Source organism: Cyclopterus lumpus, chromosome 10, assembly GCF_009769545.1.
Source record: "Cyclopterus lumpus isolate fCycLum1 chromosome 10, fCycLum1.pri, whole genome shotgun sequence".
In the NCBI taxonomy this organism is placed as follows: Eukaryota; Metazoa; Chordata; class Actinopteri; order Perciformes; family Cyclopteridae; genus Cyclopterus; species Cyclopterus lumpus.
Genome location: NC_046975.1, coordinates 11,950,715 through 12,006,592, shown reverse-complemented (window position 1 = coordinate 12,006,592; position 55,878 = coordinate 11,950,715). Strand labels below are relative to the sequence as shown.

Sequence of the window (55,878 nt, the reverse complement as noted above, 5' to 3'; positions counted from 1 at the left end):
CGGGCAAGTACACAGATAATTACAGCCTAACTGGTAATCAAAGGTTTACTGCTCAAGAAAATGGGAAAAATGGACATGACTTCAAGGACGACAACTGCTTTAGTTTTTTTTTAATTAATAATTTCCCCCTCATTTAGTAGAAAATTAGATAATTAAACTGAAATCAAACATGAGCCACATCAAAAGCTGTCCTTCTACAACAGCCAGTTTTACCCAGAAGCCCTTTCCATCCCCCCACCACTACAAACAGCATTTACAACTCTGTTTGAAAGGGAGAAAACCAAAATCCCCAGTTTCCCAAACATGTGTTGCCTCAGTATGAGCAGTAGAGTCACATTTTAATTGCTGAGGTGAGACCACTCACAGTGACTGCGTCTCAATGCTGAACCAAATGAAACCAAATGGGATTCATGAACAAGAATAATAATCATTTTTATTTTTTATTTTTTAAATGCATCCAATATCGCAAACTTGAGATGGCTTAAGTGAAGCTTCAAGCTCTGAAGTTACAGCAGTTTGTTCTTGCTGATGCAGAAGTCCTGTTTATAGATGTGTAACTGCAACTTCTTGTTGGTATCACAAGTGACTCATTGTAATAAAGCTGTAAGACCTATGTTCAGGCTCAATATGTTCTGCAAACAGTTACTTAATATTGCAAAAACTATTATGACGCACATTTCTGGTGTGTAGAAATATGCGGTGGGTTTCTGTTTTGGTGATACATATTTTTAATTGATTGATTCTGCAGCTCTGATCATGGAAATGTACATGAAGCATGTGACAGAAGACACATATAAACATCCAAGCTGTGTGGACTGAGACAAACAAAAATGCCATATTCCCATCATGTTTTTCGACATATTTTTCAACTTTAATTACATCATCTATATTTCTGCAATGGTTTAATGGCACAAGATTGGAGAATTAGCATGTCATTCGTGAAGCACTCAATTGTATTTGCAATTTTGAACAAATATAAACTTGTTAAGTTCACAGCTAGCTTCCCCATCCCCCAATTATTATTGCAGCTTTAAACACGTCACACATATGCAGATAGGGCTTTACCAAAACAGATAAAATGCTACAGATATATGTGGTCCTGATATTTAGACAAAGATGTCTGAGCGCTCACAATCTAGAAGTTCACCAGTCGTCCTCTCTCCTTTTACATTATGAAAGATGGATTATTGTGATACAAACACAGACTCCATATGCAGTCTGCACACACTTCCTGTTTACAGTAACTCACATATTCTGACAGTATGTTGATGATGCGTGTGCATCATCCCAGCTGAAAGTGCCTTTTTTGCATGAGCCTGGAGTTTATCCATCATCATTACAGCTCTAGTAATGCACAGTGTTGGTGCATCTCTGGAAGGTGGTTTTGTCTACAAGGCTCTGGGGGACAGGGCGAGAACTGGAAGACAGTACAGCACATCAGACAAAAAACAATAATAAGATAGACTTGTTATTTGGCCCTGCTGATGGCGCCGAGTTGGTGAGGTCAGGATGAGCTGTCTCTCATGTATGTTCAGGGTTAAGCAAAACAAGTTGCATCTAAAAAAAAACAATATGATAACTAACACAACTTACAGTGCATGTATTAACCGTGTCGGGGGACAGCTAGGTCGTCTGGGGTCGGTACAGTGCATTGTGGGTCTGCTTCTGAGGGACCAGAAGGTTTTCCTCAGGGGCCTGGGGGAAGGGGGTTTGGTCTGTCCAAGAGGAGTGATACAAATGTAGGTTTGTTTTAACAAATACACCCTGGGTCATTTTTTTCCCACAGAGCTCGCCAAAATCCGTCTGTTCAGAGATATGTCAAAAAAACCTGACATCCCTCTAAAAGTATGGCACGTATATTTATTCTGTGCGGCAGCTATTCTAGTGATGTGATTTAGTACATCTCCTAAAAAGCATTCGGCATCAGTGATAGTCTTATCTGAGCTATAATTGTTTGCATTGGAAAGAAGCGGCCGTTAAATGTAAGATGTTTGTTTTTCAGGTCACAGCTTCCTGTACACTTCAGCAGAGTAAACATCACTGTCTGTGATGCAAGACTCCCTCTGCTGTCTCACTCTGTGCTTTGATGTGGTGTTTCCTATGAATTGCATTCTGTATGTCTGCTTGCTCCCCTTGTTGTCTTTTCCACTGTCTGGTGCCGTGTGCAGTCTTCTTGTGGTGTGGTGATGGTTTGTCATGCTTTGTCATTGGTCTAATTGGTCTGTTTTTGCATGATGATTGTTTTTTCTCTTCCTTTGTTCTTGTTTTTCCTCATTCCTGATTGTGAGTATACATCTTTTCTGTGCAGCTTGTTATTTAAATCATTTTTTCTCTTTGTAGAAGTGTCATTATGTGCAGAGTGTCCTCTTTACATTGTGGCATCTCTTGTTGTCTCCATCAGTATTTGGTTAGTGTTAGTGGTGGTCTGCTCTGTCACTGATACATCACAGTCATACACCCACACGGCCAGGACATTTTCCAATACGGGAAGTCAGAGCTTTCCAGCTGGACATTTTTCTCTCTTTTGTTTTAGATTACACCCCCCTCTCTAAATGCAACCCCCTTGGGACACACTCAAGCAAACAGTTGGCTGCAAATGTGGTTCACAAAGCAGTTCCCACCTCATCGAGGAGTCCTTCATCACTGCCAGATGTTTAAATAAAACATGCAGCTACAGTATATATATATAGAGAGAGAGATAATCCCAGAAGTGGGATTACAGGCTGCTGTGGGGTTGTGCGTGGGCTGCGTGCGTCCCGCTGAGGTCAATTTTGGCATTCTTCCTCATTAGCCGGTGACACTTGGAGTGTAGCAGCGTTGTTTATGAAAACCAGAAAGGGTCAATCAGCCACCAAATTCCCAGCATCTGTGGGAAAACGTATACAGTGGGATATCAGTTTATCCGTCATTGTGATTACTGCCACCATCACTTACATAAACACTGTTTGTTTTTGACCTCCACGATCATTGCAGGATTGAAGTATCCCATTTCAAAGATAACAACTTATTGTAAGTCGCTTTGGATAAAAGCATCAGCTAATTGACATGTAATGTAATGTAATGTAACAAAGACAACAATAAACATCTGTGCTCAAAAATATTTTCAGATAAATCATCTTTGAGACCCTCCACGAAATCCTCAGAATGAGAGCCACTTCACTTGATTTATGGATATCATTGATGTTTCTTCCTGTAAATTGCCTCAAACATCACTCTGTTGTTTCTTTGATTCAAACAAAGACCTGATTTTGGTTTTAGTGGTCATACTGCTACCGAGTGCTTTTGATAAGTGGTGCCAAACCTTCTTGGCAGGTTCACTAGTGTCCTGGCCGTTTTTTAACACTTCAGTGTGTGTTTATTCACTTTCTTGCACAAAGGACTCACATTGGCCGAGCACAAAACAGCCATGTTTTCAAATGTGTTCAGAGTCCTCAAGTGTCTCCTTGCACCAAGACTATGACTTTGATGTGCTGTGATTTGCATGTTCCTAAATCTTGGAGAAAATCTTGCAATAATGTTCACTCTCCAAACACTGGCTCCCTTTGGCTCTCTGATCCGAGTCAGCACATCCTATTTTAAGGGTCAGAATCCTTCTCCAGCCCCCCCCCCCCTGTCCATCGGTCAACATAAAACCTCATCGTGTTGCAGTAGCCAAACATTATTTTTCCGTCCTTTTCAAAGACCAAGACCTTCCAAATTAGATTTGAGCACACTGAGATTCTTGTTCAGCTTTCTGCTGATGTAAATGTATATCCTGCTGTACCTCTCTAATGTAGCTCTTTGGCTGGTTTCAGCATAAATAGCACTAGCAGCCAGTTACGATAAAATTTGTTAGTCCTCATACTGCCAAGTGACCCCTGTCTTCGGCGTCAATGCATTTGACTGATGTCGCTCAAAGTCACATCCCTGACACTGAGGTTACTGGTTCTCATAAGCACTGATGTGTGGCTTCCTCAGAGAACGTTCCCTCCATGCTGGTTGGTAGGGCCCGTAGGGATAAGGTGACCCCACCCCTCACCCCCCACCCCCTGCCGTCATCACCAGCAGGGTCCCAAGTGTATCAGCGATCCTGGGAAAGTTCCAGAGAAGTACTGTGGGAATGTGAACTGTACACAGACACCAGTGACAAAAAGAGGAAGAGGGGGAGAGATCTGTGTGTGTGGATGTAATGGGTGAAGAAGATGATGGGGTTGAAGTGTAATACAGCGTCCACCCGTGTGTACAGTGAGTGTGCCAGTAAGGATGTGCGCATGTCTGTGAACTACGGCAGAAAGAAAAAAAGTCTCTCTCCCTCTCTCTGTCTCTCTCTTTCTCTTTCACAACTTTTTATTAGAACCAGGAGGCCAGGGAGGAAATAGACCAGTCATGTTTTTGGATCAACTCAAGAGCTTTTCGTTTTGGGAGCGGAAGTGTCAAAGGCAGTTAATTTAGAGAGGCAATGTGTATCTCTGGTTTGAGTAACTGGCTTTGGGTTAGTCATAGAACTTCTTGTCTCAAAATATAGCCATTTAAACATCTGTAACCCTAATACACTTTGATAGATACGCTCTTCAGGTGGTGTTGCCAGACACCTTCAATTGATAAGCGAAAAATGACAGAATTCCTAAGTGTTGTCGATAAATTGGAGAAATGTAATCTATAAAACAATTATTACATAATGCATAGTCCAATTTCTTAAAATAGAGATTGTAAAATGTTATTGCATTATCAAGGAAAAACATTAAAGGGGGATACATTTCACAATTTTTCCATTACTTCCCTCTCTCACTTCGTCCTCCACCCTCGCTCTTCCCAAGCCTCGCTCTTCCGCCCTCTCTCTCTTTCCCACCCTCTTGCGTACAGGCCTGTGATCCATCCTTAACTGTTTCCAGACGTCTGTGTGCTGCAAGGCTTATCCCCCATCCCAAACATAATAACAAACCATTTCTCCCCTCCTCAATCTTTCCTTCTGCCTTCTTGCATTGACTAACTGTGGTTGATGTTCAGTATGGGAGGAGGGTACAGTAAGTATTGGTCACCTTTGACCCCAATAGCTCTTAAATAATGGGAATATCATGTTGGTGTACAACTTGATATTGGTATTTCAAAACCAAAGCATCCTTTCAAAATCCTGCGTACGCTCCTGTGTCAGCAGCCTATGTGAATGTCCTCGTTTTCACTTTTGTTTACACCAAAACCAATTAATAGCTCAGCACGGCTCTAGAATCGCTTGGACGCAGCATTGTTGCCAGTGAGCGTGTTGCAAAGCTGCACACAGTGACCCGCTTGTTAGTGGGCTGAATGCTGGTGGACCAGGAACAAAAAGAGCCGGACATTGTCGCTCTGTCCTGGTGCAGCGAGGCATCAAATACCTCCAGTAAGCTGTATCAGCACTTCCGTGTGCCGGCCAGAAACCATTAAACAAAGCAGATTGACAGCCCACTAAATAATATTAATTTCCTTCACTATGAGCAGAGCATTTTCTTTGATTGGAAGCAGATTGTCCTGATGTGCAATGTCAGCTCCCAGCTGGCCCGCTTAGCTTATGAGGGCAGGAATCAATCCATCATGATAGAAAGCCTTATGCTAACTGTGGTGGTGTTATGTGTCTCTTGGAGTGAACACAAACCAGCTTTTTCTGCTGTTTTCTTTTCTGTGGACAGGATGATCTATGTTTATTGAGGCAATGTGCAAGGCATGACGTTTCTAAAAAGGGTACATGAAGTTTAACCGGCGTTAACTTCTGTTTTTTCAGCAGAATACAGTGCATTGAAGGCTTCCACCATGAGGAGGGTGACGGCATCCACGCTCCATCTGACTGTCACAGTTACAGGTGAGAACTCAATTTCAATAAACAAACACAGGTTATTTTTTCAGGGAAGCGAAGAGCATGATGCCAAGCTTAGGGGGAGTTTTTTACACTTTTTCTTTTTACAACATATCCAAATGAAACTTTATACGATTGAAAGTGTCATGACATGAAAAGAATCTGATTTGCAGTCATGGCAAAGTTGTGAATACTGAGGGGGTAGACTATTTCAAAAGTTGTTTATATATATATATATATATATATATATATATATATATATATATATATATACATACAGTAATACAGTCATTGCTTGAATTATCTTACACAAATAATGTATCTTTTAGATTATTTATTAGCCATCCAGCCTGTGAGATAACAAAGAAACACAATACTTTGATGTAAAGGACAACTGATGCATTCAAACTGACCTCTGTCATTTAAAATACATCTGTCACTGATAAGGCATCATTATCCTACCACATAGCCACTCCACACAACTCATATCCTTCATCATTCAGAGATAGAACAGGATCTGGCATGTATTGTTTATTTAACCTTTGACCTCATGCTGCTGCCTCTTTGACCTCCAACCTGATCATCTTTCTTGTTGTGCCAACCACAGCTCTCCTCTATTTCTGCACCGAGCTGCGTTGTCTGGAGATCACACCCGATGACAAGGAGCTCGTCCTGTCTGAGGGCTCCTCTCTCACCCTCACCTGCTCCGGCTCAGAAGACACAAAGTGGGAGTTCAAGCGGGACGATGTGCCGTACTTCCAAGCGGAACAAGTTCAAAACGATGGTCAAAGCTACCAAATTGTGCAAAGCAGCATCACATCCAGTGTTTTGACCTTGTGGAACGTGAGCTGGAAACACACGGGGGTGTATCAGTGCACCGACCGACACACTGGAGAAACTAAGGAGGTGGCTGTTTTTGTCCCAGGTGAGGCCCTATTTAACCAGTTTATTGTAAAAGCTGCCAGATATAAAGGACACATTTAGGCCGACTCACACTGGTAAAGTGACAGAATAATGTATACTTGTGACAGAAGTGTGACATTATTACTCAACAAGGAAAGAGCTTGGAAAAAATAATTTGAAAAAATATTTAGCTCACAGATCAATTGAGCCCATTTATATCATCCTCTGTTTGTAGAAGACGTGGATGTCATGTAATCTAACTGTAAAAACAGGATACTGTAAAGTATAAAGTAAAATACTGTTATAGAACTGTACACACATTAAATGTTTGATCCACAATTTAGATAATCAAAAATGTTTCTGCACGTAGACCCTGATGTGTGGTTCATAGAGAGCTCACACGGCATGGTAACAAAGACCAGTGAGGAGAGCACCATCCCCTGCGTGGTGACCAATCCGAACATCACTGTCACCCTGCATGAGAAGGAGACTGATCTGCCCATCAGGGGGCTTTATGTTCCTAGTGAGGGGTACAAGGCACCGCTGGAGGACAGGACCTATGTGTGTCGGGGAGAGCTGAACAACGAGGTGAAAGAGTCTCAGGCCTTCTACGTCTTCAGCATTGTGGGTAGGTGTTCAGGTGAAAGAGTTCTGTTAGAGAAACAACTTTTCCCCAAATAAAAACATGCTCATTATCGATATCACCCTCCTGAATGTGCTCACAAACACACACATAGTTGAACCCTTCAATTTATTCTCAGCCTACACCCAAACTATTTAGGTTTATGATCTTTTTAAAGCACCAGCAAAACAACTAGAAAAATTCAACAGCAACATTTTTGTAGCCAAAGTAGTGTCAGTCCAAAAATATAATTAATTCCCATATTATCACATACGCTCTGGAAACATTACAACTCTCTGGTGGAAGACTTGCTACTGGTGGGTGTGTCTCAGAGTGCAATTATTTGCATATAAAATACATTTAAATCGCAGGACAAGCTTTTTTTCTTCTTTTTCTTTTACTTTTGTGAAGTGTTTTGCTCTCCACAAGAGCCAGCTACAGTTTAGTTATGTTCCGTTCTGACTATTACTGATGAGATAAAGAGACACAAATATTACGTTCTGGGTTTAGTTTTCAACAATTCTATTATTGATTAATAGTAAAGGACATTTTTCTCCACAATAAACCATCATCACAGCCTCCTCTTCCTCCTCCTCCTCTCCCCCACACTCTCTCTTCCCGTCTCAGTCCCCGAGGCCATTGACGCCTACATCAATGCGTCAAAGACCATCCTGAAACAGGGCGAACCGCTGACAGTAAACTGCACAGTGCACGGAGTGGAGCTGGTGTTTTTTTCCTGGGATATCCCCAACAGAGAGGTGAGTAGGAGTGGAGCTGAACGAGAGCTTTTGTTCAGCTTTCCCTTCCTGATCACTCTCAGGCCTCATGACCTAGCACAAATTGCATCAAGATGTCGAGACACACCTTAACTTCCATCCCCCAGAGAAATTCTACTGATAACATGTGGCGTTGGTATTGTAATAATCTGTTAAAAAAAATTCTTTTGGGTTAATTGTTGGACCATGATAAAGATGGAAGTTTCAGCTTTTCAGTTTTTTTTCCCAGATCTTATAGTGAAAATGAGGTTATTTAAGGAGACAGCAAAATCATTTCAGGAAGCCTTGTTATGCAGATGCCATTCCTCTCTCTTCAAGGTTGTTGATGTCGAGCCACTAACAGACTTCCTGCCCGTCATGACCATGCGCTCCTGCCTGATCTTCCCTAGTGCCACGGTGGCCCACAGCGGACACTACATCTGCCATGTCCACGAGAGTATCCAAGACCAGAGGGCCTCTGCCAGCGTCAACATCACTGTGCTCGGTTAGATTATACTCAAACATGCACACAAAACTAAAACAAACTGATGCTGGACAGATTATTATTGTGTTTTGCTGACAGAGAGAAGACTGCTCATTATGTAGACATTTCCAAGTCAAGGTGAAAGAGGTGCTTCTTTTAAAGGAAATGAAGATGACTGCTATTTATTTCTGTTCAAAGTGTGAAATAAACCGCTCTCACATGGTGCGGATGCCCTGAGGGACGCCTTGAAATACAGAGCTGCAAATCCGGGGGGTACAGCAACTCTATATTTAGACTCTTGGGAATAAACAGCAAGTAATGTAGGATTCACCGTGCTGAACTTCTCCTCCTTGTTCTCTCTTGACAGTTACTGAACATGTTTGGGTCTGTGAATGCTTATTATTATTCTATCTGCAGCGAGGTGTGCTATGTTTATGAAATCCTTGAATTACTTGAACCGCCATGCTCCATCGAGACTAAGGCAGTTCAGTAGTGCTCGCTGGACATCTCAGTGGAAAAGACAGATATTGTCTGGCCACAGAAGGTCAGCAGCGGGACAGTACTGTCGCTAGTCTGCCGTCCAGTGAAGTAACTTGAATATAATTATATAACTAGGCTATAATAAATGATTTCACATCAACAATGGAGCACATGGATACTAGTACATGAAAGAGATTGCTCGTAGTGCTAAACCTACACAGAATGATAGAGCAAACTTCCTGAGCAGAAGACCAAGTGCATGACATTTACATTTAGTTACTGATGATAGTATTTCCTTTCTTCAGAGCGAGGCTTCGTGGATGTGAAGACTGCTCCGCAAAAAAATATTTCAGCCAAGCTGCAAGAGAACGTGGAGTTGAGAGTGGAGGTTGAGGCCTACCCTCCCCCTCAGGTCCGCTGGAGCAAAGACGGCGCCTCAATCAAGGGAGATAAAACCATCACAACTAGACGAGAGCATGAGATCAGGTGACACATTCATCCAAACCCAGTAAAATCACCTACACACCTTGGAGCAATTGAGGATCTCATACAAGTTTCAACATTGAGATAATTAGCTCTGAACCTCCGTTCGGGTGGCAGCCTCCGGAGGCATCCCGCTTTTGTCAGTCATCACCAGATAAGGCCTCCGCAGTGAGAAACACAATACTCTCTAGAGGGCAGGACTCCAATCATTCATCACATGGAAACCATAAACACAAGATACCTGTCACAACTCACAAATGTCCTTCAGTAAATTGCCAAATAATGTTGTAATTGCAGGAGCATGTTTTCACATTTCTGTGCAACATAGATCAAAAGTAAAACATCATCCACGTGCTCGACTCCCAGATGGATAAGCCTTCTGTTAACAAACATGTTACTCTATTTCTTATTGACATATTTAGATTCAAACACAAATTTACAATTTGTCCCACCGAGTTCCTTTTAAATATATCTAGAAATTAGTATGCCCTCTCAGAAGAAGTGGAAACCATGACCCCATATCTGAATGGTACTTTATTAACAGAGAGCACATGAGTCCATTTGCTCAAGATAAACAGGGTGATGAGCAGCTTTCTTGTAACACGTACAAGTAAATGTAATCAAATATTTGGCCTCTTGGCAATCATCTTTGATATATTCATGGGTCAAATTTGTCATCCCTTTTCAACAAAAATTTGGCAGCTCATATATGTTGTGGGAAAAGAGCAGGACACACTCAAATATCTTTTATTTTTTCACTTTCTACCTCAGGTATGTCACTCTGCTCACCTTGGTGAGAGTGAGGAAGGAGCAGAAAGGCCGCTACTCAGTCCTTGTCACAAACGGAGATGACACAAAGGAAGTGACCTTTGACCTGGAGGTCCAAGGTGAGAGGCTGTTTTAAGATTTCTCACAGTGTGCAGGGTGTTGTTGTAAATGTTTAAGCTCTTACACCGACGATTTGAAAGTGCACACGAAAAATCAAGGACAGAAATTGTTTTTATCCACGTCAGAAATGATTAATGTCCATTGCACCCCCTGTGTGTAGTTCCCTCTCAGATTAAAGACCTGACTGACCACCACCTCCCTGGGAAAAGACACTTGGTGACCTGTGTCGCTGAGGGGGTCCCAACCCCGACCATCCAGTGGTACAGCTGTGACAGCATGCACCGGTAAGTCACCCATTCATAACTGAACTGTCACATAACAAACACCGGAGGGCGGATTAGTCACAGAAATGTATTTAGTTTTCAAATTCTGTGCTTCTGCTTTGACTTCTTTTGACTCCGTCCGCTGATCTCGTGCCATGCTGCAGGTGTAGCAACCAAACAGCGGTGTGGCAGCCGCTGATACCAGAGCTGGAGGTGCTGAGCATCCGGACCAATGTCAGCTACAGCGAGACTCGCAAAACCAGCCAGGTGCGGAGCCAGGTGACCTTCCACAAGCCCCAGCAGGTCACAGTGCGCTGTGAAACCAGCAACCAAGCAGGACTCATCGACAGAAGAGACGTCAAACTGGTGTCCAGCAGTAGGTGTCACCTCAACAATGTCAATGTGTTTTATATTTCAGTACCAAAGGAAGTGAACATTGTATAGTATGTATGTTTATCAGTTTCACGGTGTAAATGTGCCCTATACAAGTTAACTATAAGACAATTAAAACATAATAATAATAAAACATACAATTATATCACAGTTGGTTTATCTAAAAAAAAAGGTAAACAAGAAAAAGTTACATTTTAGAGTTACATGATTAAAACAAAATAATGTGTATTTGTACTTCGGTCTTAAGTATAACTTTATATTTATTTACAGAATTATTGCCAACATGTTTATAAAGGAACGTTTTATGTTTATATATTTGAGACAACTTGGTTAAATGTTTCTTGGATACAACCTTCTCTTCCTTTAATGCTTTGTGTCTTTTTTCCTGTTGCAGCACTCTACTCCCAGGTGGCAGTATTGGCTGCTGTCTTAGCCTTAGTGGTTATCATTATCATATCTATCATCATCCTCGTTGCTGTGTGGAGAAAGGTGAGACACAAAGTTACGAACTCAACCATCTATATTTATTGAGTTCTTCACAACTCATTTGTGATAAAAGGGGAAGCCTTTTATTTTGTTGTTTCAGTTTTGCTCTTGTGTTTGTTGTTACGTGTGTTCTCAGAAACCTCGCTATGAGATCAGATGGAAGGTGATAGAGTCAGTGAGCCAGGACGGTCATGAGTACATCTATGTGGACCCCATCCACCTGCCCTATGACCTGGCCTGGGAAATGCCAAGAGACAACCTGATGCTTGGTGAGTCCTCATGATGTGAAGTCCATTGAGACACTTTATGTCACATAAGCTCCTTTTTTAGCAGTAGTAGTAGTCATCTTGTAGTTGTTAATTGTTAGTTTTAACAAAAAAATTGTCAATTTCACAAGTTAATCTCAGACTAAAAGAGCAAAGAAACAAGTGTGTAGCTATCAACGGGTGACTATAGTGCTGTGGGTGGTTTGGGTTGTCTGGGCGTAGCTAGAATACTAAGTGAGGTTTGTTAAACTTGTCTTGGCTCTAATCCCGCTTCATTTTTAAAGCTCTTTGTTTTTGACAATGTGTCGTTGGTAGTCAGCTGCTGCGTACAAACAGGTCACTTTAATGGTTAGACTTCTGCTCATCATCTGTTATTATCTGCTACCAGATAATTGTATTTACACTAATATTTAAATGAACAGAGAAGATGTCACTTCTGTTTCAGGTCTACCATGTGCCCCATCCCCCTTCTATCCTACTGAGCCTTTCTTTGTGTTTCAGGTCGCACTCTTGGATCAGGAGCCTTTGGCAGGGTGGTCGAGGCCAATGCATATGGTCTCGCTCATTCCCAGTCCAGCACAAAAGTGGCTGTGAAAATGCTGAAATGTAAGACACACAATGTAAAAACACAGTCTGAAGCCATGTGCGTACCTCTGTGAACAATGTGGAGACCTCAGTAGAGCCCCTCTGCATACAGTAGCTGTCAGTTATTGTGAAACCAATGCCATATTCCTGTGAGCACTGAGAGAGCAGAAGCCTGCTGAGCTTCAGTTTGCCAGCCTGGTTGAAGTTTCAGTCAAACGGTCATTGAGGAGTTTGGCGCCAGTGTCCTGGCCTCACTCTGTTAAGTTCTCCTGTTCTCGTACTCATACTGCCCTACTTTGATACATCTCTCTCTTCATCCAGCCACAGCCAGGAGGAGTGAGACTCAGGCTCTGATGTCAGAGTTGAAGATCATGAGTCACCTGGGTCCTCACCTCAACATCGTCAACTTGCTGGGAGCTTGCACCAAAAATGGTGAGCAGCAGCTCTCTGCTGTGCAAACACCCATGATAATTAGGTCATTGTATAGTCTGTTCGTATCCTATTTGCACTGTGAGCGCATCGAAGAAAAAGCGAGACAGTTACAATTTCACGCTAAGGGTTCAAACATTTAAGTGGCTTCAAAGGTTGTTGAAGATATAGAGAAACATGTAAACAGACGTAAACATGTTGTAGAAATGCTGCTGTCTACGTTCTGCTTGAACTGGAAACTCATAGTAGTTCAACAAAAGATCAATGCTGCCCCTATAATGCACACCTCTGCATGATTTCAACTCTTTATCCAGTTTATTCACCGCAGTTATGTAAGCGTCAGTTAAAGAATTAATACCAACACACAGAAGGTTTATTTAACTATACATTGTTCAATAATTCACAAATAGTAATTGTATCTTTTATTAAATGAAATGATTGAGATTTTTTAACAGACACAAAAAAGTACATAAGGCATAAATGAACATGCCAGAAATTTAACTGAATACTATTTAAGTGTGTACACATAAATATTGACACATTTTGACCAATTCATGCATTCATACTTATTTAATAAAAAAAGTTGTTAATATTCAAGCTTCCTCCAGCATAACATTTGCTTTTAATGTATATTTTTGTTGGATGAAAAGTTAAAATGCCCTGCCTATAGGGAAATTAAAGTTAGTTAAATCCCACATTTTTATTTATCTTCTTCCACCAATCAGGCCCTCTGTATCTGGTTACGGAGTACTGTCGCTATGGCGACCTGGTGGACTACCTGCACAGGAATAAGCACACCCTCCTGCAGGACCAAGCAGAGAAGAACCAAGACGACGGCTGCCTCATCTCTGGAGGGAGCACTCCGCTCAGCCAGAGGAAAGGGTGAGAAGAACAGATAACATCTTGTATTGTGTGTGTGTGTGTGTGTGTGTGTGTGTGTGTGTGTGTGTGCATGCATGTGTGTGTGTGTGTGCGTGTGCATGTGTGTCTGCTGTCACATAGACATGTGCGTCTTCCTCACATAAATGAAATGAAATACATGCTAAAGTTTATCACATTGCATTTTTTCCCACTTTGTACATCCAGCTACGTGTCCTTTGGAAGTGAGAGTGATGGAGGATATATGGACATGAGTAAAGATGAGCCCACCATCTACGTGCCCATGCAGGAGCAGATGGACACCATCCAGTACGCGGACATCCAACCCTCTCCATACGAGTCAACCTACCAGCAGAACATCTATCAGGAACAAGGTTTGATTTGTGTGTCTATGTTGATGTCAGTGACGAGTATTGATAATAATTCATTGCAAATTATTTTAAATTCAGTTGTAAATGAAAACAAGTATTAAAAATCAAGAACATTGAACCCAGGAAACAAGGAAGAAGGATATGCAGTATGAGGCCAACCAGTAACCATCATCACCATGTGTGTTTGAATTCTTAATCAGTGAGCTTGAAATAGTGCATTTCATGAACACATACATTGTTTTCGCCTCATAAATCATTGAATGCAGCTTGACTTTTCTCCGGTCTTGGATCAAAAAGCAGAGTTAGAGCATGTGAAGGGCATGAGCTTCATTTCAGGCCAGGCAGTCACAGGACAGCCAGAGTTTCCCCAATAACAAGACAATGCCTTCATTCATTAGATGCTCGTCACCTTCTCTTCTTCTGACTGTTTGTCATCTCACCTTGTCATCGTGTTCAGGTGGCAGCAGACTGGACCTGGCCATCAGCGACTCTTCCATTCTCACCCATGACGATCTGTTGGGCTTCAGCTATCAAGTGGCAAAGGGGATGGAGTTTCTCGCCTCCAAGAATGTAGGACATGAGAAATATTTATGCTTAATATGTAGATATTTTACTCAAGGGGCCTCTGGATTATGTGACTTTGTTTCCATTTAAGGGGACTACATTTTTAACGCCTGAGATTTACAAGAGGAAATCGATAGCACTCTGCCATACTGATACCATGCCTGTACTTTAAATATGAAGCTATAGCAAGCAGCCGGTTAGCTTAGCTTAGCATAAAGACTGGAAACAGGGGGGAACAGCTAGCGAAGCTAAGATAAGATAAGATAAAATAAGATAATCCTTTATTAGTCCCTCAGTGGGGAAATTACAGGATTACGGCAGCATTGCTCACAGTAATAAGTAAAAAACAAGTAGTATAATAAACAGTAAACAGAAATAAGATAAAAGAGTAAAAACAAGAAGAATATTATATATACAGACGGAGTAGAAATAGAATAAAGTGTATAAAATATTAAAAGTACTTAGTATTAGTATTGCACCAGTGGGTGGGCTAAAGTGCTGTTCAGTGCGAAGTCCAAAGTGTTCGAAGTGTTTGTGGCCTACTGGGAGCTCAGCTCAACTTGTTGTGCAGCCTGACAGCAGCGGGGAGAAAGGACCTGCGGTACCTCTCCCTCAGACACCGGGGATGAATCAGCCGGTGGCTGAAGGAGCTGTGCAGCGCTGCTAGAGTGCCCTGCATGGGGTGGGAGGGGTGGTCCATCAGGGACGATAGCTTGGCCATCATCCTCCTGTCCCCCACCACCTCCACAGTATCCAGAGGACACCCCAGCACGCTGCTGGCCTTCCCCACCAGTTTGTCCAGTCTCCTCCTGTCAGCTGCTGTGATGCCGCTGCACCAGAACACCACTCCATGAAAGATGGCTGATGCCACCACCGAGTCGAAGAAGGTCTTCAGGAGTGCTCCCTGCACCCCAAAGGACCTCAGTCTCCTCAGCAGAAAGAGTCTGCTCTGCCCCTTCTTGTAGAGTGCATGAGCGTGGTCAGACCAGTCCAGTTTATTGTTCAAGTGAACACCCAGGTACTTATAAGACTTCACAATCTCAATGTCCAGTCCCTGGATGCTCACTGATGTTGGAGGAGAGCGTTTACCACGGCGGAAGTCCACCACCAGCTCCTTGGTCTTGCTGGAGTTGATCTGGAGGCAGTTCCGCTGGCACCATCCTAAGAAGTCCTGGTTCAGTTCCCTGTACTCCCTGTCATTATCGGCCGAAATGAGGCCGACGATCGCAGAAGCTCTGTCTGAAGATAACAACAAGCCACCAACCAGCCCCTCTACAACTCTCTAATTACCACTTTAATTCAATTTAATTGTATTCCACCAGTGTGTCCATCGGGACCTCGCTGCTAGGAATGTGCTGATCTGCGAGGGCAAACTGGTGAAGATCTGTGACTTTGGCCTGGCCAGAGACATCATGCATGATTCCAACTACATCTCTAAAGGCAGCGTAAGTGATAACATCATCAGTTTAATAAACAAAATACACATTATGCCACCTAGCTTTTGTTCCTATCAAGTTTAAATGCACTTGTAAAACGTCCAACCAAAGCAACTGCCAAATGAATGTAATGTAATTGATATAATTTAACCAAAATGTGCTAAATAAAATGCTGCAAATATGATCATCAATGGGTCTGCAATGGTAGCAGATAAGTGCATAATACACCTTTTTTAACCTGTATGACTGTCTAATGTCTATTTTTCATTCAGACCTTCTTGCCCTTGAAGTGGATGGCACCAGAAAGTATTTTCCATAATTTGTACACCACCCTGAGCGACGTGTGGTCATACGGCATTCTTCTTTGGGAGATTTTCACTCTGGGTCAGTCCAAACACAATAAACACACATATATATTCAACACACAAAAAAGCCATTAACCCAAATACAAATCAGAACTGGTATCCACACAAGAGGGATTCATCTTTTTTAATTGCTTATGTAGGTCACATTTCACAATTTTCACCTGCTTGACTCCTCGCTAATTATTGAAGCCAAACAAACATTCCCAGACTTGTGGTAAACTGTACATTTTGAAAACATGTGTCTAAAATTACATTGAATCTATGCAAAGCGAATTTCAAATGCCATGTCTGATTGAAAGTACAAACCATTTAGGTTGATGACCCTTATGATGTCTTATTAAACACAGTCAAGCTTTGAAATCACCATTTCCTCTTAAAAAAAATAGAAAAATAAAAATAAATCCCGATTCCCATGATTTTGGAAACTACCACGAAAACAATGGAGACAGTTTATAAAAGTGTTTAAGTGCAAATCCAGCCTCTGTAAAAAACGTTGTGCTTCCTCGTCTGAATCGGACTTTCTTAAAACCTTTTCGATCCTTTTTCCTTACAAACCTGCGTCAGAACGACAACTAGAATTGTCCCACTTCTTCTCCGAAAATAAATGTGCATGACTTCAGATTCGGGATTTTTCATTTCCAGAAAGTGCATGACTTTATTGATCATCACGTAACTGAACGCGTCCTGTTTTCTCCAGCAAAGAAATATCGCAAAAATCAGATGCATCTTGTCCTCGACGGATCTCGAGCTAGTAATCCAAACCTTTATTTTCTCCCGTCTATACATCCCTCTACACCTGCTTCAGTCAAGCTGCTCTAAATGCTGACAGCTGGTTCAAAATGCAGCTGCCAGGTTATTAACTCGAAATAGCCCTTTGTTTTCGTTCATCCCTTCATAGACTTCCTGTAACATTTATGAATAAATGATATGTTATCTTGTTAATTACATACAAGGCAGTGCATGACCTTGCCCAGAGTTAGATTTATTATCTCCTTGTTCCAGATTCTCGACCACTCCGATCCTCATATCTCATCTGTTTATCTTTTCCCCCGCTTTAACTGCAAAACAAATGTGATCGCACAGTTGCTGTTTTTGCTGATGTTTGGACGGTTTTATGAGGCTTTAAAAAAAAAAAAACTCTTTATAGACAAGCCTTTTTATAGATCTCATCCCTGACTTTTCCGTTCCAGTTTGGTCTGTCTCTTATTGTATTGCAATCCATTTGTTCCTAATTCTAATTCTTTGATATTTTTCGTGTGTGTTTTACAAAGTTTCTATCCATATACAGCTGTCACTAGATTTACTCACATTCGTACTTCTGTGATGCTTTCCGCAGGAGGAACCCCCTACCCTGATTTGCCCATGAATGAGTTATTCTACAGTGCTTTGAAACGAGGCTACCGAATGGCCAAACCTGCACACGCCTCTGATGAAGTGTGAGTCTCATTGTAACCCCGCCACATTTGTCACCTCTCCAGTAACTCAGACATTAAAATGTAGAATAAGAAATTAACTGCATGTTATCTCTGTTGCAGTTATGACATCATGAAGAAGTGCTGGGACGAGAAGTATGAGAAAAGGCCGGAGTTCTCCTTTCTGGTCCACAGCGTTGGGAACATGCTGGCAGACAGCTATAAAAAGGTACATATGCTTCTGAACTGTGAGCGTGGACTTTTAACTCTACACCACATACTGCTATCTTCAAATGTTATTATACCAATTAATAGATCTACTCAGTCAGCCTATCTGCCTCCCAGTAGCTGGTTGGAAGAAAGAAAGAAAAATTCAGTTCACAAAGTAGACAGACTGTCCACCAGTTTGATTCCTCACTGATTCTTAAAGTAGATAGAAAGTGAATAGTGTTGTCAGCTGTGTTGTAAAATCATTTGTGCTCAACATCTCATATCTGCAATCTGCAACCTCAATCTCACAATCTGTTGACTAATAGATTTGTCGTTGCTGAAATAATAAAACTATTGTCCCCTGGCAACAGAAATACAGTCAAGTCAATGACAACTTCCTGAAGAGTGACCACCCGGCAGTCACTCGCACCAAACCCAGACTCTCCTCCCCCTTTCCGATCGCCAACCCAGCCTTTGGCGCCCCTTCCCCTCATTACCTCCCCCCGGACACCTACAACCAGAGCCTGAGCCCTGGAGAATACCGACAAGACGCAGACACACAGGAAGCCATAACTTCATACAACGAATACATCATTCCCATCCCCGACCCTAAGCCAGAGGACGTTTTCCCTGATGTGCCGTCAGAAAGCCCTGCAAGGTACGGAGACGCTAAAATATATGCTGCAGATGCAAGAAAGATGAGGATGCTTAACAAGAGCAGTGTTTCTTTCCACCACACACCCACCCATCCAGATGTTGAGCTGAGACAATAGCTGTATTATGGCGGCAGACATAAACATACAGTTTAATAAAGGCCAAATAAACACAGTTTCTTCCACCATAACACTGAACTAACTTGGCTTTAATAGTTTAGTTTAATATGTGTGTTCAAAGGGCTTGTGAGTATTCCAACCCGGTCTTTTGGATTTTGAAAGTGATTGTACCTTAAATATTGTGGTTTGGGTTTGAGGTGTTTCAAGGCAGTGTTGGTGATGAGCCACATGCAGACTGATGAACAGGTACTATTTAAAATCCAAATAAGAAATACTCACTGCAGGGACCAATCAATAAAAAGAATTTTATTTTCAACAGTCATTCATCTAATTTTCCAAAGAATGTTAAGCCACAATTATTTATTTCAAGAAAGTTATTGCCTATTCATTTTCAAATTCATTTAAAAATCAATTAGATGCAGCCCTAAATCCCCTAAAAGTCCTCCTGGGCTTCGTGGAGTTTGGTTTATGGCTTTTTTTCCGGTAAAACTCGTTTGCTTGTTGATCCTTCACAGTCCGTTTTGTTTTTATGGCCTTTGCCGTTTTTGTGTACAATGCAACAAACAGCGCATTGAGCTGCACGCTCGGAGCTTGAGCGCCATCTGCAGAGGCTCGCGCTCACGATGCCAAACACGAGTAAACAAAGCGTTAGTGCCACTCGCACCGTTAGCTACGAGCAGCCGGCTCACCAGCGAAATGTTGAGAGGCAATAGAAAGTTTCAGTGACATCACTTCTAAGAGGCCAAATGATTAACTTTCTTTTTAAATGTATTTAGGATGTTAAACCATTACTGCGTAACCTCGTAAAGAATTAAGAAGTGCTCTCACTTGTACTTGAGATCAATTTGTCAGCAAATCAGTTGTAACCAGTCGTTTTGTGCTAGTTCAAAACATTTGAAGTACTCATAATTTCTCTATACAAATAGCTGCATTGGAAAGAAAATGTTGCACAAAGCATTTAAATGTTCTCAAAATGGGTGAATATTTTTATTTTTTAGTTATGACTTGTGGTTGCTGGAAGGAAAATGAAAGAATGAAGGACGATATCAGGATTTATTATAGACATGAATAAATACAGACGGTGTTTCTATGAATGAACTTCAATGTGAAGTTGTGTTTTGTCTTCCCACCCTCAGGTCTGTGGCTCTGGAGGAGGAGACCGACTCCACGTCGCGAGTCACGGCGGACACTCTCCCAGAGGAGGACAAGATGGAGGAGACCAGTGAGAGAGACGCTCTGTTGGGTCTTTCTGAGACACCTGAGGTAGAAGACAGCTTCTTATAGCCACACAACTCTGAGAAAACATCCCCTTTCCTAGTACTTTTGAACCTGCCTGAAAAACTAAACTAGAATGTAGCAAAATTGAGGCTGAAAAGAAAATCTATGTATTTCCACGAAGCACTCGAAACGGGTTGCCCTTCTATTGAGTTTTGTATCAAACGTAGTACCTCTGAAACAAAATGGCTATCATTCAGTCATTTATAAGACACATAATATAAATGCGGTACACTCCTCAAACTCTGTAGGTAATCAGTTTCCAGTAATGTGTTTACTGTATTTCCTATTGTAGCCAGAGACCTATGAGGCCTTATGAGATATGTGCTTTTCTAACCCAATCAAGATCATTATATAATTCCCATATTGGTGAGAATCATTAACATTATACAATAGACCACAATCAGCCATGGGAAGTATGAAATTAGATTTAAACTTTATGTTGCATTTGTTTTCTTAAGTACGACCTACAGCTGTACGCACTGTATTGTAATATTTTGCAACATTTTATTTCTAGGATGTGAAATACAGACATGCACTGTTGTACTATGACAAATACTTTCTTTGTATGTACATATGCCATAGTGCCAGACATATTCAGTTCTCTTTCTTTTTTTGCGAGAATTATATGAAATCTATGTAATTTGTGAATTTTGAATACTTTCGTTTTGTATAGGTTTAATTCACAGCTCTGTGCCGGATTTGCACTTTATTTAGAAACATGTGGATATTCATAATGAAGATATAAATAAGTATACTAAAATCTAGATTTAAAAGTTGAACTTGAAATCAACTTTTGACTAAATCCATTTGTGTGGTGACAGGTGATCTCAAGACGAAAACACTAAATACAGCGTATCACTGCCTTAGCACAAGATGGCACACATGAGTGCCTTTGTACAGACTGACAGATTTTTGCCTTCCAGCTATTGTTGCTCAACGATTATAAAGATTCTTTTATGGATGGATTAGCAGATACGAAAAGCCACTGTACTTAAGAAACCTAGATAGCCATATGTATGTATACATGTAAAACTGATGCTTTTAGTCTTCTACTGCATTGTTTAGCATTCACTCACACAATGTTTCAACTGTCCGTACTGTAGTATTGACAATAGTGAACATTTAAAACCAAGTCGTTGTTATTTTCTGTTGCATCTTAAAATGCACAAGATCACTGTATCACAAGCTATGGTACCAAAGCTCTTCTTAACGTTTACAAATGTATTTTTATATGTGCCATTTTGTATGTTGTAAATGTGAGAATAAATGTGTATTATCATAGTAGCACTGGAAGTGTGAGTCTTTTGTCAATCATGAGAACGGCTCTTTTTTTAGCTGCTGTACTCTGTCCTCATCTCGTGTCACAACAGCTTATATTGACTGATATTATTATAGTTTTTTTATATCTCTCAGTGCCTTTCTCTGACTCCAGATTTCTAAGAGCCCTTTGATGTTCCTTTCCTCTCCCACAAAACCATGCTTAAAAAGTCTGGCAGCCATGGTCCAGCAGTGGTGGAGGTGATTAGTCTCACCTCATCGGATGTCTCGGGAGAATTGTGCCTTTCTGTGCAAATTGAAACTGGCTCATTAATTTGTTGAGCGTGATGTGCTGATCCCACCCACCCCACACACACACACACACACACACACACACACACACACACAGTGTGAAGAGACTGTAAACAAGCAGAAGGGAGTGGAAGGGTAGAGGCAAACAGAAAGAGAAGAGGGGACTCTTGTGTCAGCTCTGGATGCTGCAAACATCAACCCTGCTGGGGAGCGATCATAGCCCTACCCCTTTGTTAAACTGAAGACATCTGCAGGTAAGTACTTTTGAAATAAATGACTGATGCATTTGTCTGCTGTATTTTGAGATGAAGTGACTCATCGGCGAACGCTTCCTCAAAGTATTCCGTACGTTAGTCTGTTTCCTGATTTTAATGTACACTTACGAAGATAAACATTGCAGAAGAATTTCAGCAGAGAATTGTGTTTACGGGCAGAAGAGAGATCATAGGGATGAGTGATGGCACAACTTCAGAGGACTTTTTCTCATTTCTCTCCCTAATGCCACAGATTAAAGGAAGAGTTTTGGTAGCACACAAACTTAAACATTCAAACTGCAGGTTTGGAGTTGATCCAGGATGCAGTCCTACGTCGCTCTGCTGCTGGGGATCGTGGCCTCTGCTGCTTCAGGTAAGGCCACACAAACACTGACTGCCACATCTACAGCTGCAGTGGATTCAGTGTCTTTTCCTCTCATTTTGGTTGTTTTTAGACAGATACTATAGATTTAAACAATCTCAAATAAAGCAATGTGATTGAAACAGGCATACTCAAAGCATCCAGAAGGGATTTTCTTTATCATTTTCATGTTGATTTGAAATTTGATGTGAAGTGTTTGATATGTAAAAAAAGGTCCAAAAGGTTTGGATATATTTTAAATATATTCTTTAAAGGACAAATATCTCTGCACCACAACTGCCCAACTACTTAGAAAAACACATACTCTGTAACACAATAACATGACTTGTCGTCTATTACGCTCAAAGGATGTTATGGTACATTTCATGGCATAAACTCGTGTTCAGTGCAGAGGAGCTAAGAAACACTGCATGCTTCTTCATCTGAGATCTAACACACGCTTTCTTTCTCTTTTTTCCCATTTTTGTTTTCGGAACACGACATTTGTGAATATCACCCGCCAAGCATTAAATTGCAATTTCATGTATTTGCATTTGTGCACATAAAAGCCTCTTTTGTTTGGTTTAATAAATTAACTAAAATGCTGATTTGTTTAATTCCTAGTTCTCCATATTTTCTTGTGTGTGGTGGTGAATAGGACAAATGCTAAACATAGAATCTCAGTTATCAAACCTCTAAACCTTGTATAACCTTTACCGAGGGTGTCGACTGAACTTTAAATGAGAAGAAAGACATGTCCGTCTCTCCAGTGTTTGAACAAAAGTAGTCCAACCCACTCAGCAGTTTATGAATGATCCAACTCAACAAAGTCATCAAAGAGAGCATTGTTTTTTATCTCTAAAACATCAAAACTCCCTGAGGGTTTTTGGGTCTTTTTGAGCTCCCTCAAAAATATGACTCCACTCAAAATTTATATACAGACATCAGTACACGGTAGGGACACACTGGGACTGAAATTCAGCCTGGGACCTTGCGATGGAGAGACCTTTAATGCGAGCACTGGGGCGAGCGGACTGACCCTTTTTTTTGGCAGAAATAGTATCACTAATACAGTTTTTCAGTTCGTTCGCATTCCCAGTGTGTCAAATACCGAGGATTTGTGACACCACTCGCCGCCTGACACCAACGCACAAGGCACCCTAGTGTCTGTATCAGACCCAATACCGGATTTTCAAGTAACTACAAAGTAAACCCATCTGCATCATTATTAGACCATCAGAGAAAATGGTCCTACTTATTTAAAACACCCAATATATCAGAAATACAGTCTGGTGGTTCCAAAAACTGAGTGTGTTTTAATTAATTTGTTCTCACTGTGTTTCCATTGCATGAAAGGTCAATGAATTCATTAATTTATTTAATTAATGTTCCTTCTCAGCGGAATGGAGGCGTCCGGTGATCAAGTTCAACTCTAAGGTGGTGCAGAGTTCTGAGTTGGTGGTCGGACCCGGGACCCCTCTGAATCTGAGGTGTGAGGGCGACGGGCCTGTAAACTGGCAAACGAGGCTCGCCAAACACAGACGCTTCGTGTCCAGGGGCAACGGGAAAGTCCGCACCCTAAAGGTGGAACGTCCCTCTGCAGAATTTACTGGAACATACAAGTGTGTTTACACGGCGGTGTCACAGAAACTCACCTCCTCAGTGCATGTGTACGTAAAAGGTGAGGACGAATTCATGATAACAGAACAATGGGACAATCTTCCTGATGTTGACTTGTGAGTGCTTGGGTGGAACATTGTCCTCACTGGTTATGCGTTTCTGTGATTGTTTATTCGATTCCCTCAGTGTGAATCTCACACTATACCATTGCTCTAATGAATCGTCACCATGCCTTTCTTGACCAGAACCAAACCGTGCGTTCTGGACCAGCAGCACGTCCCTACGGGTGGTGAAGAAGGAGGGTGAGGACTACCTGCTGCCCTGCCTGCTGACCAATCCGGCAGCCACAGACCTGGGCCTCCGCATGGACAACGGCACCTCCGTGCCACCAGGCATGAACTTTACAGTTTACCGGCACCATGGTATTCTCATCCAGAGGCTTCACCCAGGATTCAATGCCGACTATGTCTGCACAGCCAGGGTCAGCGGAGTAGAAATGATCTCCAAAGCCTTTTCCATCTACGTCATTCAGAGTGAGACCACTTGGTTGTTGGAAATCATCACCCAAAGCGGTCACACAGTAATTTTAAGTGATACATGCATCAAGCTTGATACTCATTTATGGTTTCCTCTTGCTCTAGAGCTTCGTTTCCCTCCATACGTACTCTTGGAGACCGATGAATATGTGCGCATTGTTGGGGAGGAACTCAAGATTCGTTGCACAACACACAACCCCAACTTTAACTACAACGTCACCTGGAAATACACCACCAAGTCGGTCCGTATTATGCATTCAGAGGGCCTTCTTGATTGTTTGGGTAATCATGATTTTAACTCTGACTTATATTTGCTCTTTTGGTCTTCAGAAACCAACAATAGAGGAGAGGGTTCGCTCTAGTGGAGAAAATCGCCTGGACATACAGAGCATACTGACCATCCCTGCTGTGGACCTTACAGACACAGGAAACATTTCCTGCTTTGGCACTAATGAAGCAGGAGTGAACAGTTCAACGACATACCTGCTGGTTGTGGGTAAGCTACAGAAACAATCGCACATTAAAAAGCCTGGAGCATTTATCAACCACTAAAAAAAAACTGTTTGGGTTATTCTAAACAGACAAGGCCTACATCAGGCTGTTGCCCCAGCTGTCCCCTAAACTAGCCCATCAGGGTCTTTCGGTGGAAGTGAACGAGGGAGAAGACCTGGAGCTGACCGTGCTCATTGAAGCCTACCCACACATTACAGCGCACAGATGGCACACCCCAACATCTCCCAGCACGTCCACACAGGAGCACAAGCTCATCAGATACAACAACAGGTACAACACCAAGGCCGGTGACAATGGAGAGCATACCCCCTCCGTCAAAAGGTGGTCTCTAAAAGCTCCAATATGTCAGCACAGTTTAAATGTAAAAAAACAAACAATAAAGAGTAGCCTACCATAGCAAGGGGAAGCTACTCTGGTTTCGAAAAATGTTGTTGTGCATTTTGGGTGAATTTACACCAAGGTCATTATATTTCCTCAGGTCATGCTAGAGGGATGAGTGGTGTTGACCTACTCAGCGGTGATACATTGGAACTGTCTGAATTCCCACCGCAGAATTAGTCACTTCAGATTCCTCTTTTTCTAAGTTAAAATATCCTTCTTTTTTTTTAGATACCATGCTACGCTAAAGCTTAAGAGAATGAATGCACAGGAGCAGGGGATATACACCTTCTATGCCAAGAGCAACTTGGCCAATGCATCCATCACATTCCAAGTCCAAATGTATCGTAAGTGACGTTACAAACTAACAACATTACAAAAAATAGGTAAACACATTCATGGTGTTAAGTTCTCTGATCAGAGCAAAATACATGTTTCTTTTAAATCTGCGGATTGCTGTTGGTCTCTCTTTACATGTATTTTCTTCTCACTGGCAGAGAGACCTGTTGCTGTGGTGAGATGGGAGAACATAACCACCCTCACTTGTACCTCATTCGGCTATCCTGCCCCCAGAATCATCTGGTACCAGTGTTTTGGGATACGGCCTACGTAAGTAGCACTGGACAGGGAGCAATACTCAGATTAAATGTCATTAAGTTTGACGTATTGTGCTTTTATTCAAACTTTCAACCTCAACAGTTGGTCCTTTGCCTGACTGTATATGTTTTTGAAATGAGGCAGGTGCAATGAAAACACCACAGGGCTGCAGCTGGCGATCCCTCTCCAGGCTCCCACCGTGGAGGTCCAGAGGGAGGAGTACGGGGCCGTGGAGGTGGAGAGCGTCCTCACCGTGGGGCCATCCAGCCGGAGGATGACGGTCGAGTGTGTGGCCTTCAACCTTGTCGGCGTCAGCAGCGACACTTTTGCCATGGAGGTTTCTGGTGAGCATCGGATCATTTGATTATCATTTGTTCCTCTTCAGGAAGTAAACTTCTCAATTTGCTTTTGTGGAGGCAGATGGTGCTCAAACTAAATCTAATGTCTTTGTTTGTGAAACTGTGTCCACATGGTCTCCAGATTCCTTATTAGTTGTTATGAAACGGCATTGTTCTATTGTTTCAATTTGTGTCGCTCAACATTTCATAAAACGATACACATGCTAACAGTACACAACATCCACAGAGGTACATAATATAATATAAGCTTATGAGCCTGTATGACCCACAGTCAGTCCATGTAAGTTAAATATTGAGTTCATGATCTTTCTCTGATTGGGCAGACAAACTCTTCACTTCCACCTTGACGGGAGCAGCAGGCATTCTGACCATCCTCCTTGTGCTACTGGTTTTTCTGTTATACAAATACAAGCAGGTAAGGTGTACTTACATCCATTAAAACATACTGCAGTCCAAGTTGTAAACGACATTCCACTATTTCAGAGGACAGAGCTACTCGGTTGCTGTGTTTTTGTTGGTGTGGTTTACTTCCATTTGCTCCTATTTTCATCTTCAGAAACCCAGGTATGAGATCCGCTGGCAGATCATTGAGGAAAGAGATGGAAACAACTACACCTTTATTGACCCCACTCAGCTGCCTTATAATGAGAAGTGGGAGTTCCCAAGAGACAAGCTGAAGCTAGGTCTGCACCATGTAATCATAAATTTACTCAAATGTACTTATTTTGAACCACTTTTGAAACTATAGTATAAAGTATCTAGAATAGGGAATATAAACATCATACGATTAGAAAAAAATAACATATCTGAAATTTGATTGTCAATCAATGATCTGGGCGGGTTATACTCATAAAGCTTTCTCGTTGTATGTTCTGTCCGACCAGGGAAGATCCTGGGTGCAGGAGCTTTTGGAAAGGTCGTTGAGGCCACAGCCTATGGTCTGGGAATAGAAGACAATGCGTTGCGTGTAGCTGTGAAAATGTTAAAAGGTGAGCTGATCTAAAGACCTTTAAGTATAAACAGAAAATCTGTGAAATCCTTTGTTGTGCATGATCAGATATGATCACAATGACAACACTGTATTGTATTTCTGCAGCCAGTGCCCATTCAGATGAAAGGGAAGCCCTGATGTCTGAGCTGAAGATCCTGAGTCACCTGGGACACCACAAGAACATCGTCAATCTACTGGGAGCCTGCACCTATGGAGGTCTGTCAGCAGCTTGTGTTTGTTCTGTATCATGTTGGAGGAAATCTACTGTATTCAAGTCATTTGCATGCAACCACGTTCTCCCTTGTTGAGAGGGTCATACCATGGTGTGTCTCTCCATCAGGACCAGTGCTTGTGATCACAGAGTACTGCAGCCTCGGCGACCTCTTGAACTTCCTTCGCCAGAAGGCCGAGACGTTTGAGAAGTTTGTTATGAGCGTCCCCGACGTTACGGAGGGCTCTAATGACTACAAGAACGTCTACAGGGAGAGACAGTTTATTAGAAGGTACAACACCAGACATGTGCAGTCTGATGACGGAGGATTTGTGAAAAACATTCACATTTCTGACGCCACTCTGTCTTTCTTCTCTGGTTTTCTCCATCCAACAGTGACAGTGGGATCTCCAGTACATTTTCAAGCAGTTACTTAGAGATGAGACCCTGCAAGGTGCCCACTATGGAATCATCTCCAGGTAAAAAGCGTTCCCCCCCAGTTTAAATATATACAAATGCATCCATTACGCAGCATCATGCAAATGAAAAGCATCCACCCCTTTACTTCCTGACCCTGTGTGTTACTAACATTATTTCTGTCTGATTATTGCCAAGACTGTGTGTGTGAGGAGACAGGTGACTGTCCGCTGGACATTGACGACTTGCTGAGGTTTTCCTTTCAAGTGGCTCATGGCCTTGACTTTTTGGCTGCCAAAAACGTAAGTGATTTTACCAGTAAAAAACATCTAAATGAACACACATCGACACCAGAAAACATTACCGTGAACATTTACAGCAGCAGCTTCTGTGTTGTCCCCCGAAAGATGATATCACTTACACATCAAGCAAAATCTTCAGGAAAAAAACAATTTGAATGAAACAGTATCTTTCTATTATAGAATTTGATGCATGACTTGTGAGTTCCTTCGTGAGGGGCCTGTACGGGGTATTTCCCATTACATTCTCCGTATGTACTCATCGTCATAGTGACAATGTATAAATTGCAATTTTTCATGCTGCATTGAGATACACTGATCTTTTTGTCTTTTTATTTGTGAGACTACAGCCCGAGACAAACTGTGTGTGTGTGTGTGTGTGTGTGTGTGTGTGCGTGTGTGTGCGTGTGTGTGTGTGTGTGTGTGTGTGTGTGTGTGTGCGTGTGTGTGTGTGTGTGTGCATATGTTTGCAGTGTATTCACAGAGACGTGGCTGCTAGGAATGTCCTCTTGACCGATCACAGAGTGGCCAAGATATGTGACTTTGGCCTGGCACGTGACATCATGAATGACTCCAACTACGTGGTGAAGGGCAATGTAAGCCCCTGAGTACAATAGAGCTAAAACTTGCTTCACATTAACCACGTTATAGTCAAATAAACACTTGTTGTGCTCCTACGTTGTTCATGAAGGCCCGTCTGCCAGTGAAGTGGATGGCTCCAGAGAGCATCTTTGACTGTGTCTACACCGTCCAGAGTGACGTCTGGTCCTATGGCATCCTCCTGTGGGAGATCTTCTCTTTAGGTCAGAATCTGTGCATGTGTCCTACATCCTACATTTACACAAATGTATTCATGATTTGCTTGCTAAACTTACTGTATATGATTCTCTATCAGGCAAGAGCCCGTACCCCAGCGTGGCTGTGGACTCCAGGTTCTACAAGATGGTGAAGCACGGCTACCAGATGTGCCAACCGAACTTCGCCCCGGCTGAGATGTAAGCTCGATCCCTCAGCAACATAAAGCCTGGTTCATAAAAAGATGAATCACTGATTCTTTTTTTCAAACAGATGCCCTTTTTAACATTTGACTTTGTCTGTAAAATGTCACCTGATTATCAGTTGAGATTCAATAATAGTAGCCTTTTTATCCACTAACACGTTATCACATTGTTCATCAGACTCTGACGTACACGGGGGGCAACTTGTAACATTGAGGTTCATATAAGCTTTAACTATGACTGATTTATAATAAATAGGTGATCCAAAGTTGACTTCAACATTGAACAGTTCAAGTAGCGTGCGTCTCATATGTTGATCCCGACAGAACAAAGAGCCCTTATATCTTTGCCAGTCTTCTGCTCTAGCATTTGAAATAACTGATACATGAGGTAACCTCAATCAAGTGCTCTCATTATTCCTAAATTAGAAAATAAAAAGAGTATTTTTTCCCAGTACCTCTGAGAGCACGGACATCGGTGCGTGCTGATTTGGATGTCACGCCACTCGCAATAATTGTGGAAACAGAGGGGACTGAATCTGAGTCAGGGCCTAATCATCTGTTGTTCTGCTGTGTGTCAGGCCTCAGTTCTGCCTGTTAGCCACATGATCTCAAACTAGGAAGCCATGTAACTGCTATTTCATGGCAACAAAATGAGACTGGAGGGGTAGGGGTTCTTATGAAGGAGACTCTTATCAAACTGCATCACCACCTCCTTAAGCCTCTCCTTTTTCGTTTAATTTGGCGTTAAGCAATTTCTTGATTTGAACCGTGCACAGTTTGGGTTATAAACCCCCTTTAAAATGTGTGCCATCAATGTTTTTAGAATCAGTTTGGTAAGAATGGTTCACTTTGTTTCAGCTACACGATCATGAAGATGTGCTGGAATCTGGAGCCCACAGAGCGTCCGACGTTTAGCAAGATCAGTCAGATGATAGAAAGACTACTCGGGGAGCAACCTGAGCAGGGACAGGTGAGTTAGCGTTGCCAGAATTTGGTTCCCGTTATCACACCATAATATTCAGATGAAGCTGAGCATTTGCTTTTTTGGATCGAGTCTCACCCTCCTAATGCTGCATCCCCACAGCTTATCTACCAGAATTTGCAGCAGCAGGTCACGGAAGGTGAAGTGAGTGAAGAGCCCGAGTGCTGCGACGGCGCCTGCGACCAGTCTTGTGACCACCAAGAAGAGCAGGAGCCTCTGATGAAGACCAATAACTACCAGTTTTGTTGAAAGCCCGAGCATCAACAAGTATCAGCAAAGTGGGATCAGCTGTAGTTTGTGGCCAGAGAACCACAGCTGGTTCTAGCACAGGCAGTCGCAGAGAGTCGCATTCACAGCTATTTTCGGCCTGCTGTGTCTGCTCTCCAGCCAGACAAGCAGCTGCAAAGCATGTGACTTGCCTCTTTGCAGACCATGACTAGTAATGACCACGTCTAGGAGAAAGAGGAGGAAACATGTCAACAAACTACACAAGTGTCCAAAGCTGTACCTTATCCTAACATTGCTCCTTCTGATGTGTATTTGAGGTATAATCTGTTATCAAAAGGAGAATGTGTGCGTCTTTTCTTCTGAGAGTGTTCTTAATTATGTATTGTGCACTGCATTTATTCCTATTTGATTTAACTTCCCCATGACACTGATTGTCTTTGTTGAGATTTCAGTCACATTTGTCAGCAGGTTCAATTTGTTTTGCATGTATGGTTTCTCAGACGAAGCAACGCAACAGTCACAAACACTATGTGACCGCTCCAGACAAGTTAGGTTTTAATCTCTGATCACCTTACAGTTATTTAACTTTAATAATAATAATAATTAAAACAGAGCTAGTGTGTTCGCCTGTTTTAATATGCTGAATCAACCGTGGAGAAGGAAAAGAATGACCATGTTGTTTTCCTGTCTGTGCTTTGGTCATAGCTGTATTTCTTGAGACACACTTAAAGCAGCTGTCAGTTGGTGGAAACATGTGATTGTTCCACTTCAACCTAATAAATGAAGCAGTGCTCGGTGTAATTTAGGAGCAGGCAATACAACTGAACTGAGCAGAGACATCTGTGGATCTCTTATGGATCAGACAAACAATGTGAAAAAAAAAATGTTCCCCTTCTTTTTAGTAGCACAACTTAATCTTAATTTCCTGTAGAATCAGACGAGTGTTAGGAAGTAAACCTCACGTACGCCTATAATGTAGCAGTCAGCCTACACTGCCAACAGTTTGACGACTTTAGAACAACATATACGCTATGTGAGAGACACACTGAGTCTGGGTGACTCCAGGCCTTTCAGATGTGCTTGCATCTGAGTAAATCACAAGTGAGATGTCAGATAATGTATATATCTCATGATGTAAATCAAGAATTATCTTTATATTCGCTGGAATGTTGTAGAGTAGATGGTAGTTCATCAGTATGTCACGTTGTGTGTTATTTTTTGTGCAAATGAGACAATCGGAGCAAAAGCTGCAAATTAAATCAGTGAAAAACTGCAGAGGCTTTGAATGAAGCTTTACCATTAAAACTTCAGAATGTAACATTTTTATATACTAAGAGATTATGATATTTTATACGTCAGCTATTTTGAGTTTTTCTTTGTTGTACCTCACTGAACTGTACTGCCTTTATGTTTATCTCTCCTCACTTCCCTTTTTGTATTTGATAACGTCCAATCTGCATTTCCTCTGGAACATTTTCCACAGTATCTGTGAACATTGCAACTCTGACATCTTTGGAGGGAAGTATTCATTCCGCCGCTGAGACTACGGAAAGTCTAAATGCCTTTTTCCCCGTTTCAGCTAAAGTCATATTTCTGTTTTGAAGGAGCCCACCACTTTTGGACACTTTATGGGGTTCCATACTTTCTATGGTTCATTTTGAACAACAGTCTCTGTTCAGTTATCCATCAAGAAACTAACATATTACAAAGCTTAAGTAAAGCATAATGATCTATACAGTGCCTTTGTTGTCTTCATCTGTTCTTTCCTTCAGTTGCCTCAGAATGATTTATTTCTAATAACTGTGGCATTTTGTCGTCATCATTTCAATGATCTTATCAGCAACAGACAAACAAATATTACCAGGCTTTGTGTTGACGTTTCTCATAGTTCAGCATAAATCCTGAACTCAATTCTACTGTGATACAATAAGTGAAGATTTAAACTGTAACATGTATGTGTTTTGTTGGTGGTTCACTTTAATTAAATGATGTTAATTCAAATATGCCAACCTGTTGAATTTTCTTGAGCATTTAAAAGAACTTAAAGTCAGAGTACTCACAATGAAATTGGACGGGTTCAGCTGGCTACGGTGGTGTTAAGCAAACTATAACACTGAATCATATTTAAAGCTAAAACGTTATTCTGCAAAGAACAGCCATGTTATTGAATAAAAAAGACACAATATTTCTTTTTAAACCTTAGTGGAGTCAAAGTCCCCTAAGCACTTTATACAGATGTCCAGTGTATCTACAATCCTGACAAGGCGTGCCGTTTAAAAAAGTGGTTATTCAAAGCATTAAAAATAATAATAAAATACATTAAATATTTTCTACTCTGGAATGAGAACAATGGTTATTTTAGCAGGTAGTTATGATGAAGACACATGGATGCAAACCCTCTCGTGTTATGTTTGTGGTAGCCAACATGAGGTTGAGGCTCTCTCCACCGTCCACCACTTCTGACAAGTTATAAAAGACATTTGTGGTGAAAGCCAAATTCAGAGAAGTTTCATCACTGTTAAAATCACATAAATATTGCTCCTCCATATTCTAAATGTTCACCAGACAATGATTTCTTATTATCTATAAACGTAATGATTTATTTAATTATTCATTCATATCCATTTGTTACATCAGCAGTTTCATTTACAAGATAATTGTTTAAGCTATTTTCTTTATCTACATAATATACATGGCTGCTGTGATGTCTTCAGGTGTCTCCTATTGAACACTTTAAGTCTTGTTAAGCAAAGCATCGGTGACAAAAAGTAAGGCAGATCTATTAAAATATCTTCAGTTCATTCTCAAAGGCTGACTGTCGATTGGAAATGAAGACAATCACTTGCATCCTTGAATGGATCTCCATTGAGAAGAAGACACAATACAAAAGATCCATCACCACATTATGATTCAGTACAATCGACAGATACACATTCATCATTACTTCTCTTCTCAGTCCAAAAGACTAGCAGGTAAATGCAGAAATGTTTCTGGACATAAAAGCGGTAATAAATACAACGTACTATATTCATGGTTAAATAATAAATACATTCAGGCTTGAATTAGAAGAGTTATTAAAATCCTGTTTACATTATTTGAGTGACAGGAAAGACCACCTTTACTCAAACTTTCACTTCTTGTCACCCTAATAGTAAAAAACACAAGATATTGTTACATTCCTTTAGTCATTTGAAATAATAATCTTGACATTTAGTCTCCATCATCTTGACTTATACTCACTCTCACCCTCCCTGTTACTGTAGTTTGAGATGGCTAAGGATATGACCTTGTTCCCTGTACTTGTCTCTTCACAGTAAACACGGCTGATATTTCCTCACATCAGAAATACACTGTTAAGGTAATGAACGGTGCTGTTGTACACGTCAATTCAGGAGAAAGTCATCTACAACAGTGAATTGTGGACAGCACCGTGTCGCCTCCAGATTCTTGGCTCCTTCTGGTAGCACTTGCTTCTCTCCTCATGGCCACCTCATGTCTCTGTTATTATCTGCACTCCTGTCTTTGCATGCAGCCATCTTTACATTCAGGCCGTCCATGTTGATTGTCCATCCTGAACATTTCTATTCAGGAAGCTCAACCTCATATGTGTCTGTCCCTACCTCTTGCGTCTGTCCCTCCACTCCACTTCCTTCATTTCCCTCTTTCTCTGTGTTGATCTGTGCCACTCCCAGTCGGTACAGAGCATCCCTGATCACGACCTCTCCCGGTTGGCAGGCCTTTACCACATAGTTGATCTGCTGGCTCACAATGTCTCTGCTGGTGAAGAAGTCTACCAGACGGTTGTAAAGGTAGTAATAAGCTGTGTTTTTGAAAACTGCAGGTTGGCACCGCGCACGACTGACCGAGTAACAGTCCTCTGAGTTCAAGGCGGAGTCATCCTCAGCTCTCGGTTCTTCACCTTTGTCATCCTCAGCTCTCGGTTCTTCAGCTTCGTCATCCTCAGCATTCGGTTCTTCACCTTCGTCATCCTCAGGTTTCGGTTCTTCACCTACGTCATCCTCAGGTTTCGGTTCTTCACCTACGTCATCCTCAGGTTTCGGTTCTTCCCCTTCGTCATCCTCAGCTCTCGGTTCTTCACCTTCGTCATCCTCAGCTTTCGGTTCTTTACCTTCGTCCTCCTCCTCTTTCGCCAGCTCAGCAATCAGGTGGACGTAGGGCTCCAGATCTCTGCAGAGGGCTATTGAGTGGTGCTCTAATGGAGCAGGAGGCTCCTGGGCTGCTTCAGGAGGATGAACCAGCCAGCAACTCGAAGATTTGGTGATGGGGTGGACCTGCTGGTTCTCGGCTACCAACGAAAGGTCAGCGCTGTACGGCTGCTCTTGTAGCTCAGCACATGACACAAACTAAAGACAGCAACACAGTATGCACCTTTATCAAAGAAACAAGTATATGCACACACTATGAGACAGTCTTCCTGATAGAAATAGATGGACTTTATTACAGGCCTAATCTGTGATTTCTTATACTGGATGTAAAAGGCTAAAACCAACCACAAAATTCGTAAAACTAAATTTAATCTCAATTTTACTTGAGCTGAATTGACAGGTCTGACTCTAAACATTAATTTGTTTTGTTTTTTAAGCTTTGTTTTTTTTTTTAAAGCACATGGGATTTCCTAAATAGATCATTTGATTTTAATTTCACTCACCTCCGGCTTTTCGAAAGGGTCAGAGAAGCAGCCTTGGTTCCTGCTCCACATCTGGGTTGCCAGTTCTGGGTACTGCATGTCAGCACAGAGCGCCACCTGACGGGCACAGTCACTAACGTAGACTGGGGGCCAGTAGCGGGAGGACAGCAGCAGGTCTACGTGGTCTCGAGCCGTCTCTCCTCTCACCAAGTACTTAGAGCCGCACACCACCTGGAGGGCAAAAGATGAGTAACACGAGACACTTGAAATTACTCAGGGGACATTTAAGTTTGATCTGACTTTGGCCCTGTTCAGACCTGGCAGTATGCGTGGGTGGTCAGATCAAAGTGGACAGCTCAAAGTACCCTTGAGAATGCAACCAAGAGACATTGAGGATGCACTGAGGTCCGATTGCTCCAACCAAATTTGGAGGTGGAGCTGTCCACTGATGATCGGGTCACACAGACACATGTTAATGGCAGATCTGAACAGGGCTATATATTTGTTTTTCACATATGACCTAGCTGCTGTTTTTACCTTGTGGGGGCAGACCTTGGACAGCCTGCCAGCAGTGAGGTGTGGAGGGGGTTGTGGGGCCGTGGAGAGGCCACCATGAACAAGTGTGTACAAGGAGATCAGGGACCCCAGCAGCTCATTCTAACTCAGAAGGAGAAAGAAAGGAGGCTTTTAATTAAGCAAGACCCCACACAAATAGGAGTAAGGAAATCATCTTTCAACCATCATATCAAGCAAACCAACATGCTAACAAAGGTCTTACCAGCCCGAGGGTGCAGGTGTGTGGGGGGGGGGGGGTTACTGTTCATTTAGACCAAGAACTTATCCCACTTGTATACTAGCTAGTATTTTACATTCAACATGTTGACTTCTAGTCATCTCAAGCAAGTTCGGACTGTCTGTCTGACTGTCTGTCTGTGTGTCTGTGTTGGTGTGTCAAGGGACCGGTTCAATATAATAAACGCTGAAAAGGGACCTGTGTAGCAGCAGGAGCCGGGCTTTAAGGCTTTGCCGACTGAGTCCAGCATGTTGTCCGCAGCAGGAAGGCCGCAGATCATTGACTGCTGGATATAGAGTGCTAACTTCTCACTCACTCACCTTAGTGGAGTCTGGGGTGATACTCGCTGCACAGCGGTCCAGTATTGTTCTCAGCTCGTTCTCACTGTGCTCTTCTAGCTTGTCGAGTCTTAGCTGACCATCATGAATGAGACGCACCAAAACTGATGGATCTCCTAAAACAGATGAACGACTCTCTTAAAATATATATTTTTTTAAATGGTCCATATAAGCAACTTGTAACGTATGAAAACTATTACTCACAGAAATCATTAAACATGAGAGGATAACTCAACAAGTAACACTTAACATACAATAAGTTGAAACTGGAACCCTGACATTTGCACCATCAAACACAGCATACCATCCATCTGAATGCCATCATCTTTTTTCATCTCATTCTCTAAGCCACATCGTCATTATTTCAGACTCCAAAACAATATAATACACATTCAGCGGTGGTTTAAAGAAATCCTGTACCTGAGGGCGGCTGTGAGTGTGACAGGACCTTGTCCTTCTCTGTGTTGATGACAGTGGGACTCCTCATCAGCGGAGGAATGAAGGGAGCGATGATGGAAGCATCCACTCGTGTGATGGGGATGTCCGTGGGGAAAGTTGCTTGCTCGATAGCCTCACTTTCCATTGTCAGCCAGAAGTCGTCCACGTGTACCTCATCCGAGACTGAAAACTCAGGCCAAGTAAACTGGACAGAACAACATGTGTGTAAGCTAGTGAAGCGGTCACTACAGTACACCCAACATCTTCACAAGCTTACTTTCTATAGGTTATACATGTGGAAATAATACTTTATGATACCGTCTCTCTAAATTTGTTAATGACCACCTACATTTTTTATATTAATCTCTCACCTCCACATTCTTTAGCTCCAGTACGTTGCTTGTGTATCGCTGTGCAATCTCCAGTTTGGGGGCAACACCACAAATGCCGCAGATCATGTCGTTGTAATCGCGCACCGTCAGACACTCAAAGGCCCAGTAGCCACTCAGGAGAAGCTCCTGGATTTGAGACATCTCCTCTGGACTCAGAGCGTGCACTGAGTGACAAACGGAAGACAGAGAAGATCCAATATGGCAACATTTTCAAATTAAGAATTCACGTATGTAGTTGAATCGAGTGTTTACCAGGGTGATTGGGGGTGTGGTCTAGTATGGTCCTGGCTGCCTGAGGGGGGGCTTGGCCCTGTTTGATACAGGACCTGATCTTCAGAAACAGGTCAATACTTACAAGCAGTCTGTTCCCAATGTTGAACAAACCTGTCACAAAAAGAATCATCATTCAATTAACAGAGAAAGCTGACATCCGGCCATACCACAGTTAAGTGTTATAACCATGAATACATGAGCAACACATACAGTATACTGTGCACACAAATAAAAGAACAGTGTGGAAAGCTGCAGCCAATATATACTTAGAGTCTTATACTAAGCAAGTGAAAGTTTCGATCTCAAAATGTGCCATAATGCTGGTTCTGAAATATTTACTAGCCACATCTTAATCTTAAAATGTGTGACAAAAGGCTATTGCAAGAAAAAAGGGGTCAAGTATTTTTTTACTGAAATGTTACTTTATACACAGTTCATAGTTGTGGTGTCCCCTTTTGGCCAATCAACAAAATACCGAATGATTAAAAGTCTCAGCAATACTTTTGTATATGCAGAAGTTTCCACCATGAAACAATCAGTGTACTTCTGAAAATCATGAAACAGAAGTACCATAATTCCCAGAAGTACAAGCATCATTTGATTTGAGAAATTCTGAACAAATCGCTTGGAACACGATGGAGGACAACGAACCAAGAGTAATCTAAAACTATGAGGCTTCATTACTTGTGGTGCCGTTTACCTGGATGTAGGTCAGTGAAGCTGTGCAGAGCCAGACACTGAACGTTGAGACACACCTTGAGCTGAAGAGTGGCTGTCTGGATCAGAGTCTCAGTCAGCAGCCAGCAGTCCTCTTGTCCTGCGACGGTACTGAGATGTACACAAAGACACACACACATTTTTGAGGATACATTAGGGAGGAGAACATCAACACAGCATGATGGTACCAGGGGCAGGATGGTTAGAATACAGAGACCCATCTTCTCACCTCTGACCTCCTTTGAAGAGAGGATAGCTACACAAGCCACAGTGAGTTGCTGCTGACTCATAGAACTGAGGCCACCCGGACTCCACCAGCGTCTCCGTCTCCAAGTTGTCCCCGTGCTCCTGTCCACATGGTTGAACCAAGACGATCTGGAGACTGTTGAGCTCCTGGATGAGGGTCAACGTTTCCTGAAGCTCAGTCTCGCTCTCAGGAATCTGCAGGGAACGGTGCAGAAACTGCAGGGTGTTTTGGCGCTGGATGTCCTTCTGAGCAGGACTCAGGGTCTGGTACGGATCGAGCAGAGTCTCGGACTGACAAAAGGAAAAAAGAAATCGTCATTAACCCTGACACCAGGACGATATTACTGTCTTCAAGAGGTTGCATCGTCAGTTTTAACGCTAGAGAAAAGAAACTGGTATCAAGGAATCCATCCATCGGTACCAACCGTGTCAAAGGGGATTAAATAACACTCTAAAATCAGGCTAAATGTTGACACAGGGAAAATGGCCTTTCAATTAATTTCAATTCAGTTTATTTTGTATAGCCCAATATCACAAATTTGCCTCAGAGGGCTTAACAATCTGTACACATACGACATCCCTGTCCCGGGACCTCACATCGGGGGGGGGGGGGGGGGGGGGGGGGGGGGAAGGCCTGTTGTGACCTCTGGGATCACAGCTTCATGAAACTTTACAACCACGAACAAGAGACCGAGGGCATTCGGACGATGTCTGGCGTTCTTAGGTATGATAACAATAAGGGCGTTTCTGAGCAGTTACCATAGCAGAACTGCTGCTGTCTACTTGCTAAATGCAATTCCTGCAGGAATCTCCATATGTCAAATTTAAGAGACCAAATCAGAGCATGGATTTTTCTATGGTATTCCTCATGGTCTTGGTGTCGTCATCTGGTATTTTGTAGAGATTTTACTTTTATTTCTAGCATTTTTATGAATTCTTAATTGGTAAATTGTGTTTACATTTAGCACCAAATCGGTTAAACAAATGGTATCAACACACACATTGCTGCAACCACTTATGAGACATGAGTGAGCATGGCAATGGACATCATATACTTCTATCATAATATTCTACGCCCTTTTACACACCACAATATATTTTAAATCATTCATAACATTTTCTGATTTATGACTAGAACAACTCAAATTAATCGTCAGATTCCCAGCTTTTAGTTGATGTACACCACATTTATGGGACCTACTAATACTGCAAAGATTAATGACTTAACATGAAAGGGCTGTTGTCATCAGTCTTAAATGGATGTATTGATGCTAAGAGGCAGAGGCAGATCCATGGTTGCTCTGAGACTCATAAGGGCAAGAGATACTAAAGCTAATACTAAACTTCTGGACAATCTGAAGGAAGTAAGGGTTCACCTTTGTTCCCTTGGCGTTCCTCTGGGTCAGCACACAGCCACACTTAGGACACACTGCAGGTTTGTGTCTGTTCTTGTACATATAGTCACAGGACGTGTTCTTACATCGACCCCTTCCTCGAGCTGTAGACAGTCCCAAATCCTAAAAGAACAAAGAAGAGCAAGAATTACCCACAAATCAAGAAAAAGCGGATATCCAGAAACAAATATACATTACATAGGAACATTTAGTGTAATTTATAGTAGTATACTGACAAAGCTGGAAATGGTGTGTTGTTTGAAAGGCACGAATGACACGATATTCACTCCCTTATCAACCATTGAACACATTGGCTGGCTTCCACCTGCTGGGACAGAAGAGTCCTACGAAAGGCATACGGAAAAAGACAATATTGGATCAAATCTGAACCTGTCTGTCTGTCTGTCTGTCTGTCTGTCTGTCTGTCTGTCTGTCTGTCTGTCTGTCTGTCTGTCTGTCTGTCTGTCTGTCTGTCTGTCTGTCTGTCTGTCTGTCTGTCTGTCTGTCTGTCTGTCTGTCTGTCTGTCTGTCTGTCTGTCTGTCTGTCTGTCTGTCTGTCTGTCTGTCTGTCTGTCTGTCTGTCTGTCTGTCTGTCTGTCTGTCTGTCTGTCTGTCTGTCTGTCTGTCTGTCTGTCTGTCTGTCTGTCTGTCTGTCTGTCTGTCTGTCTGTCTGTCTGTCTGTCTGTCTGTCTGTCTGTCTGTCTGTCTGTCTGTCTGTCTGTCTGTCTGTCTGTCTGTCTGTCTGTCTGTCTGTCTGTCTGTCTGTCTGTCTGTCTGTCTGTCTGTCTGTCTGTCTGTCTGTCTGTCTGTCTGTCTGTCTGTCTGTCTGTCTGTCTGTCTGTCTGTCTGTCTGTCTGTCTGTCTGTCTGTCTGTCTGTCTGTCTGTCTGTCTGTCTGTCTGTCTGTCTGTCTGTCTGTCTGTCTGTCTGTCTGTCTGTCTGTCTGTCTGTCTGTCTGTCTGTCTGTCTGTCTGTCTGTCTGTCTGTCTGTCTGTCTGTCTGTCTGTCTGTCTGTCTGTCTGTCTGTCTGTCTGTCTGTCTGTCTGTCTGTCTGTCTGTCTGTCTGTCTGTCTGTCTGTCTGTCTGTCTGTCTGTCTGTCTGTCTGTCTGTCTGTCTGTCTGTCTGTCTGTCTGTCTGTCTGTCTGTCTGTCTGTCTGTCTGTCTGTCTGTCTGTCTGTCTGTCTGTCTGTCTGTCTGTCTGTCTGTCTGTCTGTCTGTCTGTCTGTCTGTCTGTCTGTCTGTCTGTCTGTCTGTCTGTCTGTCTGTCTGTCTGTGTGTCTGTCTGTCTGTGTGTCTGTCTGTCTGTCTGTCTGTGTGTGTGTGTGTGTGTGTGTGTGTGTGTGTGCTAACCTGCTTTGCTACCGTTGTTGGGACCGTATGGCCGAGTTGCTTCAAAGTGCTGGGTTTGAGACCTGAGAAACTCTCTCGAGGCACTGTGGTTAGACAATGACCGCATCAGCTGAGAGCTGTGACCTCAGAAAGTGCAGTCACCTATTTCAATTCCTTTCTGTATAATACCATATATTATGAAAATAACAAAGCACTGACTGAACATACAATTAAACTGTATCCAAACAACAAACTAAAAGATTGCATTTAATCAAATATAATACAAATCAAATGATTCACAGTACCAGTTGATGATTTATTGTCGTTGGCACTCTGAATCTTTCCTTTGTCAGGTGGGACAGTTATGATCTGGAACAAAGCCCGGCCTAGTAATACAAACACAAGCCAATATGTAAATCGATATGATAACAGCTTAACAATATTGCCTGTGTGCTGCGTGTTTTAGAGCACCTGTGTTGTAGTATGCAGGAAGTATGGGTCTCACAGGCCTCTTCTGAACAGCAGCATTGCTTCTGTCTTGACTTTGGCCAGTTGTGCTCTGAAGACGGCCTTTTATCTGTCTACTCAACGACAGAATGAAAGTACATCAAGTGTAATACACACAATCATCCAGACCTGCAATGACAACAGCTGCAATACACTTCAGTAAGACATAACTGTTTCTTAAAAATACTTTTGGCTGCAAGTAATGGGTAGTCAGAACTGCCGATTACGAGACTTAATTGAAATTATAAAGGAAGCCTATGTAATGCAGAAATTAACCTTTTTTTTTAACACTGCAACAAAGTAGATTTCAGTCATATCAGTTTTGCTTTTATATTTGCAACAATATATGAAAGAGTAATTTTGAGAAAGATTGATGGTGTAAAACAAAAAGGCTTTGCTGAAATACTCTCAAAAACTATGAGTGAAAAGAAACAGCTGCAATAACAACACACAAATGTCTCCTAATCGTATTCCATCCATATTTTCGGGTATGATTGAAACCTTCATAATTTGAAGGTTTCAATCACACACTTTTATACAGTTCAGCTTTTCAAATAAACAATCATTTAAAATCATTTATCACGTGTATCCCAAGTATTGTATATATCAGCACTAATCTGAAAATACAGCAGTTTTTCACACAACTGTCACAGTCCACATGGTCAATATGTTATCGAGATCGAGATGTGGCAAACAGAACCCCCCCCCCCAAAAAAACAGCATTACAATTTCATGGTTGCTTGCTTGGTTTTTTCCTGCTTCTTGGTGCTGCTGCCCTCTGGTGGCTTTGCAGCTGGAACTGCACACTGCTTTTTGGAGCGCCGTTGAACTTGCCCTACTTTTTTGCTCCCAGTGGCGTTTGTTTCACTGACATCTGCATTCCCCTCCTGAGCCGAGGGAGGTGTGGCTTGGCACCTTTCATTAGTCTTGGTTTCAGCTTTCTGTGGCAATTGCTTGGATGCAGGTTCGTTCTCTTGTGTCTTCTTTGCCTAACATATAAATGCAGACAAGGTTAACTGACTTGAGCTGCAGGTAAAAACTGGAGGCTGAATCGTTGTGCAACTCCAAGATGTTCTTATAAGATTGAGCAACCCAAACTGTTTGTGCAGATGTTGTTTGATACTTACAGCAGGGATCCATTTTCCACCCAAGTGGTTCCCGCATTCAGGACACTTTGGTGGCTTGTGGCGGGTGACATAAACAAATGAACAGCCAGGATTTAGACACCTCCCTCGACCTCTTCGGGTGTATGTCTTAACAGACTGCAAAAAAGAGCAAAGCATGGAGGTTTGTGTCTCCTAGCTGCTATGGCCACCCCGATCATTTTAAATCTAAATAATGACATTATTAGACTCTTTGCTTGCCAATTTCAGTATTGACATTTGTACAGTGGATGGATAATGTGGGTGCTTACCATTTTATAGGAAGGTTTGGCACTTTGTTCTGTGTTGGCTCCGAAAGGGACCATCATCACTGGCCCTCCAGAGCTGACACCTGGCAAAGACTTGGACTCTAGCCGGTTCTAAATTGATGGACAAATCATTTCACTGCATTAGTTAAAACACTTTCTGTGATTAAAATGGTAAATAATTCTTGAGTAAATTAAGCTCATTCTGCTAAGTGGTATAAAGACATTCGAGTCTCACCTGTGTGGGTACAATGGAAACCACATGTGTCATTTCCCCCTGTATCTGCTGCACCATCGCTCCAACATAACCACGAGCAGCAACTGTCTTCTCATTTCCTTTTAGAGTGACACCATTTGCTGTAAGGCCACCAGAGCCCTGTGAGATGTGGCCGTCTATAGAGGACTGGGCTTTGCATGAAACAGAGGAGGATGAGCAGCGAGGGATGCCTTGGGAGTCTGTGGGATTAGACACCACTTCTGTTTCCTCTGCTATGTTGTTGACAACAATGGATTGCTCAGAAAGCTCCACCTCACTGTCCAACTCAAGAGATGTGAATTGGGGCTCATGGGGGAGAAGGACTGAAGGCAGACCTCCCTCTACTGGAGAGTCCAGAGCCTCCAAGCTCAACTCTGACTGAGCGCCTGCTAGCTGCTGATTTGAGGAGCAGCCTTTGGACAAGAGAAAGTAACTGGCTCTGGGGAGGATTTTGCGGAAGCCTGGCAGATCTTTGGAGGGGCTGAGAGAAGACTGAGGAAAAAGCACAATCGAGAATATTGTTCATAGCTATCCACAGATCCATCCCTTTGACATCCTAGTTTATCCTAGACATCCTAGTTTATCCTAGTATGTTTAGTTTATCATAGAGTTTTCTGCTAATCGTTTTGCACTTTCGGATCATTTAGGTTATTAATGAGCCTTAAACTGTTTAGAACTTATTGTGCATTACTTGGCATCACCACGATTGAGTATCTCTTGGAGACTAGGAACCATCATACACATCAACACAAGATATTCAGACGATAGAAAGATATCAAAATAAACATTTGAATTCCCTTCAGAACAGGTAAGTTGATTCTAATGTTATTAACAGGTTGTATTCAAGTCAAAAAGTAGTTGAGGATGCATCTTACAGTGTCTATGCCCTCGTTCTCAGACTTGGCCTTCTCCAGATAGTAGCCTCTCTCAGCTACACTGAGCCTTTTCCAGCTCTCGCTGATTCTTTTGTTGATCTCTGACTGTGGTAGATTCGGGATTTCCTTTTGCATAATCTGATGAAGATCAAAGTAGTATAGCAGGTAGGCAGACCTAAAACAGACATACAGACAGACATGCCACATCATCAATCAGTACATGACAGTGAGGGAGACATTTTACTTGTAGAGAACCAATCCCTGTTTAAGACAGGGTCATAATTTGCATTATATTGTAACAGCTGTGAGTGAAGATCCTTTGGACTATGTACATTACCTAGGCTTTTTAGGTTTCTCAGCACTGTCTTCTTGATCTTTGCTCTTCCTCTTTTTTGGAATAGTCACCTCCATTTGGCTGTAGTAGCTCTCAACCTCCTCAGTCACTTTCACAACCTCAAACACCTCCACTTTCTCCATGATCTCCAAAGACCTCAAGCCAACTTTAAAAATATGATGTGATTAGTCGCTTGTTTATGTTTGAGCCTTCATTAAAGTACAGTTTATTACAGGGATGTTGTATCAGACTGCATACATTTTAGCTAAATATAGGTTTAATAAATATACATTGCTTTGCGTAATACTACGCTTTTAACCTCCTAATTTGTAGACGGCACATCAGACACGTACTAGAGCAGCATTAATCATACTTTAACAACATAACTTGATTTCTGAAGTGTATCATAGCTCAGCGTGTAGCTATATTCCAGTCGATAAGAGGCACACAGAGATAACATGTCAAGTAAAAGCCACAGAATGGCATTTTGACTACGGGCTGTAACTTCATGCAGAGAGAATATAGCACAGAAGTGTCTTAAAAATACACCAAACGTGTCATGCTCTTGTGAGACTAATAAAGAGCAAACATGTTAAATGCATCCGTCCTTCCCTGCTTCAAAAGTAGGTGTAATAGCGTGTGCTTATACTGCCTGCACAGTTAGAGCTATCCAATGAAATGCCTTCTTATTGAAGCCTTACCTACGACGACCCGAGGCGCTACAAACTGCTCTGAACGACCTTTAGAAGTCGCTGACAAAGTCAGGCCTCGTGCCGGCGGAAAGTAATGGTGAAATCCACCTGAGCTTCATATTCAATCAATGAGTTGCGATGCATACATGTCTGTAAAGTAGCCTCCGTGTTCGTCGATTTGTAAAAAACATGGCGGTTTGTTGCCATGGTCTTCAACCAATAAAATGTCGTAATAAACAAGTACGGGCCAATCACGGTAGACGTTTTTGACACGTGAAAGTAATGCGTCGCGTGCGTCCCGTAGGCTTTTATTCCCCTCTACTGGTTTTACGTTAGCGTTACATTTGCTGACGCCAAATGCATCTTCCATGAAGTTACTCCAACCCGCCCGGGGTTTATTATCGTATGTATTGGTGTCAGTGTGCTAAATTAACTAATCTGGTTTTTCACACTACCAAATTAAGGCAACAAGTCACTGGCGAGGGAGCGCCTTTCCTCGGGATGAATACATTTGTATCTTATTTTATCCCAGGCCAAATTAATCGAGCTGAAGCAAAAATAAATCCAGGCTGACGAGCCGAACGCCGATCATCACTCTGAGCAAACATGGCGGATGACAAGGTGAGTGAGTTACTGTGTTAATGGTTTTCAAATGTTTTACCTTCATGTTTCGTCAGAGCACAGCAACTGCTAGAGGAGGACAACAGAGGTGTCTTCTTGCAGGCAATTGGCTATCAAATTAAGTCACCGCGGCCATGGTAGTTTATAAATTAAGTTAATCGATCACTGAGCCGGGTAAGTTATGTTGCAATTAGCAAACCAGCAAATTTCGAGAGACTGCCGTTTTGTTGCAGAAGCTCTTCAGTGACTAACGTTAGGCTATGTTGTACAGGGACGCAAGCTATCCTCAATTAGATTAACGGTGGCATTGGTACACTGTTTCCTAATTTAAATGAGTTATTGCTTTCATTATAGGATCCTCTGAAACAGTTAAAAGACCTGACGCGGCTCAAAAACCAGTTGGAGGAGATCCAGAGGCGCGTGGAGAACGAGGTTTCTGTAGGAATCCCTCAGGTAAGTTGTTAACGGTGCCCCTGATAATCGACCTCGCCAGTGGTGTACATTGTTGTTTTTGGGATGGAGTGTGTAATTCTCACGGCAAATAAATATAAGTGTAAATAAGCACAAACACGTTTGGTATTTTTGAAATTACAATACATTTACCCCGTACAGAAGGTGATGGAGTTTATTTGTTTAGTTTTGTCCCCTTATGATTTTTTCTTACATTGTTGACTATATGTTACGATTGTGATACCTATGCTCCCCTTTTTGTGCTGTAAATATGTTAGATATTATTCACCCATCTGTTGTCTGTGCTGGGACTGTATAATAATAATTCTGCCCATCTCGTAATCTTAAAGGGAGGCTCAGTGTTGGGATCGCCATTTCTGAAAGGCTTTCTGGCTGGCTATGTGGTAGCCAAGCTACGCTCCTCTGCCTTCCTGGGAGTGCTGCTGGGAACAATCACTGGCATTTACGCGGCACAGAACTACCAAGTGCCCAACGTTGAAAGGACTTTGAAAGAATATATTAACAGCTGTAAAAAAGGACCAAAATGATTCGGGCTGACTGCTAGACTGGTCAGTGACTGAAAGGGCACAAGAGACAGAAATACTGCTGCTGTCTTGTCAGTGGCTTGTGACGGACCAGCCTTCAAGACTGGACTATGCATTTAATGATACAACTGAAATTTCATTGAGACATCAAAGTATTGGCCTGATGTTTTTTATTTGCATATTGCTTTGTGGGTTCAGTTAAATACTGCCGTTTCATTTCCGCTTGTGTCGGTGTGACATTAACACTGAGTGGAAGACTTTGATCCTACAATGTTTTAATGTTTTGATCAGATTTCTCACATTTCCAGCAAATGTCTCATACACTTATTGCTCCCATCAAAATACATACTCAAAGTTATACAGAGAATAATGCAGAAGTAATTTAGAATAGATATTTGAATGGTTGAGATTCTTTTTCTTTTTTTGCACTATAACTAGTAGAGAAAATTGTTTATTTTGAATCATTGAGGATGATTGTGATCCAGAATGTGGGGCCCAGTTCCCCAGCAAGGATTAGGAGACAGTGGAGGAGAAGGATTCTGTGGGGTGTCCTGTTTGGGCTGATGGTCCTTATCTATGGCTCTCATGCACCACTCATTGCTCTCACCAAGGTAGACGGCCAAGTCCCTTTCAACCCCTCCTCATGTGTTTTAATGATCGAGTTATCCAAACTCTTGATTTCTCTGGCGACTCTCGTGTCAACCGGGGGTACGTCCACCTTACATGCGGCTCCACCTCTAGTCCGTGTGGCCCCCTATGCAGTCCCTGCGATACTCTACGCCCTCAACAACAACCTGGTAGTTCTCATGCAGGACTACATGGACCCCAGCTCATACCAAGTCCTTTCGAACCTGAAAATTGCCTCCACGGCCCTGTTGTACTCCTTCTGCCTGAGCAAGAGGCTCCGGCCTTCTCAGTGGTTGGCCCTGGGGCTCCTCATGGCTGCAGGGGTGTGTCACAGCTACAGCAGCCTGGATCTAGGGGACCGTGAGAGGGCGGAAGCTGAGGAAGGTCCCAGGCTTCATATCACAGTGTGGGGTATTTTCCTTGTGCTGGTGTACTGCTTGGTTTCAGGGCTTGCAGCAGTTTACACAGAGAGGGTGCTAAAGAGCCAGAAGCTGCCCCTCAGCTTGCAGAATATCTACCTCTATGTGTTTGGTGTGGCTATAAATGGGATCTCCTCCTTCTCATTTGTAGTAGGTGAAAAGAGCTTTCTGGAGGGATACTCTGGGGTGGTTTGGGCCATCATAGCAGGGCAGGCAGCTAACGGACTTCTGATGTCTGTGGTGCTCAAGCACGGCAGTGGGATCACCAGACTGTTTGTCATTTCCTGCTCCATGTTGGTGAACGCTCTGTTGTCTTGGGCCATCTTGGGGCTGCAGCTCACACCCTTTTTCCTCCTCCCCATTTCTATGATTGGACTGGCAGCTTTCATGTACTACAGATAGTTAATGGCTGAACCACAAGGCCCGTTGAACTCATTACAGTCTGTGCATTTTTTTTCTAGTTTTTTCAGATGTGATTTGTTTTCTGATCCAGAATCCAATGCATATTTTTATTTGTAACAAACCATATCATGTGAACATTTGTCAGCTGAACCCTACTTTGACAAATAACAAGTTTTTTTTTAATTTAATTCACATTTTTTTACACTGATGCAATCAAACTAAAATAAATCAGGATTATCGTATCTTCAGTGAAACATTTCTGAAGAGTGCTGCTAGTATACTTTTTGTATTTCATTCTCTGCCAAGAACAATGTCAAAGTGTGTTCATGATAACCAATAAACTGTCAAAAACTAGTTTATTTCTAATGATTTACATCAAGCACGCTGATTGATAAACATTAAACATATTCCAGTTATACATTCAATGTTGTTGGGATAACGGTTCAGCCATAGGATCACCCCGCACAGCAAGAGTATCCTTAAACTCTCCCAATGCTGTAAAAGAAAAATGGGAGTTTGAATGCTGGGAGGGAGAATCATATCTGGGCCTCTGTGCAACATTTGACTTCAGGGGAAGTTCCAGCTCAAACATAACATGCAGTCTGGTTGAGGAACATACACACACCTTTACGGAGCTGTTTGTTGTCGGCCTGCAGCTGCTGGTTCTGGGCTGAGAGGTAGACTGCATCCTGCACAGCTTCCAGCAACACACTTCTGTATCTGCTCTCTGATATCGTCCTCTGCTCCTCACTTACCTGACGAAACACTCTGAACACCTGCAGTAAAACAGAAAATGAATTGGCCATATTGTTGAAGGAGACTAGAAAACTAGTAATAAACAAATGAAATGGAAAAAGTGACATTTGAATTGGTGTTCTCTCAAACTGTGTACTCTCCCAACCTGCAGGCTCTCCTCTCTCAGACAATGCAGCTCTGTTTTGTGGTGTTGATATTGATTCTGCAGGTCTTGCTCAGCCTGCTGGGCCTCAGCACGCAGGGCCTCTATCTGCAGCACCAGGACTCGCCTCTCTCTGGTCAGCACCAGCAGCTCTCTCTGGGGGCCTTCTGTCTAGCAGAGGAATGGATGAAACCATAAAAATGCAAGGGAATAACAGAATATAGTTGCAAATGCAGTAGTTTCCACTGCCCACCATAAATCCAGCCTTGCATTAATTCAAACTGACTCAGCATCCTCAGCTAAGATAGATCACAAACTTTAATGTTAAACAGCGTATCTCATTATCTCACCAGTAGCGGTTCCTGGGCCAAGTCTCTCTCCATCTTCTCCACCTCCTCCTGAATTAATCTCAAGTGGTCCTCCTTAAGTTGCCTCCTCTGTTCTTGTGCTTTGCTGTGTTCCAACTGAGACTTAAATTAGCAAAATAAATGGCTGAGTGTGGGTAACCCACTCTCACACACATACATCTTGTTAATATGTTTAATGGGTATCCACAAAGCCTTGTAAACACAGAAACCACTCAGATATATAGGCATACAAAATCACATTTAATTGATAGAGAGCATTACTTGTTGGCAGAGGTCAGATTGCTCTGTAGCCGCCCCGCTCTTCAGTGTTTCCTCTCTGAGGGTATCCCTCAACTGCTGGATTCTTCCTACTCTCTCCTGCACTTTCTCTACATCCCCTTTACCCTCTGTGGATATGAGAAACACACTCAATATCATGGATGTACCTATACATGAACATATTTTAATATCACAGCAAATTACCTCTGATATGTTCTTCCATTTCTTGTTTCAGTTGGGCTTGTAAGTGTTTCATTGGGTCTGTACTCTCTCTGTCATCACTGCTGTGCACATTGCTATTTGGAGGCCGACAACTCTGCCAAATCAATGCAAAAAATGGTACTCATTTCATAATGTTGGGAACACACAATCTGTTATCATTTTGTTAAACTTTATGGAAATGTTTAGTAGGAACCTGTGTTTTGCCTTTTATCTTCTTTGACTCTTCTCTCCTCTTCTCCCAAGACTGACTTTTCACAATCTGTGTGAAAGACGGCAGAATGCATTTCAATGCTCTAATTTAGTCTCTACAGGTATCTCTATAAGCACTATTTCTTTATAGGTTTATTTAATGAATTACCTGCAGGTTTTGGGTCAGCTCTGCTAGCCTGAAGGTGTTGTGAACTTCGCTTCCGCCCTGCGACATCATTATGTTTCTTTGGTCCACGATGCTATCTCTGATCTTTTGCTCGGTTGCTCTTGGAAACCAGCGATAAACAGTGGCCTTGGTGACCAAACCACTCGCTTTCTGGGCCAAAGCTAAAGCGGAGGGGGTCTCGTCATCTAGAAGACCTCATGGATAAAGACAAGTCATTTCTATGCTCAAGGGATTATGGGTAATTTGGTGTGGCCGGGCTCAGAGGAACACTTACCTTGAGGGTTAATACAGTAAATGAGGGCTGTCCTGCTGTTTCCTGTTAAGGCATCATTTAGGAGGAAAGGGAGAATCTTGTCATTTGATGTGGCTTCCCGTTGGGTTTGGTCCACAACCTTCACCAGTGGGCTGACTCTGGAGAGTGTGTGTGGTAGAAAATGATGAGCCATGTTGTCATGGTTCTGTATTTTAAGAGGCCTACTTCACACTTGGCATGCTTTATGTGAGGAGGCTCTGGGTGTTGAGATAAAAATGAAGACCGTGAAGCTTTTCAGATTCCCATGATAAATAGTCTTGATGCACCTTGTTTATGAATGTGATACAATGTATATGAAATCTGGGTGAATTAAAGTCTCCATGGCAGATGATCTTGCACAATGTTGATAATAACATTGTTTACATGGGAAGCAAATGTCTTCATTGTTCATTTGACTTGACCCTAAAACATATATACACCTGGGCTTTTCCAACTGTGACTGTTTAAGATACTTTTTAAAGGGAATACTGAAAAAAAGGGTTAATAGGTTTAAACCAATGCTTCAGTTCCATTTAATAGCATTTCCTCCTCCAGCATAATTCCTTGGACCTCTTTAATTCCCCAGGAACATCTCCAATCAGTCAGAATACTGCTGAACCATTTAGCTGAACATCAGCATATCATTTTCAGTTCCTCTGGCCCATGTAATAGATAGCTGACTGTAATTGAGTACAGGACTGACCCTCTGAGGTCGGTCCTGCCGGCTCCTCCTGCCAGTCTGAACAGCTGCAGCCTGCTGCGGCAGACCTCCGGCTCCGCCTCCTCTGGGTGAAGTTTCCACTCAACAGCCACTGAGAACAGGGAACTACATCTGAGGGAGGCACACGCGCCACGACGAACATGTAGAGACAATGACAAGTCAATTCATTCATGAAGCTCAGGACAAAACACAGAGACACATTTACTGTGTGACGATCCAATCACTAATGTGACAGTAAGACACTTAGTTTTATAGAGGCTGCCGACAGTAAATAATCCATTCAAAGTCATGTAGTTAATGGATTGCATGGCTAGAGTTTATTTGACCTGTGCTTTACCTGCTTGAGATGGATCCTCCATCGGCCTTCAGGCTCTCCGTGCATGTTTCATACAGAGTATAGGCTTCTTCCGCTGAGCACACACACACCTCACATAAACCTCCTACAAGACTGAGAAAATAAACAATGACTAATCCTTTGGTTTACACTTCATACTAGGTAAATGTACATGGGCAGTACGTATGCGTTTGTTGTAGTTTGATGTATCGATGGTCATCAGCTGAACTCACTTCCCAAGGACGGGGTGAACCACAAGTTTTAGACTCTGTCTCCTGGGGCTCAGGAGATCCACAGCATTGTCATCTGGGTAAAACTGACATTGACAAACATCAGTTATCCTGCACCATATTGTGTCTGATATCATTCATGGTGATGCTAATGAATAGAAGGACAAACCTGAACGGACGACACTGAGATGAACAACTCCTCTTCCCCTTGTGACAACACACGACTAAACAGATCTGCCAAGACCTATGATAGTCAGCGGTGAGATGAATTGTTATAGATCAAATCTGCCAATATTAAGAGGAGTTCTGTTTTGAGCTCCACCTGTTTGATGATAGTTTGGTCAATCAGAGCGCTAATCTTCTCTGTGGAGGCTCCACATATCAGCAGCGCTCCATTGTAACCACCGGATATGGACTCAGTGAGAGGCTGCAGGAACTCTGGGTAGAACATCTGCAGATGTATATTCAGGCTTTTAGTTTCCAGACATTCCAAAAGCTTTGGTAATAAAAAGCTGTAAAGTTCAAACTGATGTAAATCAGAGGTCGGAGGCCCTTTGGTACCTGTATGTTGTCAACAGTCACAACTTGGTCAAAGGAGAAGGATTTTGCTTCCTGATTGAAACACACATTACAACCGTGAGACAACATCACAGAGGCTTCAGAAAGCAAATAGCTAAATGTTGATTCAAGCAAATCCAAATGTTTGACCTTATTCTTTCCCGACTTGTAGTCCAAACCACGTCCTTCCTCACCAATAAATACATAGTCTTAACCCAAACACAAGAAAACAAATGTGTAAACACACATTTCTGAGACAGGATAGCAAATTTACAGATTATATATTTTTGTCTTTGCTTTACCTGTGAGTGCAGTCAGAACCACTCCCACTCTCACTGTTCCTCCTCCCTCACACAACTGGAGAAACATGGAAATTGGTCAAAAATGATCAAATCAAACAGTCTGAATTCCTTTATTGTCTTTCCCATCTTTACACCTGTGCTTGATAAAAGAAGGTACTTACAGGTGCGTTCATGTTCACAGTGGCCATCCCATGCGTATGTGTACCACAGCCACTGGGTCACTTGGATTTCATTACACTGCACTGAAATATTTAAGGAGCCAGAATCTACTTTCATTGGTCTGCGTGATCAAGGTGTCGTCACCAGACAGACAAAGGGCACAACTGACGGTGTCAAGGAGAAGTACAAATTATGCAATATTTACCGTAAAAACACAGTTACAATGTCTTTTTGAAATAACAGAATGAGATCAGACTCATATGAGTGACAGGTATGATAATTTTTAATGCAAAAATGGCTATTGGAAATATCAATATATAACAGTCACTATTTACTCAGTGTCTACCTGAGCAGAGGATGAAGTCACTCTCCCTCTTTATGGTAGTTATCCTCGCTTGTCCTTGCCTTGTTGACACAGCAGGGTCGGCGCACGTGACCGCGCCCTGGTTAGTTTGCGGCTCTTTGTGTTGCAGCTCCACCACCACTCAGTAAACACTGTGAGCTCTGTCGGCACTGAGTTTGTACTGTTACGTGCTGATAGGCAACATAAATGCAACCCAATCGTGTACATTGTGCGTGTAATAAATGATCAACTAATTGATTTATCTCCATATCCTTTGGGAAGGTAATTATCCAATCAGCAAAAGGGATTTTCACAACCTGGCAACCCAAATGCCATAGTCACTAATGCATATAATGGATTAAAATGTTTATAGTAAATAGTCTGTTAGCCAATATCAAATCTATTGTTAAATAATGTAATGCCTTATTATAAAATCGGACAAAAAACAAACAGATGCTGTCTGCAAACAATCAACCAAAATAAACAAGGTATGACAAAAAACCCACAAAGAATGTCAGGCAGAGAGGAGAGTCGTTGGGTTGTGTCCTACCGGTCGCTTTCACACAGTTTTGTGTGAAACCGACCGGTGGGACCGGTGTGCTGTTCAGGACGACGCCTGTCTCATTCAACAAGATGGTAAATTGGTTACTGTCCACCTTTAGATCCTGGAGGTGAGACAAGTGACCCAGAGAGGGGTAACGTATGAGGCGGTTATGGGACAAATTGAGCTTTTTCAGGGTCAGTGGAGGGTTGTTGAATACCTCCAGAGAATTATAACTTAGATCCAGTTCTTCCAGAGAAGTGGAGTGCAGCAAGTGAATCTCTGTGATCCCGGAGTGGGACAGATTGAGCATCCGGAGCGGCTTCAACTGGAGGCAGTGCGGATAGTGGACGATGGAGAAGTTGTTCCTGCTGACATCAAGTACAGTGAGGGCAGGGGTGAGACTCAGGAGCGTGCAGAGGGACTGGAGGGAGGTGAGGTTGCTGCGTCTCAGATGAAGAGATTTCAGATTGAATAGAAGAGAGGGGCAATGTGAGATATTCTGCATGCTAGTGAAAGAGATAGGGTTCTCTGACAGATCGAGCTGTGCCAGGTTTTCTAGTGTTTGAGCCCAGCTGCAGTCAATCTCAACTAGACCACACCGAACAAGGACGAGAGATCTCAGAGAGCCAAACAACCACTGTTTGAATGAGGGCTGTAGGAGAACGGAGTCCATTCTTACGTCTTCTAGTAGAAGTGTTTCTATGTTAGAAGCTTTCGGTAACTCTGGATACTTTAAAGGCTGGACACCTTTCAGAGTAGATGAAATTATGTTAATTTTACTCAGACGTAAGAAGGGCAGAAAAGGGGTCACTGCACTGATAAATGAAGAGGAGATAGTGACGTTATTAAAAATGAGTTTATCTATCCAGAGTAACGAAAGAACATTTGAATACTTTCCAGTATCCACCTCAGAGCTGTCATCCAGTTTGCCATCTCTCAGCTCCAGCTCCAAAGCCTCGAAACAATCCAGACCTTGTGGGTTGTGGATAGCCATAACCTTGCACACACACCGAGTCATATCCAATACACAAAGAGAAGTGGCCGCTTCTGACGTGACACTGAGTCCCAACAGCAGGAACAGAATCATTCTCGGATGCAGTGCCATTGTGGGCAGGAGGACAGTCAGCGACACCTGAAAATGTAAAGCCCTGAAAAATATATTTTTTAATATTACCAAATATTCCTTTCAATAATAGAAAGGCACCCCTATAACATTAAAATGATCATAAAAGATGTTTGGTAATCTAAAGAAACTCTGCTAATACAGTCTTTTGGGGAATGACAGAACATTTCATTTTAATTACTTTTTTTTCTAAATGTGGTTTGTATTGTTTTCTCGATTCTAATTGCAAAACTGTTAAAAAATGTACCCACAGTCTGACTGATACAGGACAATACAGATACAGATTTTATCTTCAAATGTCTCCACCCAACCAGACAACTCTAGGGTTCAAAATATAAAAGTTATCATTGTGACCCATCATTAACTCAACAAGTCCAGTCAAGCACTTACCCTCCGATCAGTTCTCTGTAGGTTTTGACCACCAAATGGTGACTGCGTTCAGTTTATTCTCACCTGACTACTGATTTTTCATTTTTTTTAAAAGAAAAGAGGAAGTTGTGTTCTAGGACATACAGCACTTCCTCCGAGCAGGAATAAATACCCCCAAATGAATTATACCATTGTGATTTTTGTTGTGAACCACACAATGGTTTTCTTCTTTGCCCACCAGACCCTGTTAATTTAATTGCATTGATTTGATGATAAGCACTGCCTCATTTAAACTGGCCAGCGTGTTTACTTTGTACAGACCGGGGAATTTAGGGGATCCAGTTAATTATAGGGAGGACCGATGAGGAAGTAGGAACAGGTGTATCAGTGGGACGGGCTTAGGAAAGAAAAGGCCAAGTTCAAAGTGTGGTAGGCCTCTTTGTCTTTCACCTCTTGTTTGAGGCACACATTGAGTTGTAGGGTAAGAGACATGCTGTGATTTTCAAGGGCCTACGTGGAGTCAGCTAGGACATTGACAGAGTCGGTACTCTTCATAGGAAAGCTGATTGAACACAGCCCTCCCCACTCAAGTATACACTCGTGGTAGTCATGGCTTTGTGCTTTAATGTCA

At 42.3% G+C, this 55,878-nt stretch overlaps 5 protein-coding genes across 11 annotated transcripts; 3 read left to right on the top strand and 2 right to left on the bottom strand.

Moving 5' to 3' along the window:
* The first annotated feature begins 5,280 nt into the window (after positions 1-5,280).
* pdgfrb (platelet-derived growth factor receptor, beta polypeptide) lies at positions 5,281-21,386 on the top strand. Its single transcript, XM_034544190.1, has 23 exons — positions 5,281-5,356; positions 5,735-5,812; positions 6,414-6,731; positions 7,080-7,337; positions 7,959-8,089; positions 8,426-8,591; positions 9,356-9,536; positions 10,305-10,420; positions 10,582-10,705; positions 10,849-11,060; positions 11,472-11,566; positions 11,700-11,832; positions 12,331-12,435; positions 12,736-12,846; positions 13,569-13,725; positions 13,930-14,096; positions 14,551-14,663; positions 15,980-16,102; positions 16,366-16,477; positions 17,795-17,894; positions 17,994-18,099; positions 18,452-18,738; positions 19,990-21,386. Exons 1-23 carry the CDS (start codon positions 5,281-5,283, stop codon positions 20,135-20,137), a joined length of 3,417 nt encoding a protein of 1,138 aa, XP_034400081.1. The 3' UTR covers positions 20,138-21,386.
* An 889-nt stretch (positions 21,387-22,275) lies between these two features.
* On the top strand, positions 22,276-30,467 carry csf1ra (colony stimulating factor 1 receptor, a). Its single transcript, XM_034543338.1, has 21 exons — positions 22,276-22,327; positions 23,715-23,996; positions 24,181-24,468; positions 24,577-24,713; positions 24,802-24,967; positions 25,053-25,254; positions 25,594-25,709; positions 25,860-25,971; positions 26,104-26,303; positions 26,642-26,733; positions 26,875-27,001; positions 27,203-27,307; positions 27,415-27,525; positions 27,650-27,812; positions 27,917-27,999; positions 28,136-28,239; positions 28,710-28,832; positions 28,928-29,039; positions 29,132-29,231; positions 30,095-30,206; positions 30,321-30,467. The coding sequence occupies exons 1-21, from the start codon at positions 22,276-22,278 to the stop codon at positions 30,465-30,467; spliced, it is 2,934 nt and encodes a 977-aa protein (XP_034399229.1).
* Positions 30,468-32,631: 2,164 nt separating this feature from the next.
* hmgxb3 (HMG box domain containing 3) lies at positions 32,632-45,299 on the bottom strand. Of its 5 annotated transcripts, none has more exons than XM_034543108.1 (21): positions 45,096-45,299; positions 44,398-44,560; positions 44,061-44,235; positions 43,168-43,677; positions 42,936-43,043; positions 42,649-42,783; positions 42,248-42,510; positions 41,486-41,595; positions 41,320-41,400; positions 41,036-41,118; positions 39,922-40,029; positions 39,668-39,808; positions 38,275-38,582; positions 38,029-38,156; positions 37,308-37,439; positions 37,035-37,219; positions 36,646-36,868; positions 36,208-36,341; positions 35,632-35,751; positions 35,116-35,325; positions 32,632-34,810 (listed from the first exon to the last, which is right to left on the bottom strand). In XM_034543108.1, exons 2-21 carry the CDS (start codon positions 44,535-44,537, stop codon positions 34,028-34,030), a joined length of 4,077 nt encoding a protein of 1,358 aa, XP_034398999.1. In that variant the 5' UTR covers positions 44,538-44,560; positions 45,096-45,299; the 3' UTR covers positions 32,632-34,027. The 5 variants fall into 5 exon arrangements, with proteins under 5 accessions (XP_034398999.1, XP_034399001.1, XP_034399002.1 ...); XM_034543110.1 differs by having other exon boundaries at positions 45,233-45,253; XM_034543112.1 differs by having other exon boundaries at positions 34,551-34,752; positions 45,096-45,292.
* A 71-nt stretch (positions 45,300-45,370) lies between these two features.
* On the top strand, positions 45,371-48,504 carry LOC117737290 (SLC35A4 upstream open reading frame protein-like). 3 transcript variants are annotated; one of them, XM_034543116.1, is made up of 4 exons: positions 45,412-45,489; positions 45,619-45,707; positions 46,062-46,160; positions 46,508-48,504. In XM_034543116.1, the coding sequence occupies exons 2-4, from the start codon at positions 45,693-45,695 to the stop codon at positions 46,703-46,705; spliced, it is 312 nt and encodes a 103-aa protein (XP_034399007.1). In that variant the 5' UTR covers positions 45,412-45,489; positions 45,619-45,692; the 3' UTR covers positions 46,706-48,504. The 3 variants fall into 3 exon arrangements, with proteins under 3 accessions (XP_034399006.1, XP_034399007.1, XP_034399005.1); XM_034543115.1 differs by having other exon boundaries at positions 45,371-45,707; XM_034543114.1 differs by lacking the exons at positions 45,412-45,489; positions 45,619-45,707 and having other exon boundaries at positions 46,060-46,160.
* A 67-nt stretch (positions 48,505-48,571) lies between these two features.
* Positions 48,572-52,941, bottom strand: LOC117737931 (kinesin-like protein KIN-4C). Its single transcript, XM_034544186.1, has 17 exons — positions 52,871-52,941; positions 52,710-52,764; positions 52,558-52,616; positions 52,411-52,461; positions 52,172-52,300; positions 52,019-52,093; positions 51,853-51,935; positions 51,268-51,396; positions 50,547-50,683; positions 50,255-50,457; positions 50,090-50,155; positions 49,879-49,990; positions 49,678-49,802; positions 49,399-49,518; positions 49,052-49,219; positions 48,776-48,926; positions 48,572-48,645 (listed from the first exon to the last, which is right to left on the bottom strand). The coding sequence occupies exons 1-17, from the start codon at positions 52,895-52,897 to the stop codon at positions 48,572-48,574; spliced, it is 1,764 nt and encodes a 587-aa protein (XP_034400077.1). The 5' UTR covers positions 52,898-52,941.
* Positions 52,942-55,878: the final 2,937 nt, after the last annotated feature.

Coding starts and splice junctions, on each gene's coding strand:
- pdgfrb (XM_034544190.1), top strand. CDS start 5,281: ATGCTGGTGGACCAGGAACAAAAAGAGCCGGACATTGTCGCTCTGTCC. Junction 6,732..7,079: donor GGTGGCTGTTTTTGTCCCAG/GTGAGGCCCTAT, acceptor TTCTGCACGTAG/ACCCTGATGTGTGGTTCATA. Junction 18,100..18,451: donor TGGCAGACAGCTATAAAAAG/GTACATATGCTT, acceptor CCCTGGCAACAG/AAATACAGTCAAGTCAATGA.
- csf1ra (XM_034543338.1), top strand. CDS start 22,276: ATGCAGTCCTACGTCGCTCTGCTGCTGGGGATCGTGGCCTCTGCTGCT. Junction 27,526..27,649: donor GGGAGCCTGCACCTATGGAG/GTCTGTCAGCAG, acceptor TCTCTCCATCAG/GACCAGTGCTTGTGATCACA. Junction 28,240..28,709: donor ACTTTTTGGCTGCCAAAAAC/GTAAGTGATTTT, acceptor ATATGTTTGCAG/TGTATTCACAGAGACGTGGC.
- hmgxb3 (XM_034543108.1), bottom strand. CDS start 44,537: ATGGAGAAAGTGGAGGTGTTTGAGGTTGTGAAAGTGACTGAGGAGGTT. Junction 42,511..42,648: donor GTGGAAAATGGATCCCTGCT/GTAAGTATCAAA, acceptor TTTATATGTTAG/GCAAAGAAGACACAAGAGAA. Junction 37,440..38,028: donor CTTCACTGACCTACATCCAG/GTAAACGGCACC, acceptor TTTTTGTGACAG/GTTTGTTCAACATTGGGAAC.
- LOC117737290 (XM_034543114.1), top strand. CDS start 47,173: ATGATTGTGATCCAGAATGTGGGGCCCAGTTCCCCAGCAAGGATTAGG.
- LOC117737931 (XM_034544186.1), bottom strand. CDS start 52,897: ATGGCCACTGTGAACATGAACGCACCT. Junction 52,301..52,410: donor TGACTGTTGACAACATACAG/GTACCAAAGGGC, acceptor ATACATCTGCAG/ATGTTCTACCCAGAGTTCCT. Junction 48,646..48,775: donor CAACAAACAGCTCCGTAAAG/GTGTGTGTATGT, acceptor TTTCTTTTACAG/CATTGGGAGAGTTTAAGGAT.